The following is a 72,089-nucleotide window of genomic DNA, read 5'->3' as shown; positions in this document are numbered from 1 at the left end:
GCAGTAAGAATTCTATGCTCTATTAATTTTAAAAAAAAATTGTTTATGATTGAATTTAATTCTTTGTTGTACCTCATTCTCCCATCTATATTAGTGAAAACTTTCTTGCCTCTGTTGGTTTTTCTATTTTCATTCTTCAATCTACATGAAAGTATCTACTTTTGCTTCTTGGATGTTATAGAGTGAAGTTCCTTCCTTGTAGCATCTCATTTAGTTCATGATCTACATGTGATTGTCAAGTTATTACAAAGGTTGAATCATTGTATCTTGAGATAAGACCGAACAAGCCATTTTGATGTATCACCCCTTTAGATTAGATTAGGTAGTCTGATTTATGTGCATCTCCTTCTCCATTTTCCTCTCAAGAGAAATTAGGTACACCCTAATAGTAAGGAAGTTGGCCTTCTCTAGAGACTCAATCTCATTGTTCAAGTCCCACAACTTTATAGATTGTTTCCATGTTTCTCAAGGTTGCTTTTAGGTAAGACTTTAGGCAAGGGTGCAAGCTTTTGTGATAATAGTAACATCGCAATGAATGAACATAACAAAAATCATGCATAGTTCCTCCCTGCCATAACAGCATCATGAGACCTTGAAGGCCCTAGCCATCCCACACACGTAACATCCCAAATTGCCAACTAGCTAGTTAGAGTTGTCTTATGAGAGCGTCACTACTAAAGCATAATAACATCATAAGAACAAGGAAATCTAACATGCTAACAAGTAAAGCAATAGATATTGAAACTAATCAAACACATCATCTAATCATATGCTAAACATCATAATAATGGAATGCATCTAATAAATTCACATCATCTAAACATGATATCCAAGCATTCCAATGAAATCATAAATCACAAGAAAGCATACTTTGGAACCTAAAGTACCAAGTGAAAACATCCAGCAATAGTCACACTAGGACAATTGATTGTCTCTATATACCCGTCCCTAGCAGTGGTATAGGTAGCTACACCTCAAAATCATGTAAAACCCATAGGTTCACTCTCACTATGTTGATGGAGAAAATGATCCAACCATAAACACACATAAAGTAAAACACCCACGCCAGACAGTAATGATGACTGAAACCAAGATCATGAGACAATGCAAGTACTATAGGTCATAGTCAAACACTCAATGGGTAACTATGTAGGGGCTAACAACATGGAGAGTCGCTTGGCATCGAATAGCCCAAGCTAGTATTGGCAGCTCACACTTCCCAATGGAAGGAGCAAATCCAGAATCTTTTTATTATCTTAGTTGTATTAACACCCAATATTTTATTTAGTTATCAATTGATTAAAACTTCCTCTGCCAACCCTTGGGCATAATGATCACCAGGCTATGAGATAGAAGCCACCTCCATAGTACTACCCTACCCTACCCATGCTCATCAAATGATGAGTTCCCATAGGCATGCATATCCCCAACCCAACCCCAAATGATCATAACTCCTAGAAATACCACAGAAGATCAGGCCTCGTAAGTCACCCAACAATGACATGTGCTCGTGCTTGTATGTGGTGCACCACCATCACAAAGATCATAACCCAAGGACTAGATGAGAACACAAGCAAATATAACATGCAATAGAGTAACAACTCAAGAGCACGGATGTGGCACACATCCCAATGCAATATAAAAGTTCAACAATAGTTTGACTGACAACCTACAAATGATCAAATTCCATGACCAACATCATGCCAAGAAAACTAGATGGCACACAAATTGAGGTAAAAATCCCAAAACTTGAAAATATTGAAATTAAAACCCTATTAGTCTTTGGGCACAAAAGTCACAAAAATCCAATAAAGTTTGGGTTTGGACAACATATGCAAAAATGGCCAACATAACGGCGTGAAATCCAAAACCCTCATCCCAAAAAATAGGAAAATGTTCATACCCAAACAACCGGGAAGAACCAGAAAATAGAAATAGCGGGAAACACTAGTTCTCGGCTCCTAACAAACAGCTACCAGAAACATAACTAGAAACAGAGCTAAAACACAAAAATGGGAGAGCCCTATTTGATAGCCAAAAGGGCTAAAATAGGAAACAGCACAATAAAATAAATAACCTGCAGAAGCTATTGGAAAACATGGCAAAGCAAGGTTTTCCCAAGTTGGATCCAATGAGACTGATCTTGCAAAGATCCTACGCCCGTAGCTCTCACAACGAACAGAAACACTATCCTCCAAAAGAGGATTTTGGAAAAAGCTCTCGATTTTGTAATTTCCAAAAGTGAGAAGTGAGGAATTAATTTCCTCTTTCCATACGTGTTCACTTTTCAAGTGAATAATCAATTAGGGTAAATAAACAATTAAACTAGTTAGACCCCAAATCAACCCAAAAAAAAAAGGATATTCCAAGTAATTGGAATTCATCTATGGAAAAGCTACTAGAAATTAAAATTCAATTAAATAAACCCTGAAACCAAAATCACAAAAGGCCTTAACAACTTCACATCTAAAAGCATAGACACGTTCACTGGTCTAATCACATAATGCAAATGAGTCCACATTTATCAAATCACTGAAAGGTTTAATTTAACATTTAAATAAGATATGTTGATTGTATAGGGACAATATTGGTAAAATATGAACAAATAAATTACTAACTCCATGTGCCACTACCAGGGATATAAATCCTGCACACTAAACCACATGATCAAGTGCAATTACATATAATAACATAGTCAAAGCAATAAATGCATTAAATACCTAATTTAACCATGTATTCAATTATACTAAAATAATCAATTTACATCACTCATGTTTGTGTAAAGCATAAGAAAGCAAGAATGAAGTAAACCACCATAGCATGAAATCCAACATCTAACATAATCAGAGATATGTCCAAATAGCGAATAACCATGTATCATCATAAAACATATTGTCATCTTAAAATGGCATCAACATACAACTATGATCAACTACATAGCATAGTAGTATAGCATCTATGATATTGAAATCAATGTATAACATTTGACCCTTAGGTCATCTCAAAATGTGAAACATAACATGAGTAACAAGTATCTCTCATATCAAAATATACAAGGTACAGAATACAAACACAAGAGCACTACAAAAGGTCTAGTGTAATTCAATTTCCATCCAAATTCAAAAAATGGGAGAAGGCCAAGGCCTAAACCCACCCTCACAGAACTCAATGAAACTACTGAAAAACTATTGCAAGAGCTTGTACTTCTATTTAAAATAAGCATCTCCCATGTCATCCAAGAAAATATCAGCCTTGAAGAGGATCATGTTTTTGTATCTTTGTGGGAATGTGTATGCGCTAGATTCAACAAGCTGAAAGACATGTAAAGAAAGGAACTAAGGTTGAAGCTCATTCTTGAAGAATTCTATGCCACGGATGAAAAGGTGCTTCATGAGCTTTTTGATCAATATAAAGAAAGAATCTCCTATGCATTCCAAGAGAACATCAGCATAGAAGATGATCATATGTCAAAGATGCTTTGGAACCATGTATGTGCTCATTTCCAAAGACTCAATGACCTACAAGAAAGTGAAAGAAGGAAGCTAAAGTAAGTAGAGGTAGTGGAACATGAAAAACCCTTGGTAAGGTCAATTGACTCTATTCCTTATGGTTTTCAAATGTTTAAAGGGTTGGCGAACACCAAGGAGAGGCCAAGGCCTATGCCTACTCTTGAAGAGCTCCATACAACTAAGAACAAAGGTCTTTCAGAATATCTTGTTGAATCTTGCAGAGAGCTTCAACAGAGGAGATGACCCCAAAGCAAGGAAGATATCGTTCCACATTTGCAACCAATTTCATAGGTTGGAGGATTAGCAAAAGGACAAGAGAAAGGAGCTAAAACTAAAGATAAAGATAGCATCTATACCTGATCATGAAGCCCCCAAGGTAATGTCACCTAATTCTAGTTCTCATATTATTGCAGTCTTTGGTAGACAAGAGGTTATTCCTAGTGCTAGAGAGCAAGGTGACAATACTCCATCAGATCCCTCTGGAGCAGAATCTTCTGATGATCATCTGTCTGCACTAGAGCATTCCACTTGTGATCTGCCAATAGTTACAAATCTGACTGTAATTGAAGAAAGAAGCAATGAAGTTTAGCCTGAAGAATGGTTGTTTCAACATGAGGAAGAACTTCATGAATCCACTGGTAAGGCTCTCATCCTTGATAAAAATGTTATTGAAGAAAAAAATCATGAGATCAATTGTCAATTTGTAAAGGAATTAATTCCATTGGTAGATGCAACTTTTCCTTATAGTGGAGAAGAAGAGATTATATATTGGTCCTTGTTACCCCTCAAAATAGAAGAATCATTTGATGGCCCAAGTAGAAATCCAAATCAAGTTGAAGAAGGACCATTAATAGTTGAGTTTTCTCCCCCTTCTCCTATGTTTATCCCTGATGTTCTCATTCTTGAAGATAATAAATATGCATTGGAGAATAGGGAGAATAGAGATTACTGCATAGTTGAGGGAGATTTGATTCTTGAATGCAATGAAGCAGGTACACATCCAGTAATAGAACTCACATTGGAGAAGCCTTTCTCTACCTTGGTTGATGAAGCCCAATTATGTGAGAATGTAACTGAAAGCCTCAGTGCTAATCACCTCACTCCTAATAAGGAAGTGTATGACCATCTTCCTCTGCTAGAAGATTATCAAAAGGAGACTATAAGAGAACTTAAGGAAGATGAAATAATCTATGATCAGGCATGGTTGTTGGACCTAAATGGGTATATAGTCAACTAGTGCATATAATCAAAGAATCATTTGGAGTTGCCATGTTGTTGCTACTACAAGTAGGAATCCTACTTGGAGGGAAAAACCAATTGTAGAGGAAGGGATCTTATTTCATTCAATCGGTAAATGGATTCACTTGAGTATCTTTTGTTATTGGTTTCATAAGGTGAGATTCATCTTGATGGGACTCAAAATTGCATTCTCGTTTTGAGTACCATTCCAAAATTTTGAGCCCTATAAATGCATTTTCTTGCTTGTGCACTCGGCTATCCTCTTGAAGCCTATGAGGTGTTTTATGTTTCTAACACCTTGCATTCAATATGTCCATGTTTCCTATAATGATAAATTGTGATTTCGATTCATTCTGCGAAGTTCCATTTTGAGCAGTATTCATTTTTGTATTTTTTGTCTAAGTGTTAAACAACGACAGAAGACCTAGTTTACATTTGAATATCTCCCACTTGGTTATGTTTCATGACTCGCCACTTTTCAAGTATTTAGTATTCATATAAGTGAACCAATAAATCAATTTTCATGTCATTTTGATATGTTCTAACTAGGTTTTGAATCCCTCGAAATTGGTTACCTAACTCTGTCATTCTGATGCAAATTGTCATAAATTATGGAAGGCCCTATTTGACCAATTACAACTTTGACCCAAATGACCGTACTGATAAAATTAGTTTTGCATTGTGTTCTAGAGATTACACACCTTCTATGTTCCAGATTTGAGCATATGACGAATCTGTTTGATCAATTTTCAAATTTAATTCCAAATGCAATTTCTAACTTTTTACTGGTGTCATGAAGTGAAGATTCATCATTACCCCTATTTGGAATTTTGTAACTCTAAATCTATAATAAATGATATCAAATGGTTTGTACTACTACATTCTACGCTAAAAATTCTTTGAGTATGTTAGTTTTCAAATCTTGACAAATCCATCTACATACTTTCTTAGGTCCATTCCATTTGTAAAAAACATTGTTCTACTAATGTTTCCAATTCTGCAATTCTTAGTACCTAATTTGAACACTCGCCAAATGTGTCTTGTTATTTTTCATGAGCCCAAATCATAGAATTATATTATCCTCATGGCAATGAACTAATCTTTCAGTTTTCAAGCCCTCAAGTATCCATTTGCCCAGTTTTCAAAGCCAAATCCAAATGCACTTTCCTGTTTTCTAACATGTTATTTGCAGATAGTTTTAACTGAGCAACTTTGATGGTCAATATCTTTTGATCTTGAAGTCATCATGCGATGAGATCTAATAGGGTGCGAGGATGTTGAACAAAGAAGTAGTATGTTAGAGCCTAAGGATCAGTCAGGTGTTTGGGTCAGTTTTTAAGACCAGTCAATGGACCTCTTGGCATGAAAATCATAGTTTTACAAAAAGGGATAAAATGTTTTAACATAAAAAATGACTAATTATTTTTGTATCAGATCAAGTGATATAAGCTCAAAAGGTTTGTTTGATGAATCAGTTGTCTTAAATGCAAAATTTTTAGCCAGACCCACTTTGACATCCAGCTGATTTTATCTACCTGACAAATCATTAAGGAATTTGAGAATGTTTTAGAAGAATGATTATAATGTCTAAGATTATTGTAGCATCTTGATGGGTGCATATTGTATTTCGAGACCAAATGAATGAGGAGGCATACACATGGTGGACAATGATTCCAGAAGTAGTGGAGAAATGATTAGAATCCTTATGGGTTCATTACCATGAACGGATGTATTTGTGAGTATATACATCAAGAAGGAGTGCAAAGTATGGGATTTAGAGTCACTAAAATAGATCTGGGTGAATATTGTATTGTCTCTCTAGAACTTTTGTGAAGGAGAGCCCATTCATCATAAAATGAAGTTCAGTCGAATAAAGTTAGTTATGAATGATGTTGGTGGTCCAAGAAAGCAAATGGCACAGCTCTTAGAACTAGGGGCCATTTGTTCTCAGTTGAGCGTTTATTTTTTTCATTCCAAGAGACCACCATCAGTGAAATCATTTGACCAGACATCCTATGGAAGTGCTTTTGAATCCGGTTCACAATGGCAGTTATGACTTGAGAGTTTTACATATTATGCTTGCAAGACTTGTGGATTGATTGACTATTTGATATTATGATAGACCATCCTAAGAACGAGGGTGCTAACAAGTGGATTGTTTTAGTTCTTCTCTCGATGTCTACCAAACCTGCAGCCTGGTATGTGCTCGGTTGTTCATGACATGAGGGCGGGGCACCCATGGCATGGAATTGAAGAAATACCTACATCTCATAGCATAAAAGAGAGGAGGCACCATCCACGGCATTTACAGGACAAACCACGGCATCAAGTGCAGCGGAGGCATGAGTAGATCCCATGTTTAAAAGCAGAACACCCCACATCAAGAAAAAAGGAGCTCCACAGAAAGAAACTCAGTGATCCACGAAATAAAGGGAGCAACCCCCAGCCCCATGGCATTGGAGGAGACTTGTAGAATGTGCAGGGGCAGCAACATGAAAGGTGGAAGGCAACATAGCACATCCACAGCATGTGAAGGCAAAGCTCAACAAGAGAAGAGGAGCAGATCAAGCCATGGTGGAGAGCTGGAATGAGAATGCGCAAGCAGGTAGTGATGTTTGTTTTCCCTCGTGTTGGGTCAAGCTTATCCATATATGAGGATCATCCAAACATAGTGCAAGCTACAAATATCTATCAGGGTTTTGGAATTATTCACACCAGAAGTGCCACTTTGAATCACACATTCCTCGCTTCAACGTGAATGAGCCCAAGCGATCAGGGAAGTGATAAGTATGCCGACTACCTTATGGTGATGAGACAGGAAGATGCTTGGCATTTTTAAGTGAAGGAACCAGAGGAGCGATGGCAAGGACTCTAATAAAGAAATAGCATCGTCATGCTTTATCCTACATGTCGTGTGCAACGAGGTCTTCATGTTTTTAAAAGCCCAAAGACACTACCCGTTGGTGTCTTTAGGAATGAACCTTTTCAAAGGCAAGGTTCTCGTGCGTGGAGGGGCCCGTCGTGGCCAGGGTCGGCGAAATTTTGACCGAACATGCCCAGCCAGTTCGTAGCATCAGAAGGCTTAATTTAAAGATGAAAGATGTGACGACAACCGTGTGGGGGAGATACGATGTTATGACTAGGAGCCCATCATACGATCGTAAGGTCGGGAACGGTGCTTCAGAAGGCTTAATTTAAAAGATGAAAGATGTGACGACAACCGTGTGGTCGGGAGATGCAACAGGGGAGATACGATGTTATGACTAGGAGCCCATCATATGATCGTAAGGTCGAGAAAGGTGAATTTGAGAGAATAGGGGAGAGGACTCGTACTTGTACTTGAATGGCTTTCAATGGTTGTGATAGAAATTGTTTACTTTATATTTACACTTGCTGACTTAATGTCCAATTTTTTTGATAACATTGTACCAATACTTGTGACTTTAAAGTTGTTAGTACAATGACGATTACCAAAAAATGAATGAAAATGTACCCTTTGATCTAAAAAGTAACCAATGATGTGATGCCACATCAACTGTTCAACTATGGGTACCCTTTATACACGACCATTGGTCTCACTTTTTTTTTGGGTTGTTTTTGACAACTTGGCAAAAAGCATGCTGATGTGGCATCATAACGAGTGACGTGGACTTGAAACCTTAGTTATAAGTAGACAACTCGCCAAGTAAGGTACCGTAAAAAACTAGGAGCGATTTGAAATTTTTATGTAGGGTTTTGATAAGCGCAAAGTTAGGGTGTTCAAGTACCGGGTCCTCTTCCCTATCATAGAGGGGAAATTCAAATTTCAAATGTTGCATTAGATCGTGTAGGGCCTGTCCAGTTCATCTGACTAATGAGGTTTTGCCACATGGTGCTTGAGGATTGGGGAAAATGGATTAAAAAAAATATTCAAACCAATTTTTTAGTTTGAGTGTACATTTTGATAAATTGGCAGAGGCCCCTCCCCTTACCCCCCCAATCAAGAAGCCTATAAAAATAATGGATCGCCCATTACCCCCCTTCATATTATTGTAGGGGGGGCAAAATAACGGGTCGCAGCCCATGGCCCCCCTTCATATTATTGTAGGGGGGGCCGCTAGAATAATATTATCTAAAAGGGCAAAATAATGGGCTCATAGGGTGGGCTAGAGTTGCCGGCAAAGGTAGATTATGAACAACCCCCCTACGACTTCTAAGGCTAGCAAGTTGATGCCATGGCAGCCCCAATGCAGGGCAGCAGAGTGGTGTGTGCCTAAAATTCTATGGGGCGGCCCCCATACCCTAGAATTTTATGGCTGGGAGCCCCCATAAAATTATAGGCCATAAAATTTGAGGCTAGGGTAGGGGCAGAGGCCCCTACTATTCGGGTGGGGGGTTGCAGAATCATAGGGTTCCCGGTAACAGGGGTCGTTGGGCCCTACTATTCTATGGCGGAAGAAATAGTGTGGGGGGGGAGGGCCCCTAGGCTAGGTGGGAGGCTATGGCTCAGGGGAACTAAAGCTTCCCCTACATACAGGGGCACCCTGCAAATAAGTGTTCATGAGGACAAAGGATGTTAGATCGCTCTTGAGTAGGGGTAGGCCCATGGTGCAGTGGGAGGGAAACCAGAGTTTCGGGTTGGCCAGCCCTATTATTAGATTATTCCCCTACCCCCTACTATTATAAGGCCCGCCTAGACACCTATAGAAACAATGGGGGTAGATCCATTATAGGGCCGCCTAGACAAAAATGGGCAGATTATTTAAGGTAAGGTAAGGCCCTATTATTAGATTGATCCCCCCCATCAAATTCTAGGCCATACCCATAAAATTTTACCTATAATTTTATGGGGCCTGACCTAACCTATTATTATAGTTTAGTTGATCCCCCCATACCCATAAAATTATAGGCTAGGCCATAAAATTATAGGCCCTAAACATATTATTGCCCTACTATTCTATGGGTGTTCCGGTGTAGAGTTAGTTGGGGAAGTTGGAATGGGAGGTTAGGTAGGGGAAAGGATGGGGAGAGGGATTGCTTATTCATAACAAATATGTATCATGTAGAATTCCCGCCTGGTCAAGCTTCTCCTTTATCGCATCTATATAGTGTTCTGCTTTCCCAGCGGCGACGTCAGTCATTCAATATACCGTGTAAAGGTGCTATCAACATTTCACCAACACCAAAACTGACTGCATGAAGGAAACGAATGATAACTGTGCGCATGATGGCATTGTTGGCCTATAGAAATGGTAGGGAAGATATCAAGGATCATTTATTAGTTATTGTCGGGAAAGACTCGCTTGGTTCTATATGATCATGGTAGAGGACCTTAAGCTCTGCTCAAGGAGCGCCTTATATAGATATCTAGCAATAGATATGGTGCCCCAGACAGACAAGCACTCGCCCTGCACCACCATATAGATCTGATCTATATATAGGGGGAGGGCCTGCCTTAAAATATAGGCACTCATGGAGAGAAGACCTAGTCTGTGAGTGGCCCTACTATCTATAAGGCTTTTGCTGGAACAGCTTCTAGACTATATAAACCACTATAGTCTTTGTTTGCCTCTTCTTGGACTACACTCTAGTTCCAGTCTCCACATGGCCTTCCCTAAATCACAGGTTCTTCTATGCTATAGCCTTTCCTTTCCCAAGTCTCATTTTTCTCCAAGTCATGTTCCCCGTAGAATTGTAGGGCACCCCACCATATACAAATATTGGAGATATTCATCTCCCCATATATAGATAGGCAATCTTTGTTCTTTCGATATCTCCCATACCATTCATTCCTATCTAAAGAGCTGGGGTGCCCGTCTATTAAATAGGGGCAATGGCTATTGCTCGAATCACCCACCCCAGTGTGTTGGCTCGATCACCCATAGAATTGTAGGCTTGATCAAGAACCCAAGTCCCCATTGTTTCTATATCCACATGCCATAGAATAGAATAGTAGGAGCCACCCCTGCATGCAGGGGGAAGAAGCTGCTCCTCTCTGCGTTTGAATCCCCGGTTGGGCAGTAGACCCTACTATTAGTAGAGGTGCAGAGGCCCCTACAATTTTTTTTTATGGCACCTTAGAAATTGATAGAGGTAGGGGCCCCAACTTCTAATGGCTCGAGTAGGGGGACTCTAGTAGTATGTACGTAATATAGGTAGTTGGTTGTGATAAAAAGTGGCCCTCTGCATGCATGCATGCACCGGCAGAATTATAGTTGCTCAAGCCATAGAATTGTAGAGCCACCCACCCCGCCTATAGAATGGTAGGGCTATCCTCTATGTGTGGGGTTGCTTAGCCTTAGCCTTAGTTTCGGGGTAGGGATATGCCAAAAGGGGTATGTCAATAGGGGGTATGCATATGAGTAGGGGCCCTTCGAAGATATACCATAGAATGGGCCTGATGATGCATGCCCCTACCTAAAAATACTATGGGGTAGCCCTGATAGCGTCGTGCAAGGGCCCACTACATGTGCATTCACATGCACCATGTTACATATATATATATATATATATATATATATATATATATATATATATATATATATAGAGAGAGAGAGAGAGAGAGAGAGAGAGAGAGAGAGAGAGAGAGAGAGAGAGAGAGAGAGAGATGTGGCCCTACGGCACTAAGCTATCTCCTCCCTACCGGAGCATCGGCACCCTAGAATTTGATAGGGGTCACGGCCGCCCGGCCCTACAATATATTATTTGGATACTATAGCAGACCCAATTATTCTGGATAGTTCATGCAGACGTGCCTCGGCCCCCTACCCTATGATTTTATGGGCAGATCCTATAATTTTCCCCCCTAGCCCCATAAAATTTTATGGGCTAGCCCCCCCTAGCCCTAGCCCTAGCCCTATAATTTTATGGTTAGGTATGGTATGGGCTAGCCCCTTAGCCTAAAAGGGCACCCCTCCCCCCCCCACTACAATTTTATGGTGGGTATGCCTATTATTTTATTGTGCCCCCTAGCCTAAAATTTTATGGGTATTGGCTACCCCCTAGCCCTATAATTTTTAGGTATGGTATGGGCTAGCCCCCTAGCCCCTAGCCTAAAAAGACCCCTTTTATGTCCTATAATTTTATGGGGCCTAGAATTTTATGGTATGGTGGGTATGGGCTATAATTTTAGGTTAGTTATGGTTAGGTTAGGTATGCCTAAAATTTTATGGGGTATGGCCTATAATTTTATGGGGCTAGCCCTATAATTTTAGGTTAGGTATGGTGAGGTATGCTATGGTCTGTTTGGGGGCGACCATAGCCATAGCCTAGAATTTTAGGTAGGTTAGGTATGGTATGAGTATAGGACCCCCAAAATTTTCTAGGGAATCGCCATCTCCTTGATGAACTTTGCCACCATAGAACCATTACAGGGCTTCACGAAGTGCCTGGGTTCACCTTGGTGTTTGGGAGGGAAAGTTCGTTGTGGGGGGGGGGGGGGGGGGGAGGACATGCATGGCGGGTGTACCATTTTGTTTGTACGCCATGCATTAAGCTACGCTAGAAAATTGAGCCTCAATGGTTCTTTCCTACTGATTCACTAGCATCTGCCAAACAGAGGTAGTAAAAGCACCCATTCGACCAATGTTTAATCGAGGATAAAGTTCTACCAATGTTCACTCTCAGAGATGCCTCTATGCGTGAACAGTGCGCTACAAGAGATGCATCTATGTTTGGAATATGTTATTTTGGGCCTGATGTGCTCTCGCAACAAGCCCCTACTATTCCCCCTTTCAGATTATTCTGTTTGAAAGTTGATTGCAATTCTAGATGCAGTAGGGTGTGGGTAGATCTCAAGATATGGGACCAGCTAGCATAAAATTTTAGGTAGCTAGCTGCATCAAATTATAGGCTGAGACCCTACCTAAAAAATTATGGGCCCCCCCTACCCTACTATTCTAAGGTAAGGGTAGATCCTTTAGAATAGTAGGGCCCCTACAATTCTATGGGCAAGAGGATTACTAAACTATTATTCCCCCTGTTCGTCCTCGCATTCTATTATGTTCACCCTGAAGAAGGAGAATAAGTTGTAGCCCAAAATTATGCGATAAGGAGCTTAAGTCAGTCGGATAGTATGGTTCGCCCGCACATTCATTTGGAGGACAAGAAGCAGCTTTGTTAGAGCCCGCCAGTTCTGGATCAAGTTGTAGAGGTGGCAACGCAACCCTCTTATAATCAATCTAAAGGGGTTGGATATATAGCATTAAGAAAATCAATCTCACCTGAGTGATGATTAAAGAACCCCACTATATTTTAAGGGTTTACCAATTGTTCAGATTCATTAAGGGGATACAAGTTATGTGCTAGTTGCTCAAACAAAAGTAGCAACAGTGACAGAGGCCTAAAATTTTATGGGGCAATAGAGGAGATGGTAGCCGCCCCTGTATTAGTATCACCTCTAGTCTGCACCAGCACAATTATATGTGCATTTGACCCAACCATTGATTCAGTTGATCCATTTGTTAAAGTTCATGTTATTTATCCACAATCTTCAAGCCATTATAGAGTAGGGCGGTAGAGGCAAAGGCAGAGCCCGTTCGATGCAGAGGCATAGTCTAGTGGGTGCTTCGATTGTATACTCAATTTTTGGGTGAGACCCAATTCGATGTTCGACCCGTAGAACAGGATCCAGCACTATATTGATGTTGATCCAGTTCCCAGCAAAGCACGCAAGAGAAGCACCTATTGATAATAGCAACAAAGCAATAAATAGAGGCACCCCCTGCGATTGGCCTATACAAACAATGGGGGATCCGGTTGCCCATTAAAATAGTAGGTCAACCCCCTACAATTTTATAGGAAGCAAAAGTCATTGTACTTTATCCTTAACCAATTGATCCAATAGTTTCCCTACCCCTACCCCCTACCCCTACCCTACCTTATATCTCTACAGCTAAGGGGACCGAGTCTCAAAAGAAATTATTGGATTGGAGACTTCCCCTTAGCCCTTAAAAATATAGGGTAGGGTAGGGCTGGTGAATCTACTCCTGGCACAAGGTAAACTACTCAACTGTCTTTAGAACGCGAACTCCTACTGCTATTGGTGGGACTGAATCACTTCATCAACTTGGTCAACAATAAATTCAATGAGTTTTGATGCAAACGGGTAATGCCCCATAGAATTGTAGGGCTTTGTTGTTATTGGTGCTCCTACCCTTGCTTCTGTAGGCACTGGTTCTGTAGTTAGAATATCTAGGCAAGGTGATGATGCATGCACAAGTGACAGGAGCAGAAGGTGCGAATGGAATGATGCAAATTTTCTTTCACCATGCCCATTGATGTTTGTTCGATGGATTGATGAATTCTTCATTTCTGTAGTCAAATTTTGCATAGGTATTCACCAAAAGTAGCTACAGGAGGTTTTATGCTTTTGGGGGCTCCTCAGTGATAAATGTAGTTTTGTTATTTCAGAGGGGAATAAGATCAGATATGATCATATTTTCATAAGATTTGATTCATTGGAGACCATGAATGTTAAATGAGCAATAGCAAGAGATAAGTTTTGTCAGCAAGATGCATTGGAGTTCCACAATTGAGGACAGAACAAGAGAAATATAATCAGATTGTAAAACCTCTACACATCTTATCTGATATTAGATTTTCCTTCAAAGGATGTTTTGCTAATTACTTTTAGGAGATATATCATATACTTTGTAACAGTAATTAATAGGATTTGATTTGTTGGCAGATGGAGAAGAGACAGTTTTCAACAACAACAAGATGAGGAATTTTAGCATGACACGTGTCAGAATCATATTTCTGATTTGAGCTCCTTCTCCTTTATAAATTTTTCTTCTCTACTCATTGTATGGGTTCCAATTTTTGAGATTTTTCTCACTATTGTGAGACCATTAGGGTTCCAATTCTAGAGAATTTTTTCAGTTACTATGATACCTTTCTCATTATTCCTCTATTATGAATAGCAGCAGTTGTATTTCTCATGAAGCATTAAGTTATATAGTCATCCCTTGTGTTCTTCTCTAAGTTATTTGCATACCATGATGTATTGATTTCAAGAAATGAATACATAACATTATATGAAATTTCATTCTAAAGTTTATCTCTTTTTCTGTTGGTTGTAGTTTTCTATGATATATGCCCAATGCATATCGTCCATTTGCAGCTTGTTTTGAAGTTGTATGCCACTGTGTTTCTTGTTTTTGGATCAAGGACCAAAGTAATTTTCTTGATATTGCATTGACAGAACTGCAAGGGTAATAGGAGGATTTGATAAGTACAAACTTCATTTGAAGATTGATGTCTATTTGCAATCTAGATAGATAGATCAGTTGTCTAGATATACGAGTATATTTTAGGTATCCATGTGCATTTTGATTCAGTTTATGCCCAATGGATAAGGGACTAATCAGTTTAGAGGTTACATGTTCTTGTTATTGCATACCCAAGTTATGTTGATTCAATCATTAAATCGAATATCTTTTTCCCTTTATGTTTAAGAGTTGAAAGAGTTTCCCTCACTTGATTTATCAAGTTCATGTGCCCTATTATTGGCTATTTCATGTCCATGAATGTTTGCATAAACATAGAAGATTTAAAAGTTTTTATCTGTTATCTAGATTCATTTATATGACTTTACACTAGTACCATATAAAGAATCTAAGGTCCACCTGCGTAGGTCTTGTAGAGCTTGAAGAAGAAGGAGAGCTAAATAGCCTTATAGTTGGCCTTGGTATCTGAATAAATGCATTGAGGATGGGAATTAGTTGCCCCTAGGTGTAAATGTTCTTCCACTAGGTTATTCAAAAGTTGTTAATTTAGAAGCCAACACATCTCACCTCTGTAAATATGTTAGGTTAGGTGTGTGTTTAGTGTAGTTGTCTTTCCTTGCTTTCCTGCTTTCTATTTGTTTTCTTTCCTTTGTGTTGGTTGCCCTGCTTCCCCACCATTCAAATGCATACAATCTCCCTGTGCTACTTTAGACTCTGCACCCCAATGGACTAAGGCACTTATCTTTGTTTTTTGGTGTTTTCCATAATAAAGGAAGTAGGTAGCTTGTTGCTTCATGTGTTTTTGTCAAGCTTTTCATGAAAATAGAGATTGCTAGGTTCCCGCTTGGGCACTAACATGCCTAGTTCCCTAGTCAGAGCCAGTTGTTGCCATGATTTCAATCCCCCATATTTTTCAATCTTTCAAGTCAAGTGCTAAGTCAATATTTCATGTCTTGTCTTCGTATAGGTTTCCATTAGGGTTTCCTCTCTCATCCTTCCCTTTGAGTTGCCTAGGTGGGAATACAAGTCAAATGTAAATATTTTCAGTCATGCTATGTGATTAGGATGGGAAGAGTAAGTTAATACATTCTCCATATGAAAGAAAGAAACAGTTCTATTCATAAGAAATCCTAACTCTATGATCAAGTGTTCCATTGACAACATGATGCAGATTGAATGAAAAGATTATGAGCATATCTAGAGCAAAATGGCAGTGAAGAACATAAGGACTAAGAATAAAGAACATGTTGCAAATGCGTGAACAGGCTAAAAATTTATTGGTTGACTTCGATGTGGAATAAGTACTGAAATATGTAAAAGTATAGAAGAATGTGGTCAAAGGTGGCGAATACCAAATGTGCTTCCAGATCAATGATGCGGATCACATCTAAATGTCCACATCCAAATTTGAAAGGATCACATGATCACACTTGCCTTTTTCTTAGAAGACTTTTAAGTTGCAAAGAAGCGAAAACCTAAAGATCGCATGTTCACATGGTATTCAAATTAACTCAAGGTCAAGGTCACGAAGATGTGAAAGATAGTTGTAATTAAATCAAATAGGTTCTTGCACCATTGCAGATAGTTAAGTCCCTTCAAGTCACGAGGATGCAATGACAGCCCCAGCAGTTAAGATTTAAGCTTTCACATAGTCACATGTAGTTAGAGTTAATCATAAGCTAAGGGTGCGAAACTGCAAACAGTAATTTGAATAGTTAAGTTAAAAAGAGCACATCACATGCAGTCAGCCAAACGATTCGAGTTCATATTCTGAAGATGCGAGAAGCATTGGCAGTTAATTCAAGCAATCATCACACCATTGCAGGTGACACAGACAATTGAGCTTTTCAAGTTGAAATCTTGCGAATGAAGTCAAGGTCAAACTCAAGGAGTCATCACAACATTGCGGGTAGCAATATAGTCAAGATAAACAATTGCGAAGATGCGACAAAGAAAATAGAATGAAATGTGTTTACATGGGCTCGTCATATTCTATATTCACCAAACTCTCTAGCCAATGAAATAGCACCACTTGTCTGCAATTATGTACACAGTTGGAAGATGGACTTGCACTACAGAAGTGAACAAGAGATTTAAAACCTTCTAAGCTCATTCATCAGATCTTAAAGATCAACACTTATCGCAAGTTCGTAGGTGATTAAAAATAACTCGAAGTCAACACGACGAAGCTGCAAAAGCCATTGATCGCATGGTTGCAGGTGGTTAACCCAAAGTTAGTGTCATGATAGATTGAAAGCAAGGAATTGCTTGATCACAAGCTTGGCTGGTAGTTTAAGGATGACAGTTGCGAAGCCGCAAAATGTTAGAGATGACTGCTAGGTGCATGATCACAACATTTAATTTTCAATTATTGAAAGAGTTGTCTCATCGAAGGAAATTAGAATAGCAGTCATTTCAAGTTGCGAAGTAGTGAACACCTAAAGATCGCATCATTGCACATTTACAATGTTAACCCTCAAAGAAATCCACGAAGATGCAGAAGAAATTTGTGGTTAGATCAAAATAGCTATTGCACCTTTGCAAGTAGTTAATCATGAGTTAAGACTGCGAAAGAGAGACAGTGTATATTCTTGTTTTTCACAGGAGGTTAAAGTTAACCCTAGGTAAAGGTCACAAAGTGGCAAAACTCCTTTTCACAGCTTTGCAGGGTTAAAAGGATAAGTCAAAGCTTTTAGTTGTGAACTTACAAAAGACAGTAATAGTTAGTTATAAACAATCATCGCATCGAGTGAAGGCGTCATAAGAATGATAGCTACGAAGAAGCGACAAGGGAAAAATAAAAAGGGTTTTCTTGTTTTAATCGTGAGCGTTGATAGGAGATCAATGGTGGAGATTTAAACCTAATGTGATCGTTAAGATTCAAATTATATAAATTTGGCACCAATAGATCAGAGAAGAATATGAATCATTTTGAGAGTTTCTAACCATTTTTGCTTTCGTTCTCTAATGTATTGAGTTGTAATAGATGACTATTGGATTTCTGAGTGATTCAAGTGCTCTGTTAATGTAATTGATAAATCTGTAAATGGCCAAGAACCCTAAGAGGGGGCCTATATATGTAATTTTCTATGTTAATGGAAATGGATCGGCAAGTTTCATGCATTTTCTCCCCCTGTAGCAAAGACAATTGAGTGAGAATTGAGATGTGTATGGAATGAAGGATTAGATTGATGTTTGTAACTAGGTAATGTGATGTTATAATTCCACTTAGAACTAGCATGCCTAGGTTTCTTTCATTGTCTCCTTTGGCTAAGCTAACATGCATGTAGATTAGTCTTTTTAGAATTGTAGGACAAGTACTTGTGAAGTTGTTAATGTTTGGCTAATCAGATTATTAGCACACTATTAATAGTATGGGTAGTCAGAGTGCTATCTTTCATAGGTATTTCTGCTCTTTTACAGAGTTGCATAATAGCCTACATTTGTGATGTGAAGTTAGGATTGAAGTGTGTTGGGAGTTTGCCACTGGGTAACCTTTACTGATCAAAGAGCCACTTAGGGCCATAGATGTCCTTCTTCCATTACATCTCCTTGCATCTCGTAGCCTTAAATGCATTTAGGAGTAGAGTTAGTGTTAGACCTAAAACCTCACCTAGGTTGCTTATGTCTATGAGTAATCTAGTTAGCTTCTTATGTTCTCAGGTTAAGAGCATACCCATAGTCACCCTTTCAATCACATAAAAACATCAGTCCAAGTATATCTTGCATGTAAGGGAGTTGTACCTTATAATTCAGAGGGCAATGATATAACACATACACTAACCCATTTGTTGGTGACATCCTTTTTGTTTCCTCACATTCTAGGCGTCTAGAGTCAAGATAAAGCCAAGATAGAAAGAGGGACAAACTTTTAACCAACAATCCATTCATCTTATTTAGATATATTAATTTACATTTCAAATCCTTCATTCCAATAGCATATATAGTCATTGATAGCTTGAAAAATCTGAAAGCAATTATACTTATGTTTACAATTTTTACACACACACACGAGGAAGTAATGAAGAAACTGGCCAACAAGGAAAGGAAGGCTAAATTGATTGCTCCCTTGAATATTTTCAATGTTCGTGATGACGAGGATGATGAGTAAGTGTGCGCTAGTGATGACAAGGATGATGAGTAAGTGTAAAACTTATTAGTTTAAAGGTTTAGATATTGTATTACATTATAACGTACATATTATGTGTAGTGTGTTTACTACATATTGTGTGGTGTAGATGATATTGATTGATGTTAGTTTCATAGAAAATTTTATTCTTGGTATGCCTAAGAAGCAAGTGTCATTCATGTGGGAGCTAGTACTACTAAGAGCCAGTTTATCAAGTTGAAACTAGTATTTTATTTTAAGGGGATTTAAGAAGTATTGTCCTTCCCTAAGCTTAAGTTCATGTATATGATCTTGTACTTGGCTAAAACAGATAAAATATTAATTGTATTCTTTTATTGTCATTTCTCTAATAGGCTGCAATAGCCTGATACACACCCAACTCATTTAGAGCATTATTAGGCGTGGTGGGAGGAGAGAGGTGGGACCAAATGAGCTTCCACCTTCATGTGGTTGGCCCTATAGATAATATTACACTATTCCTAACTAAAATATAAACTCGGTATTGGTGCTTGCATAGCCTCGAGGACCAAAATAATTGTTGAAGTTGATGAAAGATCAACCCCAAAGCTCCCAAGAATCACCTTTTATGCAAACACCTATCACAAAAAGATAGAAGCAAAAGCTATGGAGGCTATAATTCCCAAATCCATAGAGGAGACATTCTTGATGAGCAAAAAGAAAGATTTATATTGTCAAAAGAAAATGAGTCAATCAATTACAATGAGGGATCAATCCTTATAAAAAAGATCCAAAATTCTAAAAGGTAAAACCTAGGTTGCATGATAATAATTAATAAAAGAATTAATTATTAGATGCCTAAATTTTAGCTTAAGTAGAATAGAGTTAATTAGAAAATATCTAATTACTATAACATCCCCCTTAAGATAAACTTAGGGAGTAGTTTAAAATCTATAAACTACTATTGAAAGAAAATTTAGCTCTTGGCAACAAGGCCTGATGAGGTACCCAAGCACAATCAAATCTCTATAAAGGGGAGAAATAGAGATGGAAAGAATGTTGAAAGAAATATTGAAGGACTGAAGAGCCCTCCAAACTAGAGAATGTCCCAGAAGAGAAGAACAAAAAAGATGATCATGTAGAACGCCATTGAAGCATGAAGAAGCAAAGCTCTGTCAAAAATAGTTGTTGATCTGAAGAACCTCCACTGCAATAAAACCTGACTAGATAGACAAGACTATAATATGCATGAATGCTCTCAAAAGACACTACTCGAATTAGGAGGCACACAAAGGCAAACAATTGAACTCGAAGATAAAGATGGCATAAAACACCAAAGCCTAAAGAGTTGATCAATTGAACATGGTAGGCTAAAACCAAAGTAGGAATGAAAAGAAGAATGTTTGTATGGTAAATGCTCCATCTCGCCAAAATGCATATGTACCCATACACTACATCCATCTAGTACATAGGAACAAATATTGAATATATAGCTCACTCCATTGAACTAAGAAAGCATAAAAAACAACAAAAGACTCACCCGGGCACCCGTCCCCCCCCCCGCCTAATGTAGACAAGGATGAGGTAACATGCAACTAAAAAAGTAGGCCAATGAAATTGCATGTCAAGGAACCATGAACAAGATGCATGAAAGAATACATATGTATATACTGAGGTGGTCAATCTCAAACATGGCATGAGACTAATGTCACGGAAGGAACAATTACTAAACAAAGGAAGATGACAAACAAAGGCAAACCATCAACCCCACATGACACTTTAATCAAAGTAGTGCATGTACAATAAGACACAAGATATGGTGAATCCCAATAATACAATAATCTATATGAGTGTCCTCAAATGACACTATTTGAATCAAAAGGCAAAACAATTAAAATGAAAACATAGAAGGGATATGGCACTTTATCTCATTGTGTTTACAAGAATGCATATAATAGATGTCTACAAAGACTATAAGAGACATGAAGCTAATACAATACATAGTACAACCCATGACAAATCATATGAAGTAACAAAATCAATCCCCGGACCTGAAACAACCAAGATATCCACCAGTATGTAAAAAGGAAAAAATGAATAAAATGTGCCTAGAGCATAATTTGGAAAAACAACTAGCATCATTGGAAAGAGCTCTGAAAAAAAATTTCAACAATATAAAGAATTTCTAAATCGGAGATCGAATGCTCAAGATATGTCTCTTGGAGTGCAAAAAAAAAATTTGACTTTGACATCAGAAAAAGCCATCAAAATTGAAAATTACCTACACCACTGTGACGGGCTCAAAACTAGCTTTATGGTGATATTGTGTGTGCCAAAAATGGAGTTTAGATAAGCAAGATATGATTTAAAAAAAGCCATAGATAGGTCCAAGAGAGCCATAAGGGCTTGTATGGTGTGCTTATATAATGCTAACGTCAGCAGGTGATGAACCCAAATTTGACAATCAAATGGTCGTTGAGGCAAAAAAAAATTGAAAAAAGATGACCTCTATCGAAAAAACCAATATGCCAAAAAATGTTGCTGAAGAACATGTTGGAAACAGTAAAAAATAACCGGTGGTAATAAATGTGCATGTGAGAAAAAAGTCACATGAATTCTGAAAATAGTGCAATCACCATCTATCAGGAATAATTGTTATCATTCATAAAATCCACCTGAATAAATTTTACACAAGCATGTGATTGGCTAGTGACGTGAACACCCAGTTGAGTCGATGACATCTCCACATTGATCCCCAAAATTGCGAGCCCAATAAAGGCAGCCCTTATTCGGGATCCAAAATTTCTGCATGGACCACCAAAAATTTTGTGGTCACCGAGAAGAGTGCACATGGATATCAAAAGGTATCTATCCAACAAAAGTCCTTTGAAGCGTAGGTAGGTGTGGAGGTTGGGATGCATTAGTCTACGTAGGGTACAACAAACAGGGTACGGATGCTAACGCATCAACCTGTGTAGGGTTGACAAAGGGTCCTGCGCCAAAAGAAGCCTTACCTTTATTATTATTTTTAAACAAAAAATCATGTGCTTGAAAAAGGAACTGTTCAAATTTATTAGAAAAGAATGTGTCATGGGTGCAAAAAAAATTACCTCAGATTTCAACATCCAAACTGGACATATTTGATATGGAAATAGAGGTTTTTGGACACTCTGAGCTCAATGGTGACGTATGTTCGGGGTCAAAGTGCTTTGAAAAATAGGTCCCCTAAGATCCAATACAAAACACTTTCTGAAAATTGAAACCCTCTGAAAGAAAGAACACATATTTGAAAACCAAGTCAAACCTCTCACAAACATAGTAGGGGCAAAGAGATAAAAAGACTGATGAAAGAACTAGTGAAGGATTGATGAAGTCTCCAAACTAGAGAATGTTCCCATCTTCTGGGACATTCTCTAGTTAGGAGGCTTCTTCAGTCCTTCACTAGTTCTTTCAGTATTTTATCCATCTCTTTTTGGAGTAAGGTTTTTCCCATGTAGTTTTATCTATTTCTCCTTTTCATAGAGATTTGGTTGTGTTTGGGTACCTCATCAGGCCTTGTTATCATGACCCAAATTTTCTTTCAGTAGTAATTTTCAGGTTTTTAGCTACTCCCTAAGTTAATCTTAAGTGGGGGTGTTAGAGCAATTAGATATTTTCTAATTAATGTTATTCTACTTAAGATAAACTTTAGGCATTTAATAATTAATTCTTTTATTAATAATTATTATCATGCAACCTAGGTTTTACCTTTTAGGGTTTTGGATCTCATTTTATAAGGATTGATCCCTCATTGTAATTGCTAGATTGATTCACTTTTGATAATAGAAATCTCTCTTTGTGCTCATAGATCTGGGAATTCCAGCCTCCATATCTTTTCCTTCTCTTTCTAGAAATTTCGGCCTCCATAGCTTTTGCATGTAGATGATTCTTGGGAGTTGTGTGGTTGAGCTTTCATCAACTTCAACAGTAATTGCTCCTAGTCTTTTGTTCATTTAATTGCCAAAATTTGTTACACTTTTGCAGCTCAACAATGGGGGTTTGAAGTGATTTAATACAATGACTAACGCATTTGAACACATGGGAGAATCATTGCCTAAAGCTCTAAGATTGTAACAAGAGGTATGAGAGGAATCTAACAAGGACATTGTTGAAGATGTCAATGATCTACATTATTAAATTGTCATCCTTGCACTAGTACTCGATCTCGCAACCCTCATTCTCACTTATGGCCCACCTCATTTGACAAAAGAAGATATTTCCTAGAACTCAAAAATTCTAGTGAAGATCTTTAGTAAGCTAAGGTGAGACATAAGTGAGAATGAGGGTTGCAAGATTGAGTACTAGTAGAAGGATGATGATTCAATAATCAAATTTATTGACACATTTGAAAATGTTCTTGTCATATTAAACTCATACCTCTTCTTAGAATCTCACAACTTCAGGAATTGATTCCACTCTGTGCCCCAATGTGTTAGTCATTGTATGAAATTTCTTCATATCCCTAGTGGTGATGAGTTGCAAAGGTGTAAAAGGTTTTGGGAGACTAGGAGTAATTAATTTTGGTCTCTAGTCCCCTAAGATCTTCATATGTCGAGTTGTCTGAATTTTGATGTAAACCAACCAAGTAGTTCGACAAGGAAATTGTACCTATAATGAACACTTTCATTACAAGCACAGACAATTATTTCTAAGTTCCAATGGAGGTTCTCTATGATTCCAATGATAATGTTGTGTCTACAACACAATGTTTTATCATCACTAACGCATATATGTTGGAGGATACCAATAACATTCATTGCCTATCTAATGATATATTCGTCGCAAAATCGACAAAACCCAGACTTCTCCAAGGAATATTCTACCATTTTTGCTGGAAAATTTTGACAAAAAGGTTGTTGAATTTTTGAACTCTCTCACATTAATGATGTGATGGGTGGTTGTTTGTTGAAGCATCTAATGAAAGTAGAGTGACACATTACTTAAAAAAATTTGTCGAATTGCCAACACTGATGTGTCAAATGTGCGATGAACTTTTATCAAAAAATGGCCCCAAATGTGTTAGTGACAACTAGGAAATAGCTATTCACAGCTAACATGATCTCTAAATCACCTTCAACCTTCTATGTGCAACAAATCCATCCATCAAGTGTTCACAGTGAAATGCTCATTCCTATAAATTTATAGGTTAATGCATGTTGACTCCAATAATCTACATCCTTCATAACTAATTCAGGAAGAATAATTAAAGCTAGATGATCATGGTTGCGTAGAAGATAACCATTCACCTTTTTCAATTTGGAGCTCTCCTGTAAAAATTGATTTGGATTGCTTTGCATGTCTAGAGGGGCGAGACCAAATGAACTTCTACATTCATGTGGTTGGGCCTATAAAGTGGATAATATTAAACTATTTTTGAAACAAAGAGAAGCTCAATATTGGGGATTTCAAGGCCCTGGGGACCAAAATAATTCATCGTAGTCTTTTGTTCATCTAATCACCAAAACTTGTTACGTTTTTGGAGTTCATCAACACTTGGGTTCTAAAGGAATTTGATGCACTAACTAACACATTTGGACACAAAGGAGAATCAAAATGTTCAAAGTTTTGAGATTATGACAAGAGGTATGAGAAGAATCTAATAAGGACATTATGGAAGGTATCATTGATCTAGATTATTGAATAATCATCCTTGCACTCGAACTTAATCTTGTAACCCGCATTCTCACTTCTGCCCTACTTCAACTGACTAAAGAATATGTTTATTAGAACTTTTAAATTCCAGCAAAGATCTTATGTAAGATGAAGTGTGACATAAGTGAGAATGAGGTTTGCAAGATTGGGTACCAATGCAAGGATGAGGATTCAATAACCTAAGTTACTAACACCTTTGACAATGTCCTTATCAGATTCTACTCATACCTCTTCTCATAATATCACAATTTCAGACATTGATTCCAATTTGTGAAAAAAATGTGTTAGTCAAAGTATGAGATTACTTCATATCCCCAATGATGATGAGTTGTGAAATATTTTGGCGAGACTAGGAGCGATTAGTTTTGATCCTAGGGCCCTAAAATCTCCATATGCCAAGTCATCGTTTGAATTTTGATGGAAACCAATCCATTAGTCTGAGGATTTTGTACCTATGTCGAGTACTTTCATCACAACAATAGATAATTTTGTCATAATTCTAATGGGGGATTCTCTAAGTCTCTGATGCCATTAACACATATATGTCAAAGGTTACCAATGACATTCATCGATTATCTTATGATATATTTGTTAAAACATCGACATAAACCTAGACTTCTCCAATGGAAATTTTATCAATTTGCCTGGAAATTTTTGACAAAGAGGCCATCAAATTATTGACCTCTCCCACGCCAATGATATGGCAGTTGGTTGTTCATTAAAGCATCTGATAGATTTTGGGGGATGCTTTACTTCAAGGATTTTTATCGAATTACCAATCGTGATTTATCAAATGTTTGATGAGCTTTCGTTGATGAATGGCCCCAAATGTGTTAGTAACATCCAGGAAATAGTTATTTGCAAATAACATGATCTCCAAATTACATTCAACTTGCCATGTGTGATGAATACATTCCTCGAGTGTTAACAGTGAAATGTGGATTCTTCAAAATTTAAAGATCAATGCATGTTAACTCCAATAATCTACATCCTCCATAACTACTTCGAGAGAAATAACCAAAATTGGATGATCATGGTTGCAAGGAAAAAGGAGGATCTAGCCTACAAAAACGGTCAATGCAGTACCCAAAAAAAACATAATGCACTCAAACACAAACAAGAATGCAAGCCAGGACACTAAGGCCTTAGCACATATAGATAAAAATTGTCGTCGCTTCCATCTATTTGTTCTATCTTATTTGGATGTAGTTTTAAGATTTGAACTTTGATTAAGTGTTGCCAATGGTAGAAGATACTACAAAAATGAGTTTTCAAAAAAATAGGGATAAAACAATGGAAAAAATAAGGTAACATGCAAAAACAATATGGTAAAAAATCAATGATTTTCATAGCAGCAAAGAGGTTGACAATTTTCTGGCAAACAATCTATGTTTTAGACAGCAAAACTCCCACAAATAGCCTATCAGCTAAACTAGTAGATAAGATGAGATAATTTTATTAATGTCCAACAAAAGACGAAAACTTGGGTCTATGGGACTGGAAGCTTACAACCAAAAAGATAGCAGACAAACAGAGCACCAAACAGTGTCCACAAAAGAACAAGCACAATAAATGAAGAAGAAAGCAAGAAACAACACGAAAAAGATTAGGTATCCATCTTCAGAGGGAAAAAATCCAACAGCGATTGATATGGCCGAGGAAAGCCAAGGGCCCTATAGTGTATCTGAGTGCTACAAGAGGAGTGTCGTTGGTGAAGTAGAGAATATAAAATATCGCCATACATCGCAATTTATCCTATTAAAGACATTATAAACACTACAATCGGACTAATAACGAAGACTTGTTTTTCCTACATTGCTTGAAGTAACTTATTTTAGTAACTAAAATGATTGTGGCCCTCATTCTGTCCAACCTTACATTAAAAAATTACACCTATTGCCTCTAGGCCTAACCCTCCAAACATGAGACGAAGGTATGAAACCAAGTTGTCATTAGCTAAAATGTCATTTTGTGATATTTTCTACTAGTGATATATTTATATTAGTATTAAATAATTGGTATTGTCATCCAAAAACTCGTAATGCCCTACATTATCAAAAAAGAAGAGGAACATGTTATTCTTCTACGTCGTGTTCACTGGCATCTGTGTACATAAAAACTCCTTGAATTTTAACTAACAAGCGATTTGTTTAGTGGTGTCATACCATGACGATTTATCTCCTACAATGGCACCCAAAGTCATAATAGAAGATGAATGATTCTTTCAACTATAATAGGCGCATTCATGGAAGTTGTATTAGGTAATAAATCTTGTTATTGTGTTGAATTTTCATGTTTCAGCCCTCGTGCCTGCTCAGAACCAGTTATTTAAAACTAAGTTGCACGAGTACCTCCCCCCCCCCCTCCGGACCACGTACCGGTTCGAACCGATTCGTGGTTCTGGTCCGATTCGACCTAGGTTCGACTTGGGTTCGTTTTTGGAGGCCTGGTTCGATTTGATTCGAACCAAGATTAACCCAAGAGAACCACATATAAAATTTCGGACCAGGGTTCGAACCCAGGAGAACCACATATAAATTTTTCACATTACAGCATGTTTTAATTTAATTTATGTTGATACATCTTGGGTCTGGGTTGGTAGGCATTACAATGCCATAGTTTTTTAGTGTTGAGTAATCCCTAGCTGTAAAACACTTTCTATTTGAATCAAAATGCTACTAAATTTGAAACACCCAGAAGAGAAGATGCTCAACATGTGGCGACCACCATGACCAATTTCGAGGAATTTCAGGGCCTATTTGAGTAGCAATATGAATTTTTCAAACACTAAACAATAAACAACGTTTTATTAGGAAATGTTGCCCTGCAGAAGAAAGTTACGATCACATGAATATGGTCAAGTGGGGCAGCTACTTACCACATTGTCTATCACTGTTTGGTTGATTATTTCTCTAGGTATATTAAAAATTGTATTAAAGAATATTGAATTTGGGACATCAAACTGTGTTATCCAGAGGCCTCCATGAATGGTCTTTTTCCAATTTACTGTTGTTGATCAGTGCTTGGGAGATTGTGCCCAAAGAGATTGAAGAATATTCAGCTGGTCAAAGGGATTTACCTTCTGCAAGCTAGATCTAATTAGTCTTTAACCACGTTCAATCGATTATGTTAATCATAATAAGAGTTTGGTAAATAAATTTATGAAAAGAAGAAATTTTTATTAAAACTTACTGTTGATCTACATAAACTAATCAAATACAGTTATGAATTTTTTAAATGAAAAGGAAGAGATCTAATCGCTAGGGGTTCCAATGATCACTGTGGTTTGCTACTATATTGTTTATGCTGTTTTAAAATTTTTTGTTGTTCAAATGTGTTTATACTACTATGCTACATTCTAATTCTAACTCATGCTTCGTAAAGATGTATATATATATATATATATATATATATATTTTTTTTTTTTTTTTTTTTTAAATTTACATGTTTTTGTACTAACGAACCCAAACCCCTTTTCAAAATTTTGTCAAACCAGCGAACCGGTTCTCGAACCCGAACCGCGAACCAGCAACTTAGATTTAAAATTATTTTCTAATTTTTCAGTAAATTATTTTCTAATTTTTTAGCAGAGTAAAAAAATTAAATAATTAATTAATTATGTTTCGATCTTTTTAAATAATTAATTAATTATGTTTTGATCTTTTATATGATGATAAAAGGAATTAATTGGATTTATGGGTGGAATGAAACTGTAATGCCTTAATGTGGGACCTTACTCAACTTGTTTGAGATCTTTCAATTTGTTATCATGTTTGAATGTCCCTTATGAAATTATTTCATATTTTCGTTTCTTCTTTAATGATTAATATTGTAAGGAACATATTATCTATATCTTGATTTTCATACACATCTACTTCAGCTCTTACATACTTTTTTCAAGCAAAATACGTGAAGCATATAATATATATAAATTGATAGTACATATAGAAATGTTAAAGAGTGTCACCAAATGGTAGAAGCGAGGATTAGAATAATGGTATTCTTAGAAAGATCTGCACATATGTTTTTACACTGATGGAAGACAAGAGCATTGTTTTTAGACAATAACATTGTTTTGTTCAGCTGTTTCAACGTTCAGTCATCATCTTGCAGCTTTTGCGAAACTCTTCCACCAAAATCGACTGAACAGGACACTGAATAATCGACGCATCAGACAGTTGCTATTTTTTCCTTGAGAGAAACCAAAAAGAATTCAACAAGAGATGTCTACTGCGGATAAACTCTAGCAAGGGTGGAGCATTCTGATAGGCAAATGCAATGCTCAGCCCTGTCATCGACAGTCTTGATCTGTTAAGCAACTAAGGTAAAAATCTATGACGGGGATAGACAAGAAATCAATAAGAAAAAATAAAAAAATGTGCAATTCAAAACCATCGCTAATTAACATGATGTCCTAAATGCCAAAAATGACACGCATTAGAAAGCAGTTGAGACGTAGTTTTGAACTCCCTTGCTTGAACCATCATGGATGTTACCAATTGAATTCTAGAATATATTGACAAATCAGCTTATTCATTCTTAAGGATCTAAAAGTACTGTATAGAAGAACTTTAAAAGGCTTTGGATATAGAAAGCAGCAAGATATATTTTTAAAAATGACACCAAACATTTAGGATAAGTCCATAATTTAAAATTGAGATCATACTTAACAAGCATAGAAACTGATAAGTATGAGATAATTTCCACAGCAAGTCAAATTGAGAGCATCACCTAGATCCAATGAGTGCTAAGTGTTGCATTTATTCTCATGAGAGATGGATTCATGTTGAAGCACTACTCATGAAACATGGGTCAATGAGTTTGACTCAAAATCAAAGAGTTAAATCCTGATAGCAATATCACAAGCATAGAAACTGCAAGCATTAAGTAACATTTACCTGAATTAATATCACAAGCCAATTCATAGGATATCAATATGAATTTGGTCACAGTTATGCATTGAGAACATGAGAAGCAATTTGAAGGAGAAAAAAATCACAATTTGCTCACCACTCTGATAAGGAACAGTAGAACTTTTGTAACAGAATTGCCATCTCTTATATAATTTCTGGAAAATAATGGAATTTTTCCATAGCAATTCATGTAAACAAGAAATCCTTCTTTTCAAAAGAACCAGAACAAATAATACATTAATCAAATAATACATTGATCAAATCACCAATTTGAAGTCCAAATATCTAAAACTGGAGAAGATACGCAGCCATGTCAGTGTTGGTCATTATGATTCCTCTTCACTGTCGTCTCCAAAAACTGATGAAACTTTGCTGACGACTTTTGTCTTCTTGACGACACCACCTGCAGAAGCCTGGCGGACCAACTTGACAAATGTAAGCAATCACCTTTTTTCCACTTCATCCCTCATTTTATCATTTATAAAAACATGTAATCAACCATCCGGAAGCCAACCAATTCAAAGGTATAAAAAATGGGCTCTATTGTGATAGAAACAGTCGAGAAAAATAACTGTACCTTTATCAATAAGATGATGAACTAAGCTACTCTAAAGCAAGTTCAGCTAAAATAAGTGTAAGATAGATGACATCTATATTTGAGATAAAACAGTCATACAAACTTACAGAAAGTTGATAGTAAATCACTTCAACAACAAATACTGTAACTGGCTAAAACAAATAAACTGCATTATGCATCCCATTTGCATTTGATTCAAATTAATATCAGAAGCATATGGCAGCAAATGGAGCACATAAGATATTGGAAATGGACTCATGCTACAAAAAAATGAACAGAATCTAATTAAAAACAAAATGAAATGAACTATATTTGAAACCACCTTGGAGGTAACAGCTTTGGCTGCAAATCCGAACTTCAATGTCTTTCGTTGATCCTGCACTGCGAGTGATGTAGCATTTCGCACTGTGCTAGAAGCTGGGGCAACTCCAGAATCTTCTTGTTGTTGTTGTAACCGTTGAGCATCCGCACTTACAAGCTGTTAGGGTAAACAACAAATGCAAAAGATTCTGTACAACTTTTCATGGAACTCAATGCTCAACTCAAACCCAAGGGTGAAAAATCCTAGTTTAACTACAGATTCTTGGGTTGTAGAAACCTCATCCAACATCTCTAGATATAATATCTAATATTTCTGCTACAGAAGACAATTTCCAGAAATATTACTTATTCATGTATTTGGGTATCAACTTCTTCGAAGATAGCATCCTAGAATAGCAGGGATGGGAAGACAATTAACACTGGCAGCTGTAAAATGATCTTTGAATGTTACATTTATGAATGGACTTAAAATAAAATTCTAATATTAAGTGTTTCATAACACTTTTAAGGTAAAAATGTTCTGCTTAAGGAAAGGATAAGTACTTACCTATAAAAGTAAAAACTAATCTAGCAATAGAAGAGCTTATTAAAAATAGTAAAGAAGGATACTTCTGAACAAATCTGGCCATTTCCCTCTCCTGTCGCAGCTGTTCACGCTTTTGCCAATCATCTCGAGTACCACCAGAATGCATCTCTTTCATTTCCTTAAAGCGCTGCATGCAGAAGTTCAAAAATATATAAGTAATTGCAGCCTTGTGCCTATTAGAGGTCTGAAATTCAATAAAAAAATTATACATGCATCCAAAAGTAAATATTTCCAACACAACTTTGCTTTGTATCCTCTACCAGGATATCCAAAAGAATTTAGTACCATCCTTAGTAAATTAACCTCCTGAATATAACATAAAGGAAATGATAGTAAATCCAATTATTGCCCAAGCATTGAAAAGATATTGTATATGTTGATGTCCTTCTAGGTGTGTATACATATGGTTGAAATAGAAATTCAAATGCATTTTGAAAACCATTTGAGACGCAAATATCACAGAGAATTCTGAACTGTGGTATAAAACAAATCTATATTGAGTAGGAGATATTTTCAACAGCAAGTCAAAATGTGATATTGCTATGAGGATTCAACTGTGTGTGGTTGAATCCTGGTAGCAATATCACATCTCTATATTGATTCACAGTTTGTTAGGCATTAGCCATCAAGGTACAACAATTAGTTCCAATAGAAACCAATGTTGAGCTCATATGATGTCTCTTGCCAGTAATAAAACCGATAGATCAATTTTGCCCACCAAATGGTAGTGTTTGGGAGTTAAAAACACTCATTAGATTTTAATCCAGAAAGACTAAGCACAAAGAAATTGAAGTATTAGGAAGCACCTTCTTGTGATTATGGGGATAGGAGCTCAGGTGTGCCTCAAATTCCACTGCCAGCTTGTATTGTTTGTTGCAAAGCTCACAAAAGAATGTCTTTTGTATTTCCTTCACCTCAGACTGGATCTTCAGCTCACGCTCCGCTAGAACCTGGATTTGCATAATGTGCACGAAGCAAGCAGGAGAAGCCACCAAGGTAATAAAAACCGCAACAAATTGGCAAGAGATCCTCCAAAGAGGATGTTCCCTTGAAAAGATATTCTGACATATGGTCTATATAGCTGCCTGCTGCTTTTAGATATAGTATCAAAATAAAACATTCGTTGGCCATTAGGCGAAGCTAGGAATAACTACAAGGTGGCCAAAATTTAAGGCGGATAGGGGGTGCTTCTACTACAAACATTGATACACTACTCAACTAACAGGAGCGGAATATAAAATGGATAAAGAATGCTATTAGCACAAACATACCTCACGTTTCTTTGCCAGCTCCACAGTCTCCTCCAGTTCAACATCCAACTTCCTTCTCTGAACATTTTCTTCAGAAGTGAAGTAATCATCCTGTTCTTGTTTCCCAACCCCAAGCTTTGGCTCTCGTGTGCCTGCTTTTATGGGCTCAATAATTCCTGTGATCATTAAAACATACAGAATTTGGTGAAGAGTCCCATAGCTCCCGACACTGCTAGTAATCAAAATCCTATCAACAAAATTTCAACAACAGTAAGCTAACAATGCTTGCAAGGTACGTTGGAGAAAAGAAACATTAAACACACTCTCAAATACTGCAAAATGGTATTTAATCTTATTTAGATAAAGAATGTGAAATCAACAAAAACTTGAAGTGAGTGAACCACCTTGCTCCTCTTTGCCAAGACCCTTGCCCTTCCATCCCATCTTTTGCAATAGCTTGAACCCAACATTTGATGATGTTAACTGTGTGTCCACAGATGCCTTCTCTAAATTGTCAGTATCTAGATTTTCAACAGGTCTATGATTGATAGGCAAGCAGAAATCTTCTCCAAGAAGATCTTCAATAAGAGAATCTTCATATGCCTACACATGTACCAAATACATTAATCAGTACTACACAAACACACAGAAAAAAGATCCAACAGGAGTAGTCAGCTCTGTATTACCTTACAGTTTAAATAATAAGAAAAATATTTGAACGTAGTGAAATGTATCATTTTAGACTGAACTAAGCTTGGATTCATTGCATCCTTTGTGGTAGTAACAATAATTTAATTAGGCTAGGATCCAATGGATAGAGCATTAAGAACCCTCCACACATTTAAGCACCATTCACAAATAAAAACATATTTACAAGGAAGCATCAACAACTCTCACAGAGATAGGACTTATTGAAGATGTTTAATATCAATTTTCATTCAATAGAATTTCAACTTTTAAGAGAGAGAACTGATGCAAGGATATGACATATATACAATAATAAAGACCAAGACCTGCTCTTAGTTTAAGTGTAACATATTCAAGAAAAACTATGCTGTGAATTTTTAATTCACAATGATTAACATACATCACTATACATTTAATTCAGATTAAACAATTAATGATTTTTTACATATTTGACAGTTAACATAATAAACCCCGAAATCTCTACTTGTGCTCAGAGCTCAACAACCTTAAGGAGGATAAGCATTTACTTGTGCTTAGAGCTCTTGGACACCAATCTACAAGTAGGCTCCCTCGAGGTCTCTTGAACACATATGCATACCCATCTTGGGACTTCTCCCTCAAGGTTTCTGTGATACATGTCCTTAACCCATTTTAGTATACCCCTTCCTTGGTTTACTCCACCTATCCCTAACACAATTGCCTATAGCCTATACTCAACAGTAATATATATGACCATATAAGGGTCCCTTATACCTTAATAGAATCCAAATATAATATTTTGTAAATGAGTATTTAACTCAGATGCTTGCCAGCAATATTATAAGATTCATCTTCTTTAATGAACGCCAATAATAAATAATAATTCTCATCATTCCTTTATGAGCTTTTTCCTTCTGATCAGTACCCAATTCACTTCATATTCTCTCCTGCTTTTCTTTCCCTTCAATATCTCACCACCTCTTCACCATGACCTTTTCAAAGGTCACTTATATCTCACACCTCTTCACCATGACCTTTTCAAAAGTTGCACCCTTCCACAAATAACACCCTTTGAAAGGGTCACAAGATTAGTAACCCTCAATCATTGATGTCCCTTTGGAAGTTTATTCTTCTTCCATTAATACTTCCTTAATTCCTATGCCCCCTTATGCAGATCAGAACTATCTTATACCTCAGAACAGAACTTACTATGATTACCTTCTGATGATCCCTTTTTCCATGCCTTGATTTTCCCTCCTATTTATATCTTCATGATGGGGGAGTCACAACCTTTCAAGTGAGTCACAACCCCTCATCCTTTATGCCTTTGAAAGAGTCACAACCTTTTATAACTACCACCTTTTGAAAGAGTCACAACCTTTTATAACTACCACCTTTTGAAAGAGTCACAACCCTTCAACACTCATCTCCTTTGAAAAAGTCACAAACTTTCTTAATTACCACCCTTTGAAAGAGTCGCCACCCTTCATCCATTTTTCCCATTCCAATCCTCCTCCATTGAAGATTCGTTAATTCTCATGCACCCCTCATCCTTTATGCCTTTGAAAGAGTCGCAACCTTTTATAACTACCACCTTTTGAAAGAGTAGCAACCCTTCAACACTCATGTCCTTTGAAAAAGTCACAAACTTTCTAAATTACCACCCTTTGAAAGAGTCGCAACCCTTCGTCCATTTTTCCCATTCCAATCCTCCTCCATTAAAGATTCGTTAATTCTCATGCTCCCTTCTTCTCCTTGTCCCCCTTAAAATGAAATTCTCTTATTTTTATATCTCATGTTTGAGGGAGTCGCATCTTTTCATTTCATGCCTTTAGACCATTCATTAAACTTAAACTAGATTTTAATTATTACTTAATTTGAATTTTATTTATATTTTAATAATGTTATTATTAATCATTAAATGCAATTACAAAAGCGAACATCACAAGTTTTTCCTAGCCTTGGCACATACCACTTTGGGTTAAGTGCATGCATGGCCATTGTAAGGGAGTGTAAAACATCCCTCGTGAGTGTTGAGTGATTGACAGAATGTGGTCACTGTCAAACATTAACGTGGGGTTTTTATCTTCTACAATACCCTTCATTTAGACAAGCGTACTCCAATGCACTCAAACACCTCCCCAACATTTGGGGCATTTGCATCCCCATATGCAATAATCATGAAAACATAAGTAATGATGGCAACAACATAGTTTGCAGCAGCCCAAAAATTATCACTCTTCAACACCTCTCACCCTTCTATGCTCCGCTAACTTAGAATTAGGCCACCAATTCCATTCTATTGTCATGACCATTAGTTCTGATGTCTCTTGCAACTCAAGCTTCATCTCCAAAAGAATGAGGTATAAATCATATCTAGTCCCCATGCGCTTAAAAAAAATCCATAGAGAAGGTCTTAAAGAGTGTGTAAAATATTCTAACAGGGACTTAAATCAAAATAAGCCAGCACAAACACAACATTATCAGGAAGAAAGAAAATTTTCAACCAGCAATTTAGCTACAGGCAGCAGAAAATTATTTCATATCACAGATAATGAAGAGTTCACCATAAAAGCTGTTAGAATTCTATGACCCCGATTAACACAAACTAAAAATACAACACTTCTATTAATAATTTATTGCTCAGTTCATGCCAATCAAAAGCTCCATTAAAGCAGAAACACGAAGCCCTATGAGACTTCAGACTTTCACAACTCTCTTACCAAAGACTCTTGTGCTTATCTAACATTATCGGGATATCTAGATGGTAATCTGATTTAAACACCTGTACCATCCATTCAACATCTCCATGCCTAAGTAGTGCCTCCATCCTCTTGGCTGAAACCACTCAATGACCATCATCCGGCATGGCCTTAACTACCACTTTCTTGCCATCCACCATAAAATCTATCTACATTTGCTTAAAATCTTGGAATATACCGCTCAAGGGACCAGCCACCAAAGTCCCAGTATAGCATCCACATTGCTTAATCCCAACACATAAAAATCACTTGACAATGTGTAGTCTCCAATCTCTATATTTAGTTGTGGAATTACTCTAGTGCAAGTCAATGGAAATCCACTAGCAACTATAACACTGAATCCCAAGAAATCTTCAATTTGAAACCCATGCTTCTGATGAAGGTACGGCTCTGATACCACTGACGAAGGTACGTTCTGATACCACTAACAAAGGTACGCTTTGATACCACTGACAAAGGGCCACACCACCCTTACCAACTCATGACAAAGAATGCAACAAGATCTCTCACGATCTAATCCAAACCCAAGCTAGCCCAGATCCACACTCTGGTAGAAAACTCTGAAATCTCAACTTGTGCTTGCAAGCCACCAAGCAACCTCCTTGTTTCTAAACCGCAGCCACTAGCTCTTCTCCAACCTTATCTAAGATCCAAGTGTAAACTGCCTCACATTCGGCGCTCTGTCTGCACACTCACAACTCCATCACAATCTTGCTGTAAACTGCCTCACATTCGGCGCTCTGTTCACAGACTCAGGAAAACTCACTCTTCACTTCTTCCTCTTTCACACCTTGAAGCCTTCCAAGCTTTCCAAGCTTCACCTTCCACAACTTTCACCTTTCCAAGCTTTCCTTCCAAAGCTTCTACTTCCCAAGCTACTCCTTCTTAAGCTTCTCCTTGAGCTTCTACTCCTCGAGCTTCTCCTTGAGCTTCTCCTTGAGCTTTCACTTCTCAAGCTTCTCCTTGAGCTTCTACTCCTCAAGCTTCCCCTTGAGCTTGATTAGAAATGCTCATATGCCTTGCTTAAATAGGCACTTACCACCCCATGCATGACTTATCCACAACCTTCTACAACTTCCATAACCTTCTACAATATCCACAACTTTCTACAATATTCATAACTTTCTAGAATTCTACCCACACCTCGATAAATGGAATGACAACCATTTTTTTTATTTTTATTTTTCTATTATGCCACCTATGCACCTCGAAAATAGAAATCCTCTTTTCCTTTCTTTTCTCCTTTTTATTTTTTTATTATTTTTCCTCTAATTTTCGTCACTTTCTCTCTCCTCCACAAATTTTTTTTTTTCCCCAATAATTTTTCCATGCAAGATGCTCCTGCATCAGCTTCATTACTAGTCCCTCATCGATAAAATTACGTAAGCCTCCACTGTCCACTAAACACACCATCTGTTGTTCCTTAAGGACACCCTTTGGCCAAGAAGAACCACTGTGAGGTACTCTAGCTAAGGTAGCAATGTGGGGAATCTCTCTAACTACAGTATCATTTTATTGTATCTATTGGGGCTGATTCTCTCATACAACATCGTCACCAATACTATACTCGTGCTCCTGATCCTCACTATCAGGATGGACTTCAAACAAATGCACCCTGTCTTTTCCAAGGCAGCGATGACCCGGTTCCGATGGCTCCTTACACAAGAAGCATCAACATGGCTCCTGTTCAGCTTTGGAAGGTATGTTTGTTTGCTGTTTAAAACTTTCACTTTTAGATTTCCATGAGCTGAAGATTTTCTGTGGGGCCTGATAAGATGGAGTTACATCTAGACCAAGAGCCAATCCTATAACATCATCTAATGCAGTAAGCATGTGTGCCTTGACCAACCCCTCTTGCTTCAGCTGCACCAAGTCCCTGTAATAAACTTCAATACACTTCCTGTCAACACAAGTGACCAGCCTGTCCAAAAACTCCTCATATGAAAAAACCTACCATGGTACTCTAACACTAATCTGTGGTACCACCAATCATAGGACACACCCTACAGATGCATTGTAACAAATTGTATTGCCACGTCTTCCTCCATAGGTTTAAGCAATATGAATGCATCCAGTTTGTGTTACCAAGAACAGGCCCTAACCTTCTCGCTTCCATCAAATATGGGCAAAAATACCTTTATTCAAAACATCCTTGAATTCTTGAAGCTGTGTCTTGCCTATTTGGCCCTCTAGATCTCCTTTCTTGTCTTCCCGGTTGGAGTTTAGCTTTATTCTTCTGCTGGTTCATGAATTGATATAAATTCATTAGCTGCCTGATATCGGCAGGAAGCAGTCTATACTCATCATGCACTGCCATAACATCATCACTAATGTGAAATTCTTCCTCGGCCTCTGGAACAGCTTCTTCTTCAACTGGTCTTAGCAAGAACACCAGTCTAAGAGGTTGATCAGATCAGGAGTCTGTTGTCCTAGTCAAAGGCTGTTCTAACATGATTTTCATTCCCAGCATCACTTCTATCTCCATCATGATTTTGTGCATGCGGCTGAGTGCATGAAGAAGTTATTGTGACTGCACAAACATTTGCATCATCTATTGTTGTTGGGCCATCTGTGTTGCAATGTCCTGGAGATTTGGTTGTCCATTACCCCCATCATTTCTCTATTCTTGCCATATTGCGTTGACCAAACCAATGATTCACTTCTTCTTCTTGCTGCTATTCGGCCCTACTCCTAGTGAGATGTCTATGTGATCCCAATCCTCTACAGTGCATAGAACCAATTTAAACTGAGATGCAAATGATTAGATGTGACATGCAACCATATATCTGGACATGCAATTGAAAAAACTGATATGCATTAAAAATCCACACAAGCTGGCAGGTTCTTTGCATTCTGATACCACTGAAATATTCCAACAAAGGACTTTACTGACGTAAGCCAGCACAAACTTAAGATTATCAAGAAAAAGGAAATAACATCAACATAGCAGGAAAAAATCATTTCGAAAATAAATCAATGAGCCACAAGATTAAAAAATATTATGACTTAGTTGGGGAATATACCTGGATTTCCTAATTTAAAGATAAAAGAGGAAAACATGCTATTTTTCAAATTTGAAAGTGTTTAATAGTATAGTGATATAGAAACGAGAGTTTTACCCATGAATTATGGAATATAAATTAATTCTTCATTGATGTTCATATTGCCAGTCGCAATGTACAATACATAGTGCATAAATGTTAACCACATCTTCGAATTTAAAATTAAATTCTAATTTGTGCAAAACAATAATAAAGGTTTGTCTTTCAGTTATATCACAGTGTTTACAGTAGTCCATCAGAATGCAGTGTGATGACAATGGCATGCTTTGATGAGTGACCAAGGTTCAAATCCCACCACATGATAAGGCAGTGTACAACCCAATGATTCCCCATTAATAGGGTGTCACGTCCGCTCTGGGCACATTAAAATGTTTAAATGCATTCTACTTTGTGCAAAACAATAATGAGAGTTCGTCTTTCAGTTATATTGCAGTGTTTACAGTAGTCCTTCAAATTGCAGTGTGATGATAATGGCATGCTTTGATGAGTGTACAAGGTTCCAATCCTACCGCATGATAAGGCACCGTACAACCCAATGGATTCCCCATTAATAGGGTGTCAGCTATAAAATTATGGGCACATTAAAAAGTTTAAATGCCCATCCTTGGAAGGTGTCATATTTAGGCTAAGGATTTATGATATTCACAAATTACCCCCACCAAAAAATTTCTATTAATGATGTTACTTGTAGAAAATATTAATAAATGTATACATAAAATGCTTATTAAAAATCTAAACACCAAATATTAAATAATAGATTAGACTTGAATAAGAAAGCTAATAAATTAAAATCAAATAAAATTAAGAATGTGTATTAATAAGAAAGAAAGAAATCTAACTTTTATATTTATATAGAAAGAGCAACCCGACCCATGGTTGCAGTTTACATTCAAAAAATTGAAAAAAATAATAACAAAATTTAAGTTTTGACTCATAAGTTATTAAAAATGCAACAACAGACAAGGGAAAAGTGCAACAATGGCAGCAGAGAACGATTGACAACATCTCAAATCAAACAGGAGCATACAACGCTGAGCAAATATACCCTTAAAAATGCTCTGCATCTATGAAAATGGTTTAAAGACATAAGCTGATTTAATCATGATAATTTTAGCAATCTAATTTCTTAATTTTTGGCTCCACTATAGGGCTTGAGGAGCAATAATGATAAGCTGCACAAGGTGTTAGATGTGCGGAAAACCAAGCGATAGAGAGAAGAGAGCAAAATGATCTCTGTATTGAGCAAAATGATACTTTTAGGGGCATTTTAGGGATTTTGGTTGCAAAAAAAAAAGAAACTAACAAATCTGTTTCTTTTTTCCTTTTTGGCGCTTGGCACCTTTGAGTACCCTGGGTATGCCTGGGTACACCTGTGGACATGACTGGGTAGTACTCCCAAGAAAATCCATTCCCTGACATACTTGGTACAAGTTTAGAAGGCCTTCAAGGCATACCCTATCACTTACTTAGCTATAAACAAAAAAGGATTGTATTTGAACTCTGAAAAAAATAAGGCAAAAGCAGTCAAACACAACAAATTTTTGGTCAAACCCATGATTAAATCAGGATTTACATAAGCTTTGACATTCTTTTCAATGTTTTTGAGTTAAATTTGGCAAAAAATTTACAACAACAAAGTATGAGCATTAATTGTGAAAAATGCATGCCAAAAATTGGCAAGACTGCCTATTCACAACTTTATAATTAGGCATCAAGAAATATCAATATAATATAATACTTACATATTTATAATTGAATATTAGTTTATATATAAATTATTACTGTTCATATAATTATCAATCATTACATGAATCTATCTTTACATAAGGATAATAAAATTAATGAGATCTTTTATAAAAAAATTAATGTCTAAATATTGTAGTTAATAAATAGGAGATATTTTCCACAGCAAGTCAAATTACAATATCACAGTTAAATTACACAGTTAAATCCTGATAGCAATATCACAATATTGTAGTTAAATTATATCTTTCACATTAGCTCATATATTAATTATTTCATTTTAAAATCGAAGGCAATGCTTAAAAAAAGGTTAATTATTTAAATAATCCATATATAAATGTTATATTCAATTACTAATATTAATTTGACATGACCACCAAATTAAGTTAGAAGGGTTTTTTGTGAACATGCTCATGCTCTCTATCAGAATCATCCTGATTATAGCTCACAGAATGTGATCTGAAATGTTGATGCAAAAAAAAACATGTAATTAAATCCAGAAACAGCTTGCAGATGATCTCATCGATTGTGGAAATCTACTTGCTCTTACACTTGTGTCATTACAATCCATCCGTATCTCCCATTTTAGTACATCTCTCAATATAACAAATTTTCAATTTTGTTGCAATTTATATGTCCAAAATGAAGGGGAAAAGCCAGTCATGCAACAGAAGATTACTTTTATAATTTTATTTATAATAAATTATTCAAGCATACAATGCCTTTCACTTGAAGCAATATATAACACAAGAGACTCTTCACATTACAACTGAAGGTCTCTTCAATTTCCCAAAAATATGACTCTTTGCATTCAAGTACACAACTCTTTGAATTTCCATGTCTCAAAGCATGCCGTATGACACGTCTTTATACTTAATATTATAATTATTATCATAAATGTCCTCTTCAGTTGAAGGTGACCATAACGGTATTAGCGCCCATAGATAAAAGATCTCTGTCGCAGCTACAATCTCAAACATGATATGTCCATATCACAGAGTCAAATGCGTTAACATTTATTAAACTATATTGAAATCTTTTGCCTTGTGGAATATGTTAGACAACTCCAATAAATAAGGATTCTATATTAGTTGCCGGAGAATAAGAAGGTTGCTGATAGCAGCATTTATATGTAACATCCCCGATCCCAAAATGAGAATTTGTATTGAGTAAATAAATAATAAATTAATTTCATTATTTACCAAATATAAGATATATAGATAAAAAAATAAAAATATATTATATCTTCATTAATGATCAAATACATTTCGTTTTTCAATATTTATTATTTAATAATTTACTGATTATCATGAGTATTTTCAATCCATAATGTTTAAAATTCATCTATAAACATTTTATCATTCCATATTGCTTATTGCGACTGCTGGATAATTAGACAGGAGACGAGCATGCGAAACTATAGTTTAATTAATAAATAAATGTCATGCTGGCATTTGACATGCAAACACCACATCAAACTCCCTGCCAAAGCAAGCAAGGAAGTGATGTGTCTTTAGGAAATGTGATGACTCTTCTGCCCAAGCCAAACAATGGCAAGCACAGGGATGACGGGTATTTGAGCCAATAAGAAAGACCAGGAAAGGCACGAAGAAATATAAATCATGGATTATTATAAAGAGTCTGAATTATACACTAGCAAACAAAAACAGACAGTCTTGTTCAGTCTAAACGATATCCCTGGCAGATAGGTAGCGGACGTTGGGGGAAACGTAGTAAGACTCCCATAGGCCACACACACACACACACACACACATACATACATATGTATATGTATATATGTGTGTGTGTGTATATATATATATATGTGCACATAAGATTATAATGATTTATCTAACCTAGAAGGTCACTGGTAATCAGAAGAATGTGGAGTAACACAGCAGATACTACAATTTACCAATTTCACTTAGGACCTAAGGTAAATGTCCCACACACTGTCTATCATTATTATTAAATTGATTACACAATATCAAACACAATATAATTCTGAACTAGAGGAACAAGACATAGTGTAAGATTGTTTAATCCAACTGACAGGCCCTTCCAAGATGAGCGGGGATCAGCATCCCTGTGAGTTGCCTTGAGGTTTGAGCAAGATGGGATCAAATTGCCTTGAGGTCATTCCAAGATGGGATTATGGACTTGGATCCATAGAAACCTTGAGGAAGACCATAAATGTTGGCTTCAGACAATCTTCTATGTTCCAACATTCTTCTAATTCGATTCTATAATCGAAAGAATTTAAATTTCCTAATTCACAAATAAATTATTTCTTGGTTTAGTTGAATATAAAGGATTTTATTCCTAGATAACCCACTAGGGGACATTACAATTGGTATCAAAGTAGGATTCCTGCCAGCCTGTAAAAGATAGTTCATGCAAAACATTCGAAGAGACCAAAGAGCATCAGAAAGAGGAAGAAAGAAACAAACATCAAACAGCACCATGGGAGAACCAATTAATAATAAATTAATAACATTTGTGGAAATGACATCTAGAACACTGATTGAGCAAAATAAAAGAGAGCTAGAATTTATGAGGGAATTAAAACATGTAAACAACTCAATAAATGACCTTCGGAAATCTGGCAGTAAGGAAGCAAGCATAAATCATTTGGAGAATAACAGCCAATCAAATACATCACAAATTAAGAAGGCTCGTCAAAACATTATAGTAGAAGCAGAAGCAATTCATGTTCCTTGCAGCATCAAAGAAATAGCAGATGTTAATTCAAAACTAAATCCTCAAATAAGGAGGAATGCATCTTTAGAGAATATTGTCAAGCAAAAAGGTTAGAAACTCCTAGTAGAGAGAAAGAACAACCCAATAAAACCCTAAAGCGTAAAGCTAACAAAGTCACTATTCCGAATTTCAATGGAGCCCGGCAAAATCGCAGCACAAGAATGGTTGGAGAAATTAAACACATTCTTGAATCTCAATCCCATGATGAAAGAGGACACAATCCAATTTTCCATCATACACCTTGAGAAAGCGGGCACATAGTTGGTGGCAGCATGGTGTCCGCACTCAAGGATTGTTAGAGTTGTAGCTTCAGTCGGATTGATTCAATCTGATATACATTATTGTTATGGGTATCATCATTTCCTATATATAGTTATATATACTTATCCATGTTAATAATATATATTATTGTATATAATACATATATTTATTATTGTATATATATATATATATATGATATACATTATTGTTATGGGTATCATCATTTCCTATATATAGTTATATATACTTATCCATGTTAATAATATATATTATTGTGTGTGTGTATATATATATATATATATATAAATATTATTATTATTATTCATGTTAATATAATATTATTTAAATGATGATTACACCATAGAGACATGTCTCTTCTCCTCTCATATTTATATGAGATCCAAATCTGCATTTGGAAATCATCAATAACAATGGCTATGATTCTACACAGCAGAAACGATCCTAGAAATTAACATGGTATCAAAGCGAGCAAACCCCAGGCCTATTTGTATAGAAGCATCAAATCAAAAGAATAAGGGAGACAAAACCTGCGAACCAAAAGGATAGTATCACAGAAACATATATATCGCATATAAATTTCAAGCAATATATTCAAGGTCCCTCATATGTATTAATACATATTTAGCCATGGCATTTATGGATATTACAGAATGACCGATCATTGGTCAACACCTAAAAGATATACAAAAAGGATTGGTGTTTCCACGATAAACGATATGTGTCAAAATTAAGATTAAGGTCTCGAAGGCAATCCATCTTCATTGATTGCTAATCATATATGGTAGTGATTGACACAGATTACTGTAACGATCCCCACTCTCACGCTAAGTGTGAAGATAATTCCTATTGCTAGCAGATGGAAATGTGTAAAATATTGTTGTTTAGCTTGGAAGGACAATAATCCGTGCCTAGATTGGCTGCATTGCTCTATTGATTCTAATTGTCATGACGATCATATATGCTTGTGAGGATAGACATGGATATTATTGTTAATCTCTTTGCTACTCTTGAACATATCAAAATAAATAATAGATAATATCATAAGGCTAAGAGTTTATATTTATAGTAAAAACTATTTCACGGCCAAAACAATAGGAATAAAAAAAGTGGCCATATAATAAATATCAAAATAAATACATCAGAATTGTCTAATCCATTATAAGGAGTCATTATATCTTCAACAATTGATTGGCCATTATCCGTCATTACTATGAGGAAGGACAACTAAAGTAACGATCCTTGTGCTCTCTTTATAGCCAAAACAAGGGATCATTTCAACCAGAAAAGGAGCACTCTTCCTTCAATGATTACAAGCTTATATGAGGCATCACGAATAATAAATCATGGAACATAAAAGGATTTATCTATGAAGAGTGAGGAATTTCAAACCAATTATAGTCTACATAAAATGTGAAGGAATAACACAAATTATCAGATATACAGGTAAAAGATAAAGCCATATAAGGGGCATTTAAAGCAATGTCGTGAGTAAAATTATACTACCATCGTTGAAGGAGACAGGTAATGTAAGCAAAAGCGAGACTTATTTTATTGGCCATTGAAGACCCTAACAATATGAGGAAGTACTCAGTAAAGAGAAGCTAGACAAACAATCCCAGCCGTCAGATCCGAACTATACTCTTAATGTACGAAGGTGGACATATCATGACCTTAAAATCAATGATGACCCATATTTAGACTACACTCTCAACGTACTATATTATTGCATGAAGGCATGTGTCCATTCGAAAATAGTCGATGGATATTACTATTTGGAAAAGATAAGTAACACCAAAGAAATATATAAAATCAAGCTATAAACCAAAAACAATAAGAAAGATCAAATGGCAATTTGAAACAAAACTATCGCAACCTTTCCTATGCTATGTTATGTGGATGGGACCCACTACAAGGGAACTACATCATAAAGCACAAAATATTGAAGGAGATATCATTTGAAGGAAAATTTTGAATTCAGGCCTCCCTATCAACATGGCCCCACCATTATACAATGACGTCAACCACACAAAAAAGGTGGTGAGCAAACTTATAACCATGAACCTTTATATATGGTGCCATCATTGTTTCAAAGATAAGAAGGAACATACTTTCATCAGAGTCTATAGTCACATATGATGATGGAATGGACATAAAGAAGAAAATGTCATTCAGTACATAACTATCAAAAAAAAATTTCCAATCTAATGATTACCCAACATTAAAGGTGTAATGTCCCCTTCTCCTTGCTAGACCTTATTGACACCTTGTTGGTCTATCTCCCCATCTGGATAGGCTAACGACATTGATCGTTAGGATGCCAACCAGTCACAAGACGAAACCCCTTAAAGTAGCAGAGGAGTTGGACGTAGCCCCAGCTACCCTTCGAGATTTCTTGCAATTTGACATAAGTATTGAGAAGTAATACTCTACTCGTATCAGACCTGCCTAGAGAATCAGACTTAACAGGTATTCATATGCAAAGGTAGGAGTCCGTAGTGTTAAATAGGGTTGGGCGAGATTAATCTATGAAAGGTGGATATCATAGTAGTCGAGAAAGGATACATATTATCAAGTGTAGCAGGATATCAACAACATGGAAGCCAGACCTGTTGGATTAACTTATGCTCTCTGTTGTTAGGACGGGGCATAGTATTTGGGGTTGCGAGTGAACTCAAAGTTATCGCAGGCAACTTGTTGGGAGTTGAGTGTGGTGGATGGATTGCTAGCAACCATAGGTGCATTGCCAGAATCAACACGGGTTGCATCATTATCTTTCGTGTGTGAGGCATGCCATTCGCGTAAGCCTAAGCTGTCATCTTCCATAGTAACTCCAAGGAGTGGGATCAATCAGCATTGCAGATAGTATCATCAAGTTGCAATTTGTGTAATAACAGCAGTAACCGGAGGTATTGGGATTCGAACACAAGCAGCCAGGAGTCTGAACTTAGTGATGGGTAAGCGGAACCTTATCCAAGCCGCGTGAAGAGGTAAGCCATTCTCAACAACACAAAAAGCCATTGTTACTCGTTTGTGTCTATCTATGTAGAGCATCCAATCAAATAGTTCAGACCAGTCTAGATGCTTGAGCATTTTGCTGCTACACATCCATTGTGAATTATAACTTAACTAAATATCCAGTGGAATGTTTTTTGAATAAGCATACTGCAATGTTCTAAATCTCCTTTGATCATTCAAGTTATTGCATAGTGCTTCGACTATACTACGAAGAGTTAAGAACATTGTGATAAACCAATTGGTTCATTCCTAGCCATAAAGTGAGTTCTATCAATTTTGTTGTTGCTAAACAAGTTAGGTTTCTTACAAAAGGATAGTAAATTGTTTGGGAGCTTGAAGGAGCATCTATCGATTCATTATGGCACACAAATATGTAGAAGGGATATATACGACATTTTTTCTTTTTACTATTGCAGAGGACATACGGCCTCATTCAACATCCACATCAACAGACGAATTAAGGAAACTGTGTCCCATCACTTGGAAAAGACAAAGAAGACTCAAGCGGCATCACAATCGACGGCTTATGTACACGAGCGAACATATAAACACGAGCTCATACAATCGGTGATAAGTAGACCATCAAGTTATTATATGATTTTAGCGAATTACTATTTTGCTCCATTTGAAAACATTGCCATAAGAAGTATTGAAGACTCTCAAAGACCTATAATATTTCACCTCACTGTATTATATTTGTTGTGAGCCAAGGTTGTTTTTTATTTATTGTGCTGCTACAAAAATTGTCGAGGACTTTTTGCATTATCGTGAACATTTGAATATTGCAAAACTTCTCGAGGTACGAATAAATAATTAAACTATTAATGTTTTGTGATCTCGAATATTATTTTGATATAGCATTTTCAAAGTTTGGGGAGGTGCCTCATATTTCCATGCAAACTATTGCATCATAAATTTGAATTGCAATGATATAAGTTGTTGCCTTAAATAATATCAGCAAGTATTCTTATCAAAAAGGAGATATAAAGCATAAACCATGGAATAGCTATAACATATAATGGAAGGTGGATCATGTCTATATTTCCGCACTGACACGAGCATCACTGAACATTAACGGATGTGTATCAACAAACAAGTCTAAAGACAATTGAACACTTTGGACGTACATGATGGATACAGACCAAGTCAAATAGTACTTTTGCATTTGACAATAATAAAGGACGGACCACTTCAATATATGCAATCAAATTGTGTAAATTCGGTAGAAGCAGATAGCACACTTACCTTAATTGTGAATTTTTAAAAAAATAAAAATTGGGAAATTATAATTGTTCCATCACAAGATAGGAATCATCCCTACACTTATTAAAAGGGTGACGAATCCCAGAACCGGTGATGAGATAGCGGAAATTACTAACAAGGTATCGTATGCCACACATAATAAGATCCATAATATGGCACAATCATACTCAATCAAGATATTAGCGTATTGTGGACAAGTTTGAAAAAATGGAAGTGTTGGGTCCCAAAACCACAGATTGGAATCCTACGAGTCTTGCCAACTCGATGCTGGGATATCCAACCGGTTATGGCCAACTTGACGAAACTGAACAACGTAGTCCGAGTTCCTTGCACTTTTGGCTCTGCAAAGCTAAGGCAGGTGCACCTAATCCTGGACAAAACACTTAGATCCAAGACGCTTATAACAGATTGATTAGAATTTGAATATAATGAAAGCTTTCAAAATGGCAAGAATTATAGAAAGCTTTTAACTTGCAAATTATGAACTAAGAACAAAAGTAAATGATTGTATAAATGTGATAATGTTTTTAATAAAGAATAACTATAGATTAATGCAACAAATGAATTTATTAATTCCTCAAAGGAAAGACATGAAATTATTGCTAGCATATAGATTATGAAAGAGTAATATAAAGACTAGTGCTTTATTAAATGGGCAAATAGAGTCAATATTATAAATTGAAAAGTACAACATTATAAAGTTCAATGTACTTAACTATAAACAATTTTAACAATTCATACGCGACAAATCAATTATATGAATGCAATTTTAAACTAGTCTAGGATGTGCTTTAACTGCTGTGATATGGAGACAAACTAGACATAAATATGGAAACAATTAAATATTTCACAATATCTATGTTTATCAAGTTTAAAATGCAATAATGATCCAGTCCACTTGTCTGAACATTAAAATATTTATAGAGTTTAAAAAATAATTATAAAGGACACAACTTAATAATATAGAGATCTTGTGTGACACACTTCAGAGGCACCAATATCTCTTGCTTTACTTGGCTAATCATTTAACTCTAATGCAAATGAATAAAATAGAACGCTTACAGATTATGCCAGAAATAAAAATTGCACTAGAGACACTCCTTGCAGATGATCCATCCAATGTATTTCAATTCCAGAATCACATATGAATTTTCTTAGTAATCCAAAATCCACGAGCTTAGTTCAAAAATTCATTCCTTTACCAATGAAGGAATATAATATATCAAATGCATCAAATATGTAAATTTAATATGAATGTGAATTATCTCTATTGTTTTTTACATCTCGTATTTATACACTAGCAAGGGGTGGCGGTTGCCTCTCCAAGCATCGCCTCTCTTCATAACAAAAAACTAACCATAATAAACATGAGGTTTTAATATTATTTTATCTATAATCTCATGATTTTGTATTTTATGTTTTTGAGCGGTGCCAAAGCTCGCTCAACATATCCTCTGTGAGCATCTCCGAACAAAGAAGCATACACACACATCTTCCACCTCCATGAGTACTTCCTCCGCTAGGCATCATTTTTACTAGATGTGTTAATCAATAAATCTAGTTCCATGGGATATTGTTCTCTTTAACGGACGATTAAATCCTCTTGGTGAAGATCACCATCCTCCCATATATATTCTCCAGACCTGCAAAAGAACAAAAATCATCTTTAGACATATATACCTGCTTGGTGATTATCATGTTCAACAAGTTACCAACGATGCATCATGGTTTTTTCCATTTTGTGGAATCATTTGCAGTTTTGGAATAGGAATATGTCCATCTCATACATAGATTCTTATGAAGGCTTTCAAACGGTAACCATAGATTCTTATGAATTCTATACATACTATAAGGGTTATTTGCCTTGATATTTTCCTTTATGTTTGAGGATATTCTTACAGGAAAAAAAGTTACTACTTTACATATGCTACCAAATATTGTGCAGACTCAATCTAATGATAGTAGCTCCAAAGACCCTAATGATCAAGATGGATAAAGTGAGGCTCTTGAAGCAAACATCTTTGATGATTGGAATTATGAGATTCTTCTACATTAAGAGGGAATATGACACTCTTCTAAGGCAACGTAGGCACTTAGAAAATTGATTCTCAAAGGGAGTCTAGAAATACATGCATGTAACTGTGTGATTTTGATGGGCTCACTCCTATGTATGTCATGAGGAAGTGATGACTTATCACTAGAAAATTAGATATCAGATTTAGAGTGAGTCTGATAAGAATCCTTGGGGAAGAGAGTCTCTAAGGGAGTAACTATCGGACCTAACTTCCTAGGATCATTGTTCAAACGGAGAATTTTTTTGAGGTGCAATCCTTTGTGAATGATATCTTCTCTATGAGGAGAAGTTCTAAGTGAAACTCCTTGTAATGCACTCTTCTCTGTGAGAGAAAATTAAGGTGAAAGCCTTTGTACCACCCTCTGCCTAGGTTCATGGTGGTTACTATTTCACGTATGATATGTAATGAAAGGTGCCGATCTTTCATTTACATATATAAACAAAAAGTAATCATTGTAAGATGACAATCTTATAAATGGTAGACCTGCTATCATGACAAACTTCATTAAATTGTTGTCCCAAAGCGTTGGAAGTCATGATGATGAACATACAGAAGGTAACCATTGTAAGGTGGCAATCTTATAAATGGTAGACCTGTTATCATGGTTCTTTGGGCCGGATTTTGATAACCAACTCATCATGGTTCTTTGGGCCGGATTTTGACAACCAACTCATCATGGTTCTTTGGGTCAAATTTTGCCGAACACCTTCATAACCAACTTATCATGGTTCTTGGGGTCGGATTTTGCCAGACACCATGATAACCAACTTGTTATAGTTCTTTGGGCCGGATCTTGTTGGACACTATGACATAGTTACTATTATAGACCACACTTAAGGTGGTGTTTAAGCTTATATTAAAGTTATGGAATTTGTTTCAAATGTGTTATAAAAGTGAGATGATATCTCTTCATATACTTGAGGGCATAATGTGTTCTATCTCAATTCTTCTTAACTAAGAGGGAGTGTTAAAGTTGTAGCTTTAGACGAATTGATTCGATCTGATATACATTACCGTTATTGGTAACCATCATTTCCTATATATACTTATCTATGTTAATAATATATATATATTTTTATACATATTAATATTATTCATGCTAATATAATATTATTTAATGATGATTACACCATGCAGACATGTCTCTTCATGTCTCCTCTCATATTTATACGAGATCCAAATTTGCATTTTGAAATCATCAATAACAATGGCTATGATTCTACATTTGCAAAAACAATCCTAGAAATCAACAAGCTTATGAAAATATCATTTCCTATGAAGAATTCTCACAAAAGTTGACTAAAAGATTTGATCGTAAACATCCCCAAAGTGTCATTACAGAATTAACTCAACAAAAACAAATAGGGTCAGTAGATGAGTACACCCAAAGATTTCAAAATATATTGACTAAGTGGATGGGATAGATGAGGAAAAATTAACATACTTATATGTAGAAGGATTAGATGATTCAATTAAAGGGCTAGTGTCTGCCTTCAAGCTAACTACCCTGGATGATGCAATAGATATTGCCCTAAATGTTGAGAAATCAACAATGAACCATAGAAGCACAAACAATCATGTTAGGTCTTTCCAAAAGAGGGAACACAATCATAAACACGACCGTGCCAAGAAAGAAATTAAAAAGAAAAACTTATGTTATTAAGTGTCGAGAACCATGAGAAAAAGTCACCAGTGCTACAAGAAGGAATACTACCCATGTCGTAGATGCAAAGGGAAACAGGAGCCTGGGCACAAGTTTAAAATTCAGATCCACCAAATTGAAGAAGCTTCTACTAAAGAGGAAAATCCCGAAAAGAAAGCCAAGCATGAGGAATATGATGACAAAGACCAAGTAACCTTAGCCACTATCACCTCTAGGAAGGCAAAACACCACCCTTTCCAGATGAAGGGAATCCTTAAAGGACAAAAGGTTATTACTTTAGTAGACAGTGGAACATCCCATTATAAATGAATCCTTAGTGACAAAAAGAAAATTACAAATGAAAGAATGCAGAGGATTTTCAGCAACAACAGCAACAGAAGCCCTAGTTAAATGCGCAAAGAAGGTCCCACAACTAGAAATAATAATAGGGACACATCTTATTAAAAGAAATTTTTACATAGTACCACTCGATACAAACATAATATTGGGTACTCCTTGGATATACTCATTGGGTCGTTTCACATTTGACCTACCAAACCTATCTATTCACTTCGAAAATTTTGGGGAGGAAGTAGCATTGAAAAGGTTATGTCTCTTGCAAAAAGATGTGAAAATTCTTTAAAAAGGAACAAGGAGAATAGGCAACTCAATGCAAGATCCTTGACAAAACAGTTCCTCAAGAAAAAATCAGTTCACATTAATATAAAACCAACGCTAAAGAAGCATAAAAAGGTTTTTGACGATATTCTTCCAAGACTACCTCCCAAAAAAGGATTTGAACACATCATAGAATTACCAATAGTCACCACACCTTATCGGCACCCTCAAAAAATTAATGCGGAAATAGAGAAGACCATAAACAAACTCTTGGAGATGGGTCATATTCAACCAAGCTCCAGTTGATTTGCATCATCAGTTGTGATAGTCAAAAAGAACACAACAATGAGGATGTGAATTGATTATAGTGCTTTGAATAACAAGACAATAAAAAATCAATATCCTATCCCAAAGGTGGATGAACTAATTGATGAAACTACGTGGATCCAAATATTTCTCAAAAATAGACTTAGGATATCACCAAATTAGGATGAGAAAGGACATTCTAAAAACAGTCTTTCAATGTCACATGGATATTTCAAATTTATGGCCTTAACCTTTCGGTTAACCAATGCACCTACAAAATTTTGATCATGCATTCTTATCCTTTTGATTAACCAATACACCTACAACATTTCAATCATGCATGAATTACATCTTTAGGAAGCAACTCAAGAAATTTTTGCTAATATTTTTTTATAATATCCTTATCTACGACAAAACTTCAAAAGAACACCTTTAACACATAGATGAAGTATCAAAAATTCTCGAGCAAGAATCATTATACGTCAATGCTTCAAAATGCAAACTTGGCTTAAAGAAAATCTTATACTTGGAACACAAAATCAGGTAAACAAGAAGTGTGGACAAGGAAAAGATTAAAGCTATCAAGAAATGGCCTAAACCTGAGACTTTTAACCAAGGGGCTTTGTGGGACTTTGCAATTCCTACCGAAGATTTGAGAAAGGATTCTCAAAACTAGCAGCACCGCTTACAAATTTGACTAGGAAAGGAGTTTTCAAGTGGAATGAGCAAGCCCGACAAGCTTTCAAAGAGCTCAAAAAGACCACGAGTTCATGCTCCGTACTAGCCATTCCTGATTTTTCTCTACCCTTTGAGCTACAATGTGATGCATTTGGAGAAGATATCGGTGCAGTCCTCATGCAAAATAAGCACCCAATTGCTTTTGAGAGCAAGAAACTACACCTCACTGAAAGATCTTACTCAATATATGACAAAGAAATATTAGCAATAATGCATTTAGACAATACTTGTGTTGCGGCAAATTTTTGGTCAAGACGGATCACAACATTCTTCAATTCTTCTAGAAGCAAAAGGATCTAAATGACCAACAACAAAAATAGGTAAGCAAGTTATAAGCTTACAATTTTGACATAAAATAGGTTGAAGGCAAAAATAATATTGTGGTTAATGTGTTGTCTAGAAGACCTCACCTATGTTCGTTGGGGTCACATCCCCCCCCCCACCAAAAAAAAAACACCAGGTTTTTGGGACAAAATTGTCCTGAGGACAAGGTGACGAGTATGGGACATCCCCCTACCATCCCCACTTTGTCAAAATGTTGACGAAATGCCACAAAAACTCGAGGATGGCAAAGAGAAAAAGGGGACGTACGGTCGCCCCCAGGACAGTTGGGCATGCCACAAACATCCATTGACCAACCTAGGGACAATCGTTTCTCTCCCTTTGTTTGGACAGTCAAAAAAAAAATTATATTTGTTTTGTTTGCCTTAGAATTGGTTGAATAGTGGGCCCCACCTCCCCAACAGCCCTAAAAGGGCAAAAACGACCACATTAACCCATTGTTTACATTTGTTTTGGTTTGCATGTGAAGGCTGAGTTTATAGAAGCAGCTAGGGTTTTCATTTTGCAAGAAAAGGAGGTGATTTGCATGATTCCAAGCGCTTGTGCAAGGGTTTGAGTTTCCTCTATTGTGCACCAAGAATGAAAATCTTTATGCTTCCATTTTTCATTTTTTAAATAAATTTGCAGCTTGAAAGAGAGATATTTTATTTTTATTTTTATTGTTTCAGCTCATATTTTCATTGCAAATTAAAATCTCAAAAAAAAGCACAATAAGCAACACAGGTAGTACTAGTAGTAGTGGTGGTGCTAAGAAAAATGTGGTTAGGAATGATGTTGTTAATGGTGGGACTAGGAAAGAAGTTGATCTTAAAACTGATTTGTTTTAATGCCCTTCCACCATCATAAGGGATTATGCAAAGGGTCCTTTCAACGAAAAGGACCTCTTCTACAATTTGTCACAGCTAGGCTATGGGATAGAAAGAATGCAAGAGGGACTAGGGTGTGGGATTGTCATGTTTGTTATGATGATTTTAGGGGCAGCTATACAAAGTTGAAGTCACATTTTAAGTGTTGCATGGCATGGAGTCAAGTTTGTCCTAATTTGATTGATGAGGAGAGATTACAGTGCCAAAGATTGCACTTAGAGGCTGAAATGGGGGAGCAAAATTTGGCAGTAACATCAACCTCTATACACTCACAATCATCTAGGAATATGACATCCGCCACTGGTACTAGTGGCAACCCTACTAAGGCTAGAGGGAAGAGGAATATAAGAAGCATTGGGAAGGGCTCAATGGAAAGTTTGTTTAATGCACAAGCTAAGGAAGCTTGTAAGGCATCCATTGGTAGATTTTTTGTTGCTAATGGTATCACATATAATGCAGCCTATTCCATTAATTTTAAACAAATAGTAAAAGATATATTGAATATGAATCCCTCATTTGTACCAGTGATGAGCATAAGCTAAGAACCACCATCCTAGATAGTGAGTACTCTAAGGTTGCAATAATGTTTGAGGATATGAAGCGTACTTGGGTTTAAAAATGGTTGCTCTATTGTGATGGATGGGTGGACCGATGTTAGACATCGGTCACTCATCAATATCATTGTCACATCCCTTGTTGACTCTTATTTTTTGAAAGCCATAGATTTCTCAAGAAAGAGGAAGGATGTTAAGTTCCAAATCACCATTTTGAGGGATGCCACAAAGTAGGATGGGTCAGTTAATGTAGTACAGGTCCTCACAAATTCTGCACGTGTGTGCAAATCAGCCTATTTGATGGTAGAGGGTGCTTATAGCACATCTTTTGGACTCCTTGTTGTGTTCATGCATCAAACAATGCATTGAAGGACATGGGGAAGATTGAGAGGGTGAAACAAATGGTGTTAGATGCTAGAGAAGTGCAAATGTTTTTATGCAACCACCACTTCAGTTGCTCTATTCATGTCCTTCTCTAATAAGGAGTTTCTCAAACTAGCAAAGACAAGGTATATTTTAATTTCAGTTTAATTTGCTTTAAGTTTATTTTAATTTATAATTGTTACAAACTTATATGTGATGTGTTTAATGTTTAACTTTATTTTTATTTATAATTGTCCCGATAAGCATAGTTGGCATAATTGTCGAATAATCGACAATTTGTCACTAATCACCAAGTTTTATACTCAGATGAGCTTTTGGCAAATTTAGTCGCAGAGTAAAAACTTGTTTTTTTTTTGCATTAAGTCGTCGAGTAATCGGCGAGTTTTTTAAAACGACTTGGTTGCGTTAGACGACATCAGGATAAAGGGAAAAAACAATATCATTTGTTTGGCAGTTAATTTTCTACGTTGGGAGGCATTTATGTATATCTAAACTCTACTTGTTTATTTTGTATTCTCTTTAATTAACTAGCTCATTAAATGCAACTTCTATTCAAAATTTGTAAAAAAAAATGTATTTTAAATTAAATTTTAGCAGTTTTTTTAGGTTCCTGAGTTTTTTATAAAAATTGGCCGATTTTTCCCCAATTAAACTTTTTTTTGGGGCTTGGCGAGTTGTTGCCGAGTGAGAGTTTTCCAACTATGTCTGTAAGTATTGCACATAGTTCATATTGATGGGGATGATGATTGAGGTGCATGAGGCACTCTAATTGATGGTGGTAAATCCAATGTGGGGACCATGGTCCAGTTCTAAGTTTGTTAAAGGAAAAGTGGTGAGGCAAAGAATCCTTGATGACAACTAGTGGTCCACAATGAGGTAAGTTGCTGATTTAAATTAAATGAAAGTCTTTTGTTCGCTGATTTCCATGCTAAAATAAAATTTCTAATTCTGATTTTGATTTTTGTTTACATCTTTCAGATACATTTGCTCTGTCATAGCCCTCATTGTAGATGTCAATAGATATACAGATATTGACACTCCTAATCTTGGAGAGATTTATGAGACTTTTGACATCATGTTGAAGAAGATGAATAAAATTGTGGCAGCAAAGGATCCTACATTGGGGTTTTATGAGGAGCATACTAGGCCTATTGTGATGTAGAGGTGGAACATAATGAATAAACCGCTTCATATGGCAGCCTTTTCTCTAAATCCCAAATGGTATGCAGAGTTGGGTGGAAGGGACCTCCCATGTGATGATCTTGAGGTATTGGATGGCTTCATGAAAGCCATTGATAAGATGTTTTCAGCTCAGGAGACCTCTAATCTTCGTGCACGGTTCCTTGACTTCGCCAACCTTTGTGGCCCAAACTTGAGTAAGCCACAAGCAAAGTTTGATAGAGCGGATTTGGCACAGAGAGATCCTCCTGGATGGTGGACCTGGCACGGGCGAGATACACGAAAGCTGAAAGTACTTGCCACTCACCTTGCACAGGTTGCTAGTTCCTCAGCTACTGAGAGGAATCAGTCCAGATATTCATTTATCCACTCCATTAAGAGGATTAGACTTACCTCTAAACGAGCAGAGAAGCTAGTGGCAATGCATCATGCTCTTCAACTTGAGGATTGTCAAACTTCAGATTATAGGCAAACTCCAGCTTTGCGATGGGATGTTGAGCCTGAGGATGTGACCTAGGTAGATGAGGATGAGACGGCAGCAGGATTAGTTGGCATTCTACACTTCCTATGGAGCATGCTAGTAAGAAGAAAGATTGTAATTTTGATGCCATGGTGGCAAAAGAAGAATAGGAGCAGCAATTTGCTTCATTTTTCTTAGTTTCTATAGTTTGTTTTTTACGTTGAACTTCAGCATGATGGTGAAACTTTATGGCAGCCCTCTAGCCTTTGCACATATTTAGATTTCCATATTTCTATGATATTGTTCACTGCTAAACTTGTATTTTTGTTCACATATTGATATGCATATTGACAATTAAATATTGAATCGGTTATTATTTCCTAAATGGCATTCAAATTGTGTATGTTAAGGTTCTATAATATTTAAATGACATGCTTTATGCTTAGTTTCATATAAATGACATGTACATTTGCAAAATTAGGAAGGGCGGACCGTAACATCTCCCATCTCAAAATAAGAATTTGTATAGAGGAGTAAATTAAAAATAAATAAATTTCATTATTTACCAAATATAAGACAAATAGATTAAAAAAATGATCAAATACATTTCTTTTTTCAATATTTAATAATTTACTAATTATTGTGACTATTTTCATTCCATAATGTTTAGAATTCATCTTTAAATATTTATTGCTTATTGCAACTGCCAGATAATTAGACATGACACAAGCATGGGAAACTATAGTTTAAATAATAAATAAATGCCACGCTGGCAATTGACCTCCAAACACAGCGTCAAACTCCATGACAAAGCAAGGAAGGAAGCAATGTGTCTTTTGGAAACATGATGACTCTTTCACCCAAGCCAAATGACGCTAATGCTAAAAAGACCTACCCATCGCCAACCTCCAGAGACTTGGGCAAAACTGTAAACTTTCTGCTTATCAAGCTCATAATCATGAGTGAAATCATTGGCCTTATTTATCCTAATTGTACCATATCACACGTAGTTATTGCCCTAAATCATTAGATGAAACATATTCAATTATCTAGATGACACATGCCATACCTCAAACGAAGTTACAAACTCACCAAAACTGTGAATCGTAATCCTCATTGAAAATCCTCATTGAAAATGTTGCAGACAGGTAAAATGTGTATTACTATTTACCACCACAAGAACAAACATAAATTAACAATCAAAGTCTGATATTATGATTCTGTATCGGGTAAAACAAAAAATTTAGCCAAAACGAGCACTCTTTTGCATAGCGAGCTATAACTAATCCCGATTATTGAGATAATCATTTAAAGATTTCTAAGAGTGGATAGTTGATCATTATTTGAGCTCCTGTTTGTATACGTTTGTTGAACACCACCAAGTGTGTTTTCTACAGAACTGTATTCGTATTTGTTAACGCAATAGAGACATTCTGTGAAATTGGAAAAAAAAAAATTATAAGTATTAATCGTTCCAAGTCACTCTACATGCTTCACGAGCAAGAATTGATTCCCATGAAGCCCCCAAATCTGTAATATGTGAAAAGTTAATTGTGAAGTCGTATTTCAATATAGCCGAATGCTGTGGCTTAAATGCATACCTCTTCGCGCTCTCGTTTACGTTTCTCCAGAGCGCTCGTACCATTTTTACTGAAAGCCCACCCGTTATACATATTAAAAAAACAACCTTCACCCACCGTTTCAATTTATTTATTGTGCCTGCAAATTGAAGCATCAAAATAAAGTTAGAGTAATATCCTACAGATATCGGAAGTTTTCATACAAAATAAATCTACCCTGGCTTAAGGCATCTGAGACTGAAGAAAAACCCATAACATCCTTCAAGAGATTACCTAACTCCTAGAACTTTATAACACACGCAGTCGAATCCAATTTTAAACCCCAAAATAGAAGAGGAAAATCCATAACTATATGTTCGGCAGGCCGAGCATAAAACATATAATCCTCGAGTTTCACAAGATCCAAGATTCAAATTGCGAACACAGAAATGCGGCCGGCCCTCCAACTAAACCCCACGCTATAGATCACGGGATTGAAAGACCCGATGTCATGTACAACTAATGGCAGCAAAGAGAATTGAACCCTTTCCCCCCCCCCGACCGCATCGGATTACAAGACACAAGAAATTCCATTACGCACTTAAAACAATAAAAAGAGAAGAATCGCAGTGGACTGTTTACCTAGATTTTGCCTTGAACAGGAAAAGGAAGAACAGCAAATCTGAAATTTGGTGAAAGCTGAAAGTGTATACAGATTCTTGAGAGATGAATGCAAAAGACACTGTAAACGATAACCTAACCGCGGGGCTTGCCTGTCGGCGGAGATAAGCCGACGATAACAATGGTAATTAGCGAACCTGACAACCTCAATTCGCCTATCTCCTAATAAGAGCCCCTGGAATTAGCAAAACTGGATTTTGATTCAAAATCTGGATTTGTCAAAATTAGGTTTTGAAAAAAAAAAATGGGAAGTTACATTTTGGTTCATAAAATTGAAATTAGAATATTTTTAAAAAATTAAAATTAAAAATTTATTTTTTTTTTTATTTTTTTTTTTTTATAAATTTCCTATTTATTAAAGTTATTTATTATTTATTAAATTTTTTTAAAATTTATTTATGAATAAAGTTAATTTTTCAAATTATAAACTAAATTTTATTCTTTGATATTTTATTATACAAATATTTTAATTAATTTTAAAATGTTCATTTTTTTATTTATATTAATCATACAAAAATAAGTTATAAATAAAATAGCATGTTAATATTTATCATACAAAAATACATAACATCACAACATCACAACATTTGCCTAATGTGACGGTTAGAAACTCATAAACAAGTTTCAACATAGAAGTCATATTTGAACAATTATCCACATACAATCCAGTTATGGTTCAAACGAAGAAGTCAATCTCTACACAAAATTATAAATTTATGCATATTTTCACATATGATCCCAACAAAGAAGTTCAAACATAATACAAAGAAAGCATCATAGAAAGATAATTTTTGCCTTTGTCGTAGAAGCAACCATGACTTTATCCACCTCTCAAGCCTTACATAACTTGCACTCAAATTCCTCGGTACATTGTACAGTTATAGCTGGGGCATCCTTGACCCAATCAAAGTGTTTGCAACCATTATTCCCCCACAATACCAAATATTTGTTAGTTCTTGCAATAATGTTAAACTTGATACAATATTTTTAAACAAAAATATATTAACCACCTTTTTTCTATTTGAACAACACCAAAATTGACATCTACGATTAATCAGGGTATTTGATGTCTTTAACAAGCACGAGACACCACAATGACACCTTAGCACATTCAGCATAGCCATCAACCTATTATAATTATTACAATTTCAAATATTACATTAGATAGATGAATATTATGATAAAATGTATAATCTAATTTTTAATTAGGATAGGGAAGCATCAATATAATATACATACACATAATAAATATTTAACATTTGGCAGATTATATTACAAATAGCATAAGATATGGAGATGTGAAACTTTACAGTAGTGCATTATATTCAAGCATATAAGTCTCGTACAAGAAATCATTGAAAACATATGCAACTAGATAGAGATACACCCAAAAATAACTGCACTAACAATGAAAAATAACATGCAATATAAAACATTGTATATTTGTTATCATGTTAACACAACAGTCAAAAAAATAACAGTCAAATGAAAGAGATGATTAAAAAGGACACAAATTGTGCACATTCATAGACAAAATAAAAGCACATAAAATATCATCCAAAATGGATATGCTATCATAAGAAATGAAACCCAACTAACCCAACCAACTATAAAAGGAAAAGCACATTCATAGATGAAATAAGAGACGCAAGCGTCATAGTTCCTGCCAAATGAATAATGGTTGCAGTGTTGTGGATTGAAAAAATAAAAAGTAGAAATAAGATGGAAAAAACAAAATTTAGAGAAGTGAGAAAAAAACTAATAGATGTGCATTGATGAACATGGAGCAGTGATCGTATTGCTAGTTAATAGCCAAATGCACGGGGACTTCATGCCCCTAGGCTAGCCACAACATTGTTTGAGTGTTGGCCACTAAAAATTATAGGTTCTTTTAAGAAGCTCAAAAGACTACACCGATGGAAGTACATTGTGGTGACAAAGGAGCAATGATAAAGTTATTGGAGCCTGTGTGATTTTTTTGTTAAAGAGATATATTCCTTGAAATAGTTGGAAAAGGAGAAAGATGGAGATTTATATATATGAAGACAGATTGAAAAGAGAGATAATGATAATAGAGATTTATAGATAGAAATGAAGGATAGGAAGAGATTTAAAAGAGAGGGAATGATATATTATTATAGGGACAATGAATAGAGATAGTTGGAAGAGAATTTTTTTTTTTTTTAAGATTAAAGATTATGTTATTTTAAGAAATATTTAAATAACTATTCTAAAATTTAGTTAAATCAATGAAATATTTGTTTCTACCTTTTTCAATATAAATATAAATTTTAAATTTTAAAATATAAATTGTTGACTACTTGGTCTAAACTAACAAAAGAGTTAGTAAGTTTGAAGAATAATATTAGTTTTACAAATTTTAAAATGTGAAAAAAAAAAATTAAAACAAGATTGAAAAAAAATAGCTAGTTAAACATAGTGTGAAAAAAGTTAACATTTACAATTGACAAAAGTAAGGGACAATGTAAAACTAATAAATATATTTCAAATAGAAAATATAAAATATAAAACATTAAAAACTAAATTTAAATTTTTTTGTAACAAAATTTATAAATATTTTAAGTAAAAATTTATCAAATCATTATATTCTTAGAAATATACTTTTGTTATTAATTAATTTAATTATAATTTAGAATAAAAATAATAATTTTAAAATTAAAATAAAATAGTTTTAAATTATTATGAAGAAAAAATTAAGTAAATGTATTTTTAAATGATATGATAATTAGTTTTTAAGTAAGATTTTAAATAAACTTAAACTCAAAAATAACCTAGATTGATATATTTACAATCTTTGGTAAGAAAAATGATTTAGTTATTACCGTTGATTAGACATGTGTTTATATCTTAGATAGTGAGGTGGAAGATAATTGTGAAAAAGATAACGCTATCATTAATGCATGTCATTATTGTTGTTGGAAAAATATGTGTATTTTTGTTAAGGAAAATTGATTCTTCTCCCTACCAAAAATAGTATGAACGAATAGAATGAACACAAAATATCATTTATAAAATAAGGAAAAATGAAAAATAAATATACACATTTTAAGTTCCATATAAACTTTTAAGTTCTTTGAATTGATTAGTTAATCTAATCGAAAAATTGCATTCAATGATTGTGATAGTATCCCGCCTTGGTAGGAACTAATAAATAACAATGTAAGAAATTGATATTGTTAAAGACAACAACACATAAAATATGAATATGATAGTTATAAGTCATCACTTTAATGCAATACAATTGTTAAAACACAATCAAAAGTGGTTTTTTGTGATAGTGAATGTAGTGTTGTCATGTCAAAATATTCACATTAAATGACAAAACAATCTCAAGAGTTTTAATCCATGCTCAATCTATAGCCCTTCATGCTTCAGTTGTACATATCTCACTCTCTCCCCTTCAGTCATTCTTAAGAACCCTTTGGCTCTTGTGTTTTTAAGCAAAAAGCTATCATAAGCCTGTAGCATGTTATCTTCACTGAGATTGGGTATAACTCTTAGGGCATCATACACCTTATCATAAAGTGAATCTAAGTGCTCTTCATCCATTCTTATATTTTGTGTTTCCTTGAGACCAACATTTAAAGAATTGAAATAATTGATAGCATCAGATATAACATCCATGGAACAAACCATGCTAGCCTTCTTTCTCTTCTCCTTGATGATGTTTGTGACAAAAACTGTTTGTCAGTTACACTAGATTGATTGGAAGGATTCATGTCATTATCCAAATCAGTAGCATTATCCATTGTTGTCTTAAAGTCCCCAACATCATCTAGATCAATCACCTCATTCATAAGGTTCCCTTTTTCATTGTCATGCGATGTTGCAGTTATTGTCCCTTCAGCTATGTCATTGTCCACAATGTAGGCTAACTCGTTGAAGTACTGATATGGTTGCCTCTTATAAACTTTCACATTTTTGAAATCTTTTTGCTGGATGTTGGCATAATCAATGAATTAGTTTTTGAGTAAATATATAAGATAGCTTATACTTTAAATCATAAGAATTTGAAATAACATATTACCTTAAGAAGCTCATCCCATACACTCTCATCGGCATCCATACATTGAGAAGCCTCGTTCCATGCAAACCCACTTGTATTTTTTAATTCTTTCATAACTCTGTAGCCAAGCTTCCATGTTTTCAACTTATTTTTGAAATTATCTTTTGATAGATGAAGGTTCAATTCTGCATTGAACTTTTTTTCGATAGCAGTCCATGCCTCTTTTCCAAATCCCCCCTCTTCTCTTCTACCTGTATGCACCCAAAAATGGTCGCCTAGACTATGGGCCCCCATTATTCAATTTATCAATTTATCAAATTTTCTGAATCAATGGTTTGTAATATTTTATTAAATATATTCAAATCAATTTCCTTGATCAAATTCGATTTATTTCATTTCTAAGATTGATCATTTTATTCCAAGTCTTATTTAATTAAAAGAAAATCTTCTCTTTTAATTAAATAAAATAAAATCCCCATTTAATTAAAAGAAAACCTCTCTTTTAATTAAACAGTTCATCCACATTTAATTAATTAAGAGAAAAACCTCTCTTTTAATTTAATTAAATATCTTCTATTTAATTAAAAAGAACTTGCTCCCTTTTAATTAAATAAAAATCCCACTTAAATATCTCTTTTGATGAAAAAAGGAAATAAAATAAATTCTTTTTATTTAATTTCTCTACACTTAAAAATGTGATCTAAGTGGGATTTATCTTTCCACTTTCTCCTCAACCACTCCTCTTTTGTCATTGGTGGAATTTTGTCTCACATGGATCAAGCTCTATTATCCCATATTGGTTGTGAGAAGCCTCTCACCTCCATAATTTCCTTTATAAGGGAGAGCCCTCTCCTCATGTTAGACACCCATGATTATGCTATCGTTATGCTGCAGGTTTGAAGACCAATTTTTTAAGGAGTTTGAATACAAAAGCTTTTTGTGGAGAACTTCTATTTTTTTGTCTTTTTCTCTCTTGCACCCATCATGGGCTTTTAGCTTAGATCTTACATTTATAGATTAGATTTTTCTTTCATAGATTAGATCATATTTTCATGCATATTTGAAGATCATGGAGACTAGCATTCTTGCTTTTCCTCTTTGAATCTCTCATCTCATGGTGTACTTGCATGGGCACAAAAATAGGTCAAACTGAGGGCCTCCATTGCAAACCCTTGCACTCTATGAGTAGAGAGTTATGGATCGATTTGTGAGGGCTCATTCTTGAGTTTTCTTACATGTAATGATTCATAGAAGTGTGACAACATTTTAGCACACATTTTTGGCGCCCACCGTGGGGCTTGAATCAAGTTTCTAGCTCCATTTACTTTTATTTTTCATCTCTGGTTTTTTACAGCAGCATATTGGATCTAATCAAGTGCTCTTGTAAATTTTTCACTTTGGTTTTAAGGCCAACCCATATATAGATTGGTTTGCAGGCAAAAAATCTAGTTGGTTTAAAGATTCAATCATATCTTTTAAACCACTTAGAGTTTGGTTCTGAAATTTTTTTTGTGGGTTGGTTATGTGTCCAACATGTCCCAGTTCGATTTTCAGATCATTTTGACATGATTTGCACAAGTTATGAATTTCTCTTTATTTTTCATAAAAAGTCATTTCTGATCGCAAATCAGCGTATTTTTTGGAAAAATTTATATTTTTAGAAAGCTTTTTGAATTCTAATGGGGGTTCTTTCTTTGTGTTTTGAATTTTGAGGCCGTATTAAAGATCAAAAACTCGATTTGATGAATCTGGCCTATTTTGAAAAATTGGGTCCCTAGTGCACAAATGAAATTTTTTTTTTGAATTTCTTACATTTTTGGAAAGCTCTTTAGTTTTTACTAGGGGTCTCTTCTTTTCATTTCTATTTTTGGGTTCAAAATCATAGCAAAAAAAAGGTCTAATCATGTTGACTAGGTTATTCGTATTTTTTTTGCAGGGATTTTCGTGTTTTTCTGATTTTTTTCTGTTAACTGCTCACTGTTTTGGGTTTTTCTATGTTTTCTGATTTTTTTGGAACAACATAGCAGCAAGTTATGATTTCATTGGAAAAAAGTGCTAAAGTTGTTAAAAATAGGTAAGATCTACTAAGCGCATTGCGAGGACTTCAGGTATTCTTCTTTGGCTGATAACACTTTGATTTGGAACTTTAAAATGAACCTCTCATGTGTCTAGCTTGTGTGTTTTGCTTATGCTTTTATTTTTCAAACACATGCATAATTGATACTAGGTTGTAATCTCCATTGATTTTTATTTAGCAAGCTTGATTATTAGTGATAGATTTAGATAGCTATATTGGGTTATTGGACTCGCTGAATTCGGCGGCCCCTCATTCCACCCCGTGGTTGCAAGATCAGTGCCACATTAAAGGGGATGGGTCTACAGGATAGAAGCGTTAAGTGCTCCACTTGGCAACCCTCTTGTGCTTTCTAGAACTCACTAATCTTTGAGTTGTGGACTCGTTTTGGCTTGTGTGAGGGGTTAAGTGTTCCACATCTTTGGACTCACCTTACATTAGTTAAAGCGTTAAGTGTACCACCTTGTGCTTTTTTATTATTCTTGGATAGATTTGCTTTTGGGGAATGAACATCTGTACACACATAGTAATTAGGCCCCATGAATACTATTCGTGGATCTTGAGGGAGTGAGTTCCTAGTGAAACTCCTCTCAAAGACGGATTCCTTGTAGGTGGGGAGGATACTTTGAGAATCTCTTAGATGGATCTTCAACTTGGTGATTGAGGCATCCTTTCTCCGGAGAGGTTGATAGATCACTAGGGGTTGATTTCATAGATCTTGAGATAATCTTAGTTAGCGTGTCGGATTAATCTGGTTGCTTTGATTGGGCTAAAAGTGAAAAGGTGTCAAAACCTTGGATCTAAAAGCTAAGTCCCCTTGTGGTCCACTATTGTGAGTCGGTCACCTTTAGAGAGGGTTAACCATAGCAGACAATCCCTATACAGGGCAAACTGCAGACGGAACCTCAAGCGGTAATAGCCACTTCTGCCGTGGTTGCAACAATCACTATATAAATGTCCTCGTGGAAGAAATCTCCATGGGGTATGGTTCATTGTGGGTTGTCAGATCTCCCTAGCAGCTCTTGAAGATTAAGTTCTCAGACTGTGTCAAAACCTCGGTGCGCCGAGATTGGAGGTCACCCCTGTGAATCATAAAAGTTGCAGAGTCAAACCATTACTAAAAACCTTAGAGAGGCCAAATTTTATTTTCTAGGGATCTATGCAATGATTGTGAAACTTTTTGAGAACATACACAATTAGCTCTCCTAGGGATTAGCATAAACTAAGTCACTTGATTGCTCATGCGCAAGGTTGCTTTTGCCTTGCTCATTGTTTGAAGACTGCTTGCTTGAACTCCTTGATTGCTATCTTATGTGCCTATTCAATGATGAAAACCTATTGATGTGCTTACTTGATCTTTTAAAACAAATATGGGTTCCTGAGTTGAGACTTCACGATCAAATAACTTTGTTGTCCCATTATTTCGAGTCTCCCTAGGTTGATCCTATTTGGATTAGGCTACTTAACCCATTTTTAGAAGCTTTTTTTGCACCTTAGGTTATTGTGCTTTGACCTCTTGAATTAGTAGTCATTGATTTCACAAGAGACCTTGTTTGGAGTTGGTAAGTTAGAAACTGTCCTTATTGAGAAAGATATACACTTGGATCCTTTGATATTACACTTGGAGAGTCTTAGTAATCTCTTGTCCATTCACTTTCATCAAAGTTCAATTTTAATTATTTATAATTTGGGTCAATCATCCTCCTGATCCATATGTGCTAGGGTATTTACCCAAAGTTGTGGGCACCTCTGTGGCAGTGTTGGTTTACACCTATTGCAAAATTCTATCTTATCACATCTCTTTTGGACAAGTGAGAGCTTTTACTATCCTAGTTTGGTACCAACGTTTCTTAGGGTTATCCTATCAACTAGTGCCTTTTCTTTCATGTTGATTACAAGTGCTATTACATGTTGCTCAACATTCAAATGATCTCAAATGGTATCAAAATTCTCAAAATGACTCTTGGTCTTCTTTCTTCTTCATCTTTCATTTCTTTCTAATCTCCCATTTCTATTCTTTCTTTTCTTCATGTCTTTTTGATTATTTTCCTCCTATTATCATATAGTCTACCTTCTTCTATTCATTCTTTCTCTTCTTCCATACTTGATTCTTCTTCTTCTAGAACCATGAATCTTGGATATCTTTTTAGGGATCCTCATTTGAGCTCAGATGAAATCCACCTCCTTCTTGAATTTGAAAAGTGTTGTCACTCCAATAGATGCATGGATGCTAACGTTGCAACAAAAATGATTAAAAAAATGGATAAATCAGACACCTTTGCTAGGATCATGTGCAAGATCAAATCACAATATCCTTCTTCCAAATATTTCCCATCTTCCAAGTCTTATCATGATTCTTCTAAATATCATATAGATTTTCCATCTTCCAAGTCTTATCATGATTCTTCTAAATATCATACAGATTCTTCATTCTCCAAGTCTTATCATGATTCTTCTAAATATCGTTCAAATTCCTTATCTTCCAACTCTTATCATGATTCTTCTAAATATCCTTCATATTCTTCATCTTCTAAGTCTTACGATAATTCTTCTAAATATCATTCACATACTTCATCTTCTAAATCTTACCATGACTCTTCTAGATATCATCCATCTAGGTCTTCACCTACCTCTTTTTCACGATATCATTCTTCTTCTACTTCTACCAAGAGTCTTATTCCTCTTATTAAGACATATGATAATGAACAACATGAAAAGTCTTGTGATATGCCTATCTATAATTCTTCTAGTGACAATGATTATGATGGTGATGATTATTACATTCCAACAGTTCCTAAAAGTCCTCCTAGTCCTATGCTTGTGCTTAAAGGGGATGAGTCACGAAAAGATATTGATGGTAATTCACATGAATCAAATCTTGAAAACAACATTGATAAATTTTGTGAACAATACCTAAATGATAAATCTGCATTTTTTGATAAAGAGAAAGCATTTTTTTGTGTTGAAATACAACATCAATGGGATAAGAGTTCCTCTTCTAAGAACCCTCGTGTTGAAAATAAAGATTACACTCTTGAGAAAGATCATGTTAATGTTGAACCTTTGTCTTCTGATGCTCCCCTTCCATCTTCTACTTCCTCCACTATCCATACATTCCCTAAAGATTCTAAGACTCTCAAATCTTCTACCAATCATTCATCCAACAAAGATCCTAATGCTTTTCATGCAGTTCCCTATAGTTATCCTCAAGGGCTACCTCTTAAAGAAACTCAAGCTAACCTTCACTTGGCTACAAATACCTTTGACAATGCTAAACCTAAAGAGCCTAAGCCTTCATGCACTATAATGCCTACTTCAGCTAGTCCTTCATCATTTATTCCAAAGTCTTCCATACAATTCCAACATGCTTCCTTCTCCTTAGCACTGGCTTCATGTCAAGAGGACTCTAAAAATGATAAAGAAAAGAATATAAAAAAAGATCAAGATCAAGAACCTTCCATGTCATCCAATCCTTTTCACAATGTTTCTGATACATTTTATGGTTCTTTTGATCCCTTACACCCTTTCTCATTCATTCCACCATGTCTTAAGCCTTCTCCTAAGCAAGATCAAGATACTGCTTGCACCACTGAGCCTATTGACAATAAAAATGGCCTTAGTACACTTTCTCCTTCCAAAGATGATACTTCCATTAAGGTTATTAAAAATGATGCTATTACTTCCAATGTTGAGCCTATTGAAAATCAAGAGAACTATTCTATGCTTATGCTATCCAAAGATCCTTGTCAAGATCAAAGTCTTCCATCTTCTTGTTCTACCACTCCATGTTCCCTTCCACTTTCTACTCTTCCTAAGTCTTCTCAAGCTATAAGTTCTCCTATCAATGAAGTTGCTCCTATTAAAGATGTTTATGTTCCTATTGAAAATCCTGATGCTCACTCTAAAGATGCGGATGTCCTTGATTGTCATATAGATGTTAATGAACTTATTGATTATCCTTTTGCATCTTCCGCATCCATCCTTGGACCTCCCCCATCAATACTAAATCCTTCACATTTTCCTTCCATCTTGGGTCCTTATGTCCCTTCACTTTCCCCTCCCAATTCTCCTAGTTCTCCATCCATCTTGGGTCCTTACATCCCTCCCTCTCCTATCTTTCCTCAAGATCAACATATATGCATATCCTTGAATCCTTTTCATCCACCCACTCACCTAAACCAGTCATATCATCCTTCTTCTTCCACAAGTCCCAAGTCTTTTGGAAGTAACTTGAATGTTCAATACAAGAAAAAGAAGCAATTCAAGAATCCATATAAAAAAGAAGACCACCATGTCTCTTCTAATCGACATGGGGGCATAAAGTCAAAAAAGATATCTAAGAAAAAAATTACAAGACAAGTATGGGTTCCAAAATTCATCATTGAAGATATTATCTCTAAATCATCAAAAAGAAATGAAAAGAAGCCTAAGGCTATATGGATTCCAAAATCTCTCTTGAGAGAGTCTAATGATGAACAACAATTAAATTTGACATTCAAGCTTCCAAAGAATTCCACTTCATCTTCTTCCAAAAGCATTCTTCCATTCCATGTGCCTAAACTACAACCTTTTCTATCCACTCACCATATTCCTTCACATATTCCTTCATTCACATTTTCTCCATCCTTTCACCACCCTTCAAGGTGTGTGTTGACGTTGATCTTGCCTTCATTTCTATCTTCCAATCTCACTTGCTTTGCATAAAGCCATATCCTCCATTTTTTTTGTCTTCCATCTTCCTTTCCCTATCTGCATCTTTGAGCATATCATTTCAACTCCTTTGCATGTCATGGTTTAAAATTTAAAGGAGCATTATCTATAAAGCTTGACTTCTTCCAAAAAAAAATTGGAAAAAAAAAGAAAGAAAAAAAAATAAAATTTGAAAATGTGCCTTGGTGAAAACCTGGTAATCAGGCACCTTGGTAGCAAAAGTACAGAGAAATAAATTCATCCTATGGTGAAAACCACTCCCTTGTGGTGCCTTGGATAAGTACCATGATGAAAACCTAACAAATAGGCATCATGCGTAGTTCTTCTACATCTTTCATTCATTTCGTCTTCTCTCTTTGATCTTGACAATGTTGACCTATAGACAAACATTTGGCTATCTTGTGAGATATCTTATGATGATCTTGTACTCATTCCTTTCATGTTTAGCCTTCATATCTATTTTCCTCCATTCATTCTAGTCTTTCACTACCCTTTTCCCATTTACCTCTTTGGTCTTGATCTAATAAAATAGAGTAAAATATGATGCTATAAAGTCTCTTGACATGTCTACTCCTTTGGATTGCATCTTTCCCACCTTTACATTATGCTTTCATGAATTATCATATGTTGGCCTTTCATTTCTTGTCCAAATGTGCTTTGCATGACAATTTTTTCATAGCTTGGGTACTCTTGAGGATTTGGTCCTTGAAGATCACTTTCACTTGCTTCATACACTCCTTACTTATTCATCATATCCACTAGCTTGTTGTTCCATCATGTCCTCTACCTTGCTAAACATTGGGACTGCATGATGTGATCTTGCTTGAGAGTTTGATGCCCATTCTGTCTAGGGGTATCTTTGTACATATTTATTGATCCTGAAAAAAATTCAAAAAAATTGATATATTTCAAAAATTCAAAAAAAATGATATATTGTAAAAATTCTAAAAATTGAAAAATGTCCTAAAAAAAATGATCATCTTAGTGACAACCTAGCAAAAGGCACTTTGATGTATCTTCAAAAAAAAAAAAATTCCAAAAATACAAAAAAAATAAAAAATTCAAAAATTCAAAAAAATAGAAAAAGTGCCTTGGTGAAAACCTGGAAACGAGCGCTACTTGAGGCCTTTGCACCCCTGTTTCTTAGCACATGTCCTCGACACTTAGCCTTTCTCCACCATGCCTTGTCCTTGTTACCTTGCTTTGGAATTGGTCTTTGTCTAGGGGGCATAACTATGCTAGCTTTGGTTTCTTAGATGTGTGAGTCTTTAGGACACCTCGCAAATGGTGTTTTTCAACACCCGTTGACATCGAGTGTTTTTCAACACTTATTGGTTTGGTCTTACCTAGTATCATCATGTGATCTTACCTTCTTGCAAGCATTTGATCCTTGTCCTCAGAACTCAGTATCAGTTAACACACTTAAATTTTTAAACGCAACACTTAATGCTTGACTTATGTCATGATCTTTTCTTTGTGTGCTGACTGTTATTGATTTTTGTTGAGTGTCCTTGTCTGATAAGTCTCTCCGGGATGCATCGCTAGAGGACTTGGGGCATGGGACATGTTTTTATTTGTTTTTTTGGCTTGTGGGTGTGGACTTGAACTCTAGAGTGTCTTTTGTTGTCCCCTTGAAACACTTAGGAGATTTGAGACATCATCCTTGATTGTTTTTGCACAACCATTCTTATAGTCATCTTGGCATCTATGCCTTGATACGAGCATAGTTTTTCTATATTAAATTGGGTAAGCTAACATCAAAGTCATCTTGACCTTTATGTCTTTGATGCTTATGTTAGAATCTTTCCACATTTCAATCCAATATAAATCGCATTCATATCTTCATAGTTGCATTTGTAGCTAGTGATGATTGTGTGATTTTTCGATGTCCGTTAATAATGGCCCAATGATGAAAATAAGTTCTTTTACATTCTCTAATG

General features: G+C 35.8%; 1 protein-coding gene across 3 annotated transcripts; it reads right to left on the bottom strand.

The window, feature by feature from the left end:
- Window positions 1–29,604: 29,604 nt before the first annotated feature.
- LOC149552496 (D111/G-patch domain-containing protein) lies at window positions 29,605–59,477 on the bottom strand. 3 transcript variants are annotated; one of them, XM_089788073.1, is made up of 8 exons: window positions 58,952–59,477; window positions 58,700–58,817; window positions 32,786–32,984; window positions 32,403–32,557; window positions 31,938–32,081; window positions 31,155–31,258; window positions 30,547–30,694; window positions 29,605–30,060 (listed from the first exon to the last, which is right to left on the bottom strand). In XM_089788073.1, the coding sequence occupies exons 2-8, from the start codon at window positions 58,769–58,771 to the stop codon at window positions 29,974–29,976; spliced, it is 909 nt and encodes a 302-aa protein (XP_089644199.1). In that variant the 5' UTR covers window positions 58,772–58,817; window positions 58,952–59,477; the 3' UTR covers window positions 29,605–29,973. The 3 variants fall into 3 exon arrangements, with proteins under 3 accessions (XP_089644199.1, XP_089644200.1, XP_089644198.1); XM_089788074.1 differs by having other exon boundaries at window positions 59,028–59,477; XM_089788072.1 differs by having other exon boundaries at window positions 59,300–59,477.
- Between the last annotated feature and the right edge of the window lie 12,612 nt (window positions 59,478–72,089).

This window comes from Cupressus sempervirens, chromosome 6 (genome assembly GCF_028749045.1).
Source record: "Cupressus sempervirens isolate cs-2001-9-10 chromosome 6, ASM2874904v1, whole genome shotgun sequence".
NCBI classification, from domain to species: Eukaryota; Viridiplantae; Streptophyta; class Pinopsida; order Cupressales; family Cupressaceae; genus Cupressus; species Cupressus sempervirens.
Note: the sequence above shows the minus strand (reverse complement) of the source record. Positions and strands in the feature narration are given on the sequence as shown.

Coding starts and splice junctions, on each gene's coding strand:
- LOC149552496 (XM_089788073.1), bottom strand. CDS start 58,771: ATGTATAACGGGTGGGCTTTCAGTAAAAATGGTACGAGCGCTCTGGAG. Junction 32,082..32,402: donor AGCTGGCAAAGAAACGTGAG/GTATGTTTGTGC, acceptor ATGCAAATCCAG/GTTCTAGCGGAGCGTGAGCT. Junction 30,061..30,546: donor CCAAAGCTGTTACCTCCAAG/GTGGTTTCAAAT, acceptor TTGGTCCGCCAG/GCTTCTGCAGGTGGTGTCGT.